The sequence below is a fragment of the Helianthus annuus genome, chromosome 7 (genome assembly GCF_002127325.2).
Source record: "Helianthus annuus cultivar XRQ/B chromosome 7, HanXRQr2.0-SUNRISE, whole genome shotgun sequence".
NCBI classification, from domain to species: Eukaryota; Viridiplantae; Streptophyta; class Magnoliopsida; order Asterales; family Asteraceae; genus Helianthus; species Helianthus annuus.
In genome coordinates this window covers 116,505,048-116,577,136 of record NC_035439.2, presented here as the reverse complement: position 1 = coordinate 116,577,136, position 72,089 = coordinate 116,505,048, and the positions used below count along the sequence as shown (strand labels likewise).

Below are 72,089 nucleotides of genomic sequence, written 5' to 3'. Positions count from 1 at the left end.
TTATAGAATTATAGAATATAAATACATGATCAATGGTATATTTGAAATTTTGTAAAACTTCATATTATATTACGGATATAACAAAAAAGGTAAACGACTTATAATAATAGATCACATTATATTACTCAAATAAAGAAAATAATAAACATCACTTATTCATGTATTACAAAAGTACGTGTGTTTTTCATCAATTAGTTGTGTATATTACCTATTACAAAACTAAACCTGTACGTTTTTGCAACGATCACTTTATATTCTTGTGTACATTGTGTAGACAAAATTAAGAATCTAACCATGATATATTCAGAATCTTATAAAACATTGCATGCTTTAAATGCTACCAGCTAGAACCACTACTCTCAGATAACCCTAATAGCTCTTCCAAGTAATCCCCACCTAAATCCTCCAAAACGACAACGTTTTCCACCTTCACCTTCACCTTCTTCTCTAGCTTCTTCTTCTTCATCAATTTCCTCTTCATGGCATGTCTCCTCTTTAGCGCCAAAATCGGCGAACTCCCTTCCTCATACTTATAACCCATCTTCACTAAAGACTCATACGCTATCTCCGCCGAGAAGTTAAGCGTCGCTTGCGAACCGCGGACAGCAAAGGCAGCCTGGTCGTACGCCAGGGCCGCCTCATCCGCGGTGTCAAACGTTCCCAGCCATACCCTTACCCCGTTACGCGTTGAGTCGCGTATCTCGGCTGCGTACTTCCCCCACGGACGCCTCCTAACGCCTCTGTAGCTGCACTCTTTGTTCTCCAGCTCCAAACACTGTTCATGTTTAATGTGGAACAGTGGTTTGGCGTCGGAGATGACTCCGAAAAGAAGCATCTCTTCGGAGTCGTTTTCGTTAAAGGGAAGGAAGTGGTGGTCAGTGGAGGAGTTCATTATTGAATTTCAGATCAAAAGGAGAGGGTTTTTTTTTTTTTTATTTTTTTTTGTGTGTGACAATTGTATTTTACTATTAGGGTTTTGAATATAGGTGTTATACTGTTATATAATACGGTGTATGGTATATATAGAAGGGGCGGTGGATGAGCTAGTCGTGGAGGAGTTAATGCACGGGGACACGGTAGTCAAATGATTTTGTTTTGGTATGGCGGCTGGTCACACGACTAAAGGTGACATCACCTTAATTGGACCAGATTTGTCTTAAAACATCAAAAATAATGTATAGCTAGGTAGATCTCGTGATCTCATCTTATTCAAACAAGAAGAATTATACTTCTTGAACATCAATGATGACCAATATTGTTCTTTTTGTGAGTCAAGTTTCGTTAAGAGGCTAGCAATAGAATCATCAAAAGTTTATATTAAGTTGCATTTTAGGAAGCTTTTAGTGGTTCAGACATCTTACTGGTTCAGCACTTAATGATTCAGATTGTTTGTTTCACGAACAGATGTCTGAATGGTTCAGACATTTGCCTCTGAATGGTTAAGCATTATACTTAGTCTGAATGGTTAAGACCTATAATCTGAATTGGTCAAACATTTGTCTCTAAATGGTTAAACATTATACTGGCTCTTAATGGTTTAGACATCTTACTGGTTCAGCACTTAATGATTCAGACCTCTTAGTGATTCAACACTTAACCATTCAGAAGTTGTCAAACCGCCCCTTAAACTATGTGTTGCCGTTAATTTGAAATGTGAAAATAAGTGTACCATGGGGGTTTCACTTAAGGTACGTTGTGGGAGTGTGAAATGTGATGGGGTGAGTAAAAAAATGAAAAAGGAAACAAAGAGGGGAAGGTAAATGATTGGTTTGAATTTTAATTAGTAATAATATAATAATAAAACATGAAATTGCATCATCTTCCCCTAGAGCCCGTGAAGCCAACCACGCCCCACCCCTGCGCCTCTGTTCTAAGCCCGCCTGTGCACCCGCTGACTGAGTTGGCGTTTGGTCGTGCCTCACAACAGGCGGTCTTACATTATCTTAAGGAATTTATATGTTCATTTTCGTGTTCGGTTAAAGTTAAATGAACGAACACGAACATGTCTATGTTCGTGTTCGTTCGGTTCATTTACAGGCCCACATACGACAACCCATAACTAATGAAACTCAAAATTCTGTCAAAACCGAACTTTTTTCTTTTCTTTTTCTTCGTCTTCAGATACCATGGTTTTGCCCCCGTAACGCCATTGCACTTCGTTAGGGGTGCTCCCCCTTCTTGAAAACGACTCTCAAAACCGCCAGCTTTAATATCAATTGTTGGAAAATCAAGCCCTTAATGGAACATATAAAGACGGGATTGAACAACTTGTTCGACTCTTTTTATTATCAACCAAAGCACACACCAATTACCAGTGGCGGACCCAGGAATTTTTCTATGGGGGTGCAGAATATTTTTAATGATTTTAGGCTCCTGGGTATATATTAAAAAAATCGGTTCATATCGGGTCGGGTCATGTATAACAAAAGAACATCAAACTAAAATTTATATAACCATCAGAAACACGTCAAACTTCATTATAAACATGTTTAAAATTGTACCATACATGTTTTCATTTTTTGAAATCTATGCAAAACATCATCTAGAGTTACTTTTCTAATGGTTTCTCATGAGAAATCTCGCCAAAATTTCCCTTGTAACACCCCGTGTTTTCGAAAGTCAAAGTCAAGATTGACTCCTTTGACCGTAGTTAGTCTATTTTATGTTTATGTTTACGTTAGTTGTATTATGTGGAGTAATTAATTACAATCGAATTAATCGAAGTTTATTTATCGATGCGAACCACTTTACGACTGTGAATAATAGGAAGTAACAATGCGATAAAGTCAATTAATCAGTAATCGAACTAATCTAATCATCATCGAACTCGAGACTCGAATTACGTGAATTTTGGTGTTAATATACGTGTGTGTGTGTCTTATGTGTTACTTGTGCGTGTCTACTTTATGTTATGTGTGGTAATCAATCGAAACTCGACTCGAAAATCGAAACTCAATCGAACTCAATCGAAATCGAATCATGATAATTGGTGGAGAAGAGATAGCGCGAGATATAGATGATTGTATGTTAGATATAGTGGTTGGGATTAAAAGTAATTTGAATAGGAAACTTTATCGTACTCCCATCGTCCTCAACCGAAATCGAAATGTCAAAAATTGTCGCGCCGAACACTCGAATCAGGCAGCTGAACGATCAGGCTTCCAGTCGATCGAACAGCCAGCCGATCGGACTGCTGTCCGATCGGACAGGCTGTCCGATCGGGCAGGCTGTCCGATCGAGCTGCCTGGCCGATCGGCCAGCCCTTTCCTCTTATGGCATCCTATAAATACCCTTTGTCACTCTCAATCTTTCTACTTTTGGAAACCTCTGACCGACCAGCTCGTGCTCCCCTCCTTTTCTCAGATTTCTCTCGATTCGGTAAGATTTCATCCTAAATCTTGTACTTTCTTGATCTACACGCACTCCTACACCTTTCTATCTTTCAAATCTTGATTTCTAACCGTGAAATCATCAAGATTCAAGTGTTCTAGGATGATGTCATCATGATGTTCTTGAAGAACTTCATATTTTGGCTTCAATCCACCAAGAATCACTTGGATCTAGCCGATTTCCACATAAACAAACAAAGATCTTTCATAGATCTGAACATTTACACGGTGAAAAGGATTGAAAGATGGTTTTTCCAACTTTCTTTCAACTCTTTTACACTTAGTGCCTTCAAACCGATAGAAACGAAGCTTGTGCCAATTTGCTAATCACTCCGGTGGTTGCATGACTCAAGATCCGGACTCTATCCACGAGGTTCACCGATTTCGGGTTAAACGTTAAACTCCGTTCCGAACCGTTCACCGGCCGGATTTGGGTGATTCCTGTCCGAGCAGGAGAAACCAGAAAGAACGAGGGTTCTATGGTTCGACTCGTTGTCAAAATACCTCGATATAACGACAAACAATCAGAACAGCCAAGTGTTAGACGAGCAGGATGATCAGGTCAGGATGCTGACCGATCAGACTGCTATCGGAACGGACAGCCAGCCGATCGACCAGGCCAGCCAATCGGCTAGCACATGGTCCCACACTTGAACAATTCATTGAAGTCTAGTATTGAACGAACTGTTGTTCGATCGGACTACCGTCCGATTGGATTACTCTTCGGATCATGAGATACAATGCTTCGACACTTAATCGATTTTCAACATGTTCTACGTGCTGGGAGTGCCACCCGATCGAACAGTGATCAGATGACACCCTGCTAAGGACTTGTCTACTGAAGTACCTAACCGACCGGTTAGCCGGCCGATCGAACAGTCGTTCGATCGACCGACCTGAAAGGTAAAGATACTTCAATGTTTTCTAATGCTACAACGAAAACTTCAAAAGTCAAACCATCATACACAAACACATCTTTCTCAAAGGAAGGAACAATCCACTCGAACAGCCATCCGATCGGCCTACCGACCGACCGGACAGCTGTCCGAACGCACTGTCAAGCCGAACGGTCAGTCGTACGACCGGACAACCGTCCGATTGACCAGCTGTCCGACCCTCCAACACTTATTTTCCGTTTTACGCGTTGCTTATCGTTATGCTATCGACTATTCAGGCTAACCCTACTCTCAAGTGCTCCCTTCAATCCATCAAACACTGTGAGTATACTCGATCCCTTTTTGCTTTCAGCACTTTTGGGTGTTATGTACGTTACTTATACGAAATCACATCGAACACACTACTCAATTACTTTCAACGCTAACCGTTACCGCATGGCGCATGTATTACGTGACTAAATGAATGCTTGTTGTTATGTTTACACGTGGAATGTTGTCTACCTGCCTTAACGACGATAGTACTATAGTTTGGACTTAGCACCCGTTCACACGGGGGTTGTTAAGGACAATTACTTGCATGGATTATGGTGGTAATCATGTATTGTGAACTGCCTCGGGCATTCAACCCGCAGTCATTGGTATCGATAGATCCATGTCGATAATTAACATGCTTCGTTTTCCTCTGTGTACGTGCTGGTTATGCGTAAACTATTTTGAACTCTATATGCTATTATGAAACTTGTATGCTCACCTTTACATTTTATGTATTGACTTTATTTTAACGTATGTGACAGGTGTTTAAGATGCTTATCTGCTAGGAAGGCGAAGCTAGAATAAGAGTCTAGAGCATAGTTGTCTGTAGATCTTGCAGCTTGAGTCTCTAGGCATAGATAAACAATATTTATATTTAAATCTGAGTTGTCGGAACAAAATATTTGACTAGATGTTATCAGTAATAATTTGTTTGCTATTTGAGGTACGGTATGGGACGTATTATATAAAATGAATAGTAATGATAATTGTTGTGGAAACTTCTGGACAATCTGTTTCGCTCAGTGCCATGCTCCGATGATTCCGCCATCGGTTGGGGTGTGACAGATTGGTATCAGAGCCATAACTATAGGGAATTAGGCAAGACTCGACCTAGTCCAGGTCGATGTCTTAGAGACCTAGACTATAGTTAGGAACCAACAGACCAAGCGAGAAATAGCAGAACTCTCCTACCCTACACTATCAGCGCACTCGAATTTTCAATCATGAGAAGGCGATTTAGTCAGATTAGGTGTGGGAACCGCAAACTCTCAACTAAATTGCTGGATCAATGCTATTTTTATCAACTTATCAATGATCTCTTCATTATGCTTTTTCAATAACGAACGCTTGTTCAACGGGAGATTATACCAAATCAGGAGTGAAATCTATATTTTGATGAATAATCTCCTCTATTTTACCAAAATCAAGGGAAAGTTGTCAAGCCAGGGGTGAAACCCTAACCTTGCCGGCTTGCCCGTGATTTTACCAAAACTCTCACCAAAGCATCGACGGACTCCAACGACCTGAACACACGAGTATGACCTAGGGAATGCGTGCTAAATGCCCAAGAATCGAGGCAGAAACACGATCCCGAAAGTCGAAATGTGACGACAAGTCTATTGAGAGTAGTTGAATCGCTTTGGGTAGTCGATGTCTAATAGCCGCAGACAATCTATTTCCCGATTTTTATGTGTTTCGATTCTGAGCCCGCAACTGCTGACTCTGATAATTCGTCAATTTTATGTGTGTTATGTGTATTTATCTGTTTACATGTTTAAATTTTTGGAGGATTACTCGATTTTGCTATCACTCCGAACGACACACACGATTCGCATTGCTCTTCTATCTCAATACGCTAACAAGTCGCCGCAAATCTAGACTACATTATGCTATGATATACGCTTATACTATACTCGATATGCTATACACGACCGATATATATGAACGACACGCGAGCTTTGAATGATAGGTTTCTGTATTCTGACTGCATCTGTGATTAAATGTGTATGTGCTTCTGTGTTCATGTGTCACTGTGCTCTACGGGCTTACGTGCTTATGTGTTTCTGTGACTACGAGAATCTGTGATTATGTGCCTATGTGTTTATGTGATACGTGCTTCAACATGTTCCTGAGCTTTAGTAAGTAGTAGACGTGTGAGGTGAGATTCAATTTTGATGTGTCTGAGACCTACGACGATGTCTGTTGCAGACCATGTCGTCATCCGGACACCGAACCCCACTTACTCGCCAAGAAAAGAGAGACAGGCGTCTTGCTGCTATCATCGCTAAACAAGTAGCGAAAGCTGTGAGCGATGTCTATGAAAATGTCAGCAAATCATCTGAGGAGTCAAGAACTGAAGCTCCCAAAGATGCTACCAAGACCGTTTTTAGCATTAAACAGTTCAAGGCATGCGGACCAAAGGAATTCACCGGAGAAGATGGGCCAACAGCTAGGTTTCAATGGTTTGATTCCATCGAAGTCACTCTGCGCCAAAGCGGCTGTCCAGAAAATCTCCGTACCCTAAATGCAACCGGCGTCTTCCAGTCCGGAGCTCTAGACTGGTGGACAGCCGAGCGAAACAAACGCGGAAATGATGCAGCTTATCAGCTGACATGGAAAGAGCTGAAAGCCATTATGATGGACGAATCCGCCCTCCCCATGAACGCCAAAAGCTGGAGGACGAGTTTTGGAACATTAAGCAGAAGGATGGAGATAACGCAGCCCTAACTGCTCACTTTAAACAGCTCAGCATCATTTGTCCCGATCAAGTCAAGACGTAAGACATGGCCATCAAGAAGTACATTCGAGCTCTACCCGATTGTGTTGCCGATTTTGTTCACGCCGCGAAGACCTCATCAATTGAAGAGACTTACTTGCTTGCTGCCGAGATCAACGACAAGCGAGTAAAAGCTGGTTTCTGGGATAAGCCCTCCAAGTCTCTGCATCAAGCCACCACTGCACCAACCGCCGAGACCGCCACTGCTCAGCCATCCAGGTCGTCACACCGCAAGAAGAAGCACAACAACAACAACAACAATAACAGCTCCAGCAACAAGAACTGTGTTGTCACCACCACTGCTGCTCCCCTGCAAGCCGTACCGGCTCAGCAGCAGTCTCACCATCGACCAGCACCAGTTACTCAAGCACCGCCAGCAAAGCGTGCTTACACAGGTCCCCACCCGCTCTGCCTGACATGCTCATATTATCATCCGGTGGGACTTGCCAGTCGTTTCTACGCTCATTGCAACTTATACGGTCATTTCACTGCCAACTGTCGCTATGGTCCCCGTAACACCGCAGCTCCTGCCACTGCTGATCAAGCTCTACTCCCCGCCCCGCAAGGCCAACAAGCGGCTCAAGCACCCGCGATCAATGCTCGAGTATGCTTTACGTGTGGTGATCCTAACCATTTTGCAAACATGTGCCCGAACAGGGTTGTGAAGCAAGAGCCCCAGCAGCAGCAGCAGCAGCAGCAACAAGCAGCACGCGCCAGAACCTTCAACATCAATGCTCGTCAAGCCCAGGCTGACAACAACGTGGTTAATGGTACGTTCCTTGTGAATGGTATTTATGCATCATGTTTGTTTGATACTGGAGCCGATAACTGCTTTGTGTCGTTTGAATTCGAGAAGCTCCTTAGTCGTAAACGCTCTTATCTCCCCTCGTCATTCGAAGTTGAAGTCGCTACTGGAAGAACTATCGCCGTTAATTCTGTTCTTCGTGATTGTACTCTCGAGCTCAACAATCACATCTTCCCAATCGACCTTATTCTGATGCAGCTCGGAAGTTTCGACATCATAGTAGGCATGGACTTTCTTCACGAAAACCATGCTGAAGTTGTGTGCTTCGTCAAGATGATTCGATTCTCGCTCGCGAATGGTGATTTATTATGTGTGTACGGTGAAACTCCTTCGAAAGGTCTCAAGCTCATGTCGTGTGTCCAAGCTAGCAAGTATCTCCGCAAGGAATACAGGGCTTTCTTGGCCAACATTGTAGTAGCGGAGAAGGAAAAGAAAAGGAAGACCGAAGTTAAAGACGTTCCAGTGGTCCGCGAATTTCCTCAGGTGTTCCCTCATGATCTTCCCAGATTACCGCCAAGTCGTGATATCGACTTCCGTATCGACCTCATTCCTGGAGCTAACCCCGTAGCCAAAGCCCCTTATCGACTCGCGCCATCCGAAATGCGGGAACTCTTGAACAAACTCCAGGAATTACTTGAAAAAGGCTTTATTCGCCCGAGCACCTCTCCTTGGGGCGCACCAGTCCTCTTCGTTAAAAAGAAGGATGGGTCGTTCAGGATGTGTATCGACTACCGGGAATTGAATAAGTTAACCATCAAGAACCGCTATCCCCTACCTCGCATCGACGATTTATTTGACCAGCTGCAAGGTGCTACGTGTTTCTCGAAGATCGATCTACGCTCAGGTTATCACCAGCTACGCATCCAAGAAGAAGATATACCCAAAACCGTTTTTCGCACTCGTTACGGCCACTATAAGTTCGTTGTTATGCCTTTTGGTTTAACTAACGCACCCGCGGTTTTCATGGATCTGATGAATCGCATGTGTAAGCCATATCTTGACCGTTTCATCATTGTGTTCATCGACGATGTCTTGATCTATTCCAAATCGAAAGCCGAACACACGCAACATCTACGTTTGGTTCTCGAGTTACTCCAGGGAAATCAACTCTATGCCAAGTTCTCCAAGTGCGAATTTTGGTTAGAAGAGGTTCAGTTTCTGGGTCACATCGTGAATAGTCAAGGTATCCATGTCGATCCTGCGAAGATTGAAGCAGTTAAGAGCTGGGTTATGCCAAAGAACCCGTCTGAAGTCCGTTCCTTTCTCGGATTAGCGGGCTATTATCGACGATTTATCGAAGGATTCTTAAAGATCGCTGTGGCGCTTACCGCCCTTACTCATAAAGACAGATCTTTTGTTTAGGGAACTGAACAAGAGTCTGCTTTCCAAACCCTCAAGCACAAGCTTTGCAATGCTCCTGTTCTCACGTTGCCCGACGGGAACAACGACTTCATTGTCTACTGTGATGCTTCCAACCTTGGTCTTGGCTGTGTTCTCATGCAACGAGACAAGGTTATAGCTTACGCTTCTCGACAGCTCAAAATCCACGAGAAGAACTATACAACCCATGATCTCGAGCTAGGCGCGGTTGTTTTTGCATTAAAGATTTGGCGACACTACCTGTATGGTACCAAGTGTACGATCTTCACCTATCACAGGAGTTTACAACACATCTTTGATCAGAAAGAACTCAATATGCGTCAACGCCGATGGGTAGAACTCCTCAACGATTACGACTGTGAGATCCGTTATCACCCAGGAAAAGCAAATGTCATTGCCGACGCGCTCAGCAGATGGAGTTATTTGCTTAGCATTCGTAATACCCAAGCCCAACACGATCTCAAAACCTTAATCCGCGAAGCCCAACATGCTTGCTTTAATGAACGCACCTTGAAGAAGGAGAAAATCTATCATGATGGAGCTCAGCTTGTAAGCAAATCAAATGGGATCTTCTATTTTCTGGACCGAATTTGGATTCCTAAGCGGACCGAATTGCGAAAGATTTTAATGGACGAAGCCCACAAATCCCGGTGCCGATAAAATGTACCAGGATCTTTGCTACAAGTACTGGTGGCCGGGCATGAAAAGGGATATCGCTCTCTATGTCGGAAGATGCCTGACTTGTGCAAGGGTCAAGGCTGAACATCAAAGGCCCTTTGGCTTACTCGAACAATCGCCAATCCCTATATGGAAATGGGAGAGTATAGCTATGGATTTCATAACAAAGCTTCCGCCCACATCATCAGGTCACGACAGCATTTGGGTTGTCGTTGATCGTTTGACCAAATCAGCCCACTTTTTGCCAATACGGGAATACTACAACGTAGAACAATTAGCCCGAATCTACACCGACGAGATCATTTGTAATCATGGTACGCCTCGTGACATTATTTCTGACCGTGATGCTCGATTTACCTCGCGATTGTGGGAAACGTTTCAAGCAGCGCTCGGTACGTCGCTTAACTTAAGTACCGCATTCCATCCTCAAACCGACGGACAGACTGAAAGAACGATCCGTACTCTTGAAGACATGCTCCGTGCGTGTGTCATAGACTTCGGTGGCAATTGGAATAAATACATGCCGCTAGTCGAATTCTCGTACAACAACAATTATCATACCAGCATCCAGATGGCACCATTCGAGGCCCTATACGGAAGGAGATGTCGATCGCCTATTGTGTGGCACAAGATCGGTCACTCGCAGTTAACCGGTCCTGAGCTATTGCAAGAAACGACTGACAAAGTCCTCCAAATTCGAGACAACTTGTTGAAAGCTCGAAGTAGACAGAAAAGTTACGCCGATAGAAGACGCAAGCCCCTTGAATTTGACGTTGGCGACTACGTACTCCTAAAGGTATCCCCTTGGAAGGGTGTGGTCAGATTCGGCAAGAAAGGGAAACTGGCGCCTCGATATGTTGCACCTTTTAAGATTCTGGAAAGGATCGGAAAAGCCGCCTACAGACTCGAACTACCAGAGGAACTTAGTAACGTCCACCCGACTTTCCATGTGTCAAACCTTCGAAAGTGCCTGGCTGAGCATGACTTAATTGTACCTCTCGACGACCTTCAAATAAACGAAGCACTACACTTCGTGGAGAAGCCTGTCAAAATCATGGATCGCCAAACCAAGCAACTCAGACGCTCGGGCATTCCTATTGTGAAAGTCCGATGGGAAGGCAAACGAGGCGCAGAGTTCACTTGGGAACTCGAAAGCGACATGAAGGCGAAGTACCCGCAGTTGTTTGAGTGAAAGGCTAGAGAGAGAAAGTTGCAAAAGGTGATTCACGGTGTTGTACAGCTTTCACCCTAATTTCGGGACGAAATTCCCTAAACAAGGGGAGGCTGTAACACCCCGTGTTTTCGAAAGTCAAAGTCAAAGTCAAAGTCAAGATTGACTCCTTTGACCGTAGTTAGTCTATTTTATGTTTATGTTTACGTTAGTTGTATTATGTGGAGTAATTAATTACAATCGAATTAATCGAAGTTTATTTATCGATGTGAACCGCTTTACGACTGTGAATAATAGGAAGTAACAGTGCGATAAAGTCAATTAATCAGTAATCGAATAATCTAATCATCATCGAACTCGAGACTCGAATTACGCGAATTTTGGTGTTAATATACGTGTGTGTGTGCCTTATGTGTTACTTGTGCGTGTCTACTTTATGTTATGTGTGGTAATCAATCGAAACTCGACTCGAAAATCGAAACTCAATCGAACTCAATCGAAATCGAATCATGATAATTGGTGGAGAAGAGATAGCGCGAGATATAGATGATTGTATGTTAGATATAGTGGTTGGGATTAAAAGTAATTTGAATAGGAAACTCTATCGTACTCGCATCGTCCTCAATCGAAATCGAAATGTCAAAAATCGTCGCGCCGAACACTCGAATCAGGCAGCTGAACGATCAGGCTTCCAGTCGATCGAACAGCCAGCCGATCGGACTGCTGTCCGATCGGACAGGCTGTCCGATCGAGCTGCCTGGCCGATCGGCCAGCCCTTTCCTCTTATGGCATCTTATAAATACCCCTTGTCACTCTCAAACTTTCTACTTTTGGAAACCTCTGACCGACCAGCTCGTGCTCCCCTCCTTTTCTCAGATTTCTCTCGATTCCGGCAAGATTTCATCCTAAATCTTATACTTTCTAGATCTACATGCACTCCTACACCTTTCTATCTTTCAGATCTTGATTTCTAACCGTGAAATCATCAAGATTCAAGTGTTCTAGGATGATGTCATCATGGTGTTCTTGAATAACTTCATGTTTTGGCTTCAATCCACCAAGAATCACTTGGATCTAGCCGATTTCCACATAAACAAGCAAGGATCTTTCATAGATCTGAACATTTACACGGTGAAAATGATTGAAAGATGGTTTTTCCAACTTTCTATCAACTCTTTTACACTTAGTGCCTTCAAACCGATAGAAACGGAGCTTGTGTCGATTTGCTAATCACTCCGGTGGTTGCATGACTCAAGATCCGGACTCTATCCACGAGGTTTACCGATTTCGGGTTAAACGTTAAACTCCGTTCTGAACCGTTCACCGGCCGGATTTGGGTGATTCCTGTCCGAGCAGGAGAAACCAGTAAGAACGAGGGTTCTATGGTTCGACTCGTTGTCAAAATACCTCGATATAACGACAAACAATCAGAACAGCCAAGTGTTAGACGAGCAGGCTGATCAGGTCAGGATGCTGACCGATCGGACTGCAGTCCGAACGGACAGCCAGCCGACCGGACAGTCAGTCGATCGACCAGGCCAGCCGATCGGCTTGCACATGGTCCCACACTTGAACAATTCATTGAAGTCTAGTATTGAACGAACTGCCGTTCGATCGGACTACCATCCGATTGGATTACTCTTTGGATCATGAGATACTATGCTTCGACACTTAATCGATTTTCAACATGTTCTACGCGCTGGGAGTGCCACCGATCGAACAGCCGTCCGATCAGATGACACCCTGCTACGGACTTGTCTACTGAAGTACCTAACCGATCGGTTAGCCGGCCGATCGAACAGTCGTTCGATCGACCGACCTGAAAGGTAAAGATACTTCAATGTTTTCTAATGCTACAACGAAAACTTCAAAAGTCAAACCATCATACACAAACACATCTTTCTCAAAGGAAGGAACAATCCACTTGAACAGCCATTCGATCGGCCTAACGACCGACCGGACAGCTGTCCGAACGGACTGTTAAGCCAAATGGTCAGCCGTCCGACCGGACAACCGTCCGATCGACCAGCTGTCCGACCCTCCACCACTTATTTTCCGTTTTACGCGTTGCTTATCATTATGCTATCGACTATTCAGGCTAACCCTACTCTCAAGTGCTCCCTTCAATCCATCAAACACTGTGAGTATACTTGATCCCTTTTTGCTTTCAGCACTTTTGGGTGTTACATACATTACTTATACGAAATCACATCGAACACACGACTCAATTACTTTCAACGCTAACCGTTACCGCATGTATTACGTGACTAAATGAATGCTTGTTGTTATGTTTACACGTGGAATGCTGTCTACCTGCCTTAACGACGATAGTACTATAGTTTGGACTCAGCACCCGTTCACACGGGGGTTGTTAAGGACAATTACTTGCATGGATTATAGTGGTAATCATGTATTGCGAACTGCCTCGGGCAGTCAACCCGCAGTCATTGGTATCGATAGATCCATGTCGATAATTAACATGCTTCGTTTTCCTCTGTGTACGTGCTGGTTATGCGTAAACTATTTCGAACTCTATATGCTATTATCAAACTTGTATGCTCACCTTTACATTTTATGTATTGACTTTATTTTAACGTATGTGACAGGTGTTTAAGATGCTTATCTGCTAGGAAGGCGAAGCTAGAATAAGAGTCTAGAGCATATTTGTCTGTAGATCTTGCAGCTTGAGTCTCTAGGCATAGATAAACAATATTTATATTTAAATCTGAGTTGTCGGAACAGAATATTTGACTAGATGTTATCTGTAATAATTTGATTGCTATTTGAGGTACGGTATGGGACGTATTATATAAATTGAATAGTAATGATAATTGTTGTGGACTGTTTCGCTCAGTGCCATGCCCCGATGATTCCGCCATCGGTTGGGGTGTGACATCCCTACTTATTGTTTCTATCACATATAAATCGATCCATAATTTTCAATTTAATCCATAATTTTCAATTTAATTTTCAAGCCCTAGTAAAGTCGAGAACAAGAAAAAAACACCAAAACAAGAAAATCATGCTACTAAAGTCTAGAACAAAAAAAATCATCAAAACACATAAAATTTCAAACCCTTTTAACATCTGTATAACTCTTCTCTCCTAAAAACCACATAAAAAAACCGAAGGTACCTCGTTAAATTTTGTATTCTAGGTGGTAGGGTGGCCGGAATCAAGCTTTTCTGTTAAGAATGCAACCGCTGCCGTCATGCCTGTTGACTGCTTTCGTGCGTCGGTCGTTGCGCGATCAGAAGAGGGAGAGTGGGAGAAAGAATTGGAAGGGGTGGTTGGGTTGGGTTATTTTATTTAACTTCAAATTTAATTGGGTGGGTTAATTGGACTTGGGTCACAATGGAATGTTTAGTGAGTTAATAGCTAAATTGTTAAGTGAAAGTTATTGGGTTAAATTGTTAAGTAAAGTCACCTTTCAAAAAAAATGTTAAGTAAAGTGGTTAAAGAATAATTATATACACTATGTTATATTTTAATAAAAATGAGTGTTTACAATTTTTTTCAAAATTCATAAGATTTTTTTAAGGGGACGGTTGAAAAAATTCAAGAGGTGCGGTTGAAAGTTTTTAAGGGGTGCGGTCGAGATTTTTTGCACGAAATTTAACCCTAATACCTTTTTTTCAAGTGGTGCGGCCGCCCACCCACCCAAGTGGGTAGGTCCGCCCTTTCCAATTACAATAATCTTAACCATCTATTTATACTAGACTAAACCTAAACCTATTATGGTTTAAACACCAAAATAATAATTATGAACTTAAACTAGATAGATATACTCCTTTAAATAAAATACTAATACTTATCTAGACCCAATAACTAGATAACAATAAATAAACAACTTTATCTTCAATCATTTTGAATTATCTAGAACCCACTTTAACTCCGATTAATTAACCTTTTAGATTCTTTGTTCTCGGTTTCCTGATTCTTCATTGTTGGTACAAATTATCCCTATATTTCATGATGTGTATGTATAGCTTATAGTTTGATGTCATCTTCGCACTCATGGTCGATTAATGGGGGAGGGGGATAGAGAAATGCGTATGTAGTTACACGGTTTCCACGTAATGCATGGCACTAATGCTACAATTGTTAGAATTAGTGGTCCCGGAAATAAAATTGGCACTTTATTCCACGTCAGGTGTTGGCAATATGTCAGTAAACATAAATCTGTATGACATCGTCACTTGTTAGTAATCGATAGGTAAAAATCCTAGTTTATTTGGCGTCGCGACAATTTTTCAGTAATCATACAATCCCTTGGTAAAATTTGTCAGTAACCCATCAGTAAATTATATACCAACGCGGTATTTTCTAACGAATAAACAATGGCTCTCACTTTTCAATGAGTAACATCTTTAATTTAACTTAAGTAACACATTTGATTTAACTTTCTATATCTTGAGTAAATTGGCATGTGTCTTGATCTTCATGTCCTTACCTCTTAATTGTAGAAGACCTTCTAAGTGATCAGTTCGGTTTTAATAAACCTATATGTAGTTTAATTGCCTAACCTAAATGTAGCTTGCTGTTGTTCATTGAAACCAAAATCTGCCCGTAATAGATACATGAGAAACCGATCTAGATTAGAAAAAAAGTCCATATTGAAATATATATAGGTTAGAAATCGGCTGTGAGGTTCAGAGTGAGAACTGGTTAGGAAAAGGTTTTTTGACCCCAAAATAACGGGTTAACCGGTTATTACCGTTTCTTTTTGTTTTTGGACCAATTTGCCCCCTTATCTTAATATAAATAAGTATTGGATGTACCGGTTTGATCACAACACTTCTTTAGCTCTCACAAAACATGCATACATACACGCATACATACGCACGTACACACGCGGGCAGGCGCGCACACACACATTAAAAAATAAAATGTATTCATGATTTTATATGTTTTTGAAAAAAAAATATATATATGTTTTGTTAGTTTTAAAATCTCCAAATTAAATAAAGTAATGAACTCTGTTAAATTATTTTATAAATTTAGTATATAACTGAATTTTTCAGTTTATTTTATCGGTTATAATAATCAGCTCTTGACCGAACCGAATATTTGCCTAACCAGTTTTGACCACGTCAACCAATAACCGTTATGAAAAAACCAGGTATGAAAAAAAAAAAAAAAAAAGGCTAACAGGTATGTTCACCTCCAACACAAACAACATAATTACGAGCCCAGCCCAACCTTATGGGTGGATTAAACATAAAACCTACTTTTTTTCTTAATCCTCTCTTATATTTTTATCAAACAACACCACACCAGCCCAGCTCACCATTTGCAAATTTGGGCTATCAATATTGTTGGGTCGTCATTTAGAGGTTTTTTCGGGTTTTCCTGTAAAGAGTGGCCAACATGATCCAATTCATTATCATTGATGTGGGCTTCAGGAAATGATCCCCACAGATGAATGTTTTAACCCAAGTACCCAACATCATCAAATTGAATGTTTTCCCACAGATGATAGGAATAGGAACATAAATCATCGAATTTTAAAAAGAATCAATTTTTGCAATCAATTTACACATGTATCATTTCATCATGACATAAAATTGTACGTTTCCTGAATTTTGCAATCAATATTATATTTATAAACCCATTATATATGTAGGGTTAAGTTATTATATAAATGGATAACATACAAAACACCCTTAACGTGCGAAGCAATCTTAACATAATAAATCTAATTCAATGCTCAGAACTTATAATTAGTTAGAATATGTGATGTTTGGCTTAAAGTGTTTCTTTATGGTAAACTATTTGTTTGAAGATTGATGAATTGAATAACATAAATTTGTTAACACCCACTTAAATTACTTTACATGAGCCTTTAATAGAATATACAGAAGAGAGGCGTCTCTAAGAATTCATATATTTTGTCCGAGCTTGAAAAAATGTGTCCTTCCGTAATGTTTTATTAGTATTTAAAAAAAATCAAATTAGTATTGGGCTAATAAACCTAATGCCAAGTGGGCTAAATTCTAAATCATAAAAAGGATTTATAAATGGACCTATATTGGAATCGGTATGTGTTTAGTTTTTAAAAATAAATAAATAACATATATATATATATATCATATTTTTTTAAAAAAATTCGCGTGCCCCTCGAAATTACGGGCCTTGTGCGGAGGTGCTCCCCGCACACCATCATAGCCGCCACTGATATAGAAACACTTAGTTAGAGCATGTGACTTAGTTAGAGTTGGAAACAATATAATATGAAGTTGATAAGTGACAAAATCCTAGGTGAATATTATAAGAATAAGCCAAGTGTACTCTATTTTTATTTATTACTTATTAGTATTGGTATTAGTATAGACATGGATGGGAGATGTGTATCCTCCATTTGTGACCTAGTGGTAGGAGACTCGAGTTTTCCAATGGAGACTCAAGTTTAATTCTCACTTGTGTCATATTGGGATGGATATATCTATGGGCTTATGCTCAGTGGTTGGGCAATGATGATAACAAACCCACCGAGGGGGGTTCGATCCTGAGCCGCACCCCGATTTTCATCCGGCTGTTACTTCAGCGAGGCAACTCGTGTGGAGGCAGTACGTTTCCGGGGGAATGCCGTAACCAAATCTGACAAACCCAGCACGGGCCCGGTTAAGACAATGTAGTCTGGACAGATTTTGGCTAGGACCGCCGTTTAGGTGAAGTAACATTAGTTCACTGAAAAAGAAAGTTACCGTTCAAAAAAATGACAGTGAGATGTCAATTTATCCTTGTGTGGCTTCCACCACACTAACAACTATAACATGGGTGTGATTTTTCTTAAGCCTTTAAACCTACTTCACACTAACAACTATAACATCGGTGTGGTTTTTCTTAAGCCTTTAAACCTACTTCTTTTACACAATTAATTAAGAAAATACAAACTTTGGTTTTTTATACAAGTCGCTAGAGGAACGCAGTTACTATAAATTTGTTAGATGAAATGTTTTGCATTGATTTATTATTAAAAAGAAAACGAAAAAGAAAAAGAAAAAACTAGAAAGAAGGCATAACGTCATAGTATACAAAGAAAATAAATTAAACAGCCAAGCGTGACAAAGGAAGCGGTGGATACATGTAATTTCGTGAAGCTTTCGAAACAACTTCACTTTAAACACTCCTTTACACCATAGTCGTGTCCCGTATATGAATCGATATAGACATGCAAATATTACATCACACAAGCATAAAAATAGAGAGAACAAATCGAAAATGTATTTGACTATTTTGGTATTCCCATATGCAACGCTTATCTTTCTTTAGGTGGTGGCCAACTGGCCATGGTTTATGATCTGTCTTTTTAAATATAACTTTTGGTTGTTGTATTTTACAACTATATATAATAATCAACTTAATAATAGTGTTGGTGGAAAAATTATTTGTAGGAATTAGGTTTATCTTTTGTAAAAAATAATTACAAAATATATAATAACGACTCTCCTTATTCGTAGAAAATATCATAGTACAATACTGGTTGCAATAACGACTCTCCTTATTCAAGCCGCATCTCTGGTGGGTCCTTCACGCGCACTTGATAGCATCCTAGACTCGAGTATTCATCATCTTGAGTCTTGAAAATATACTCCTTAACTGCAACAAAGAACACACTAAAACGTTGACGATTTTTGTTGAGGCACGTGTTCAACACGCTTCCCTTAAAACAGATTTCGCGCCTCTACTAAAGACAACGCGTCTGTCTCTCATGGTACAACAGCCGAAGCAGTCTGTACTGCTGGAGATGGCTCACGGGCCCAAGGTTACATCCGGTAATTGTAGTGTTTGAACTCATGTGGTGAAAAACAAGTAGAGATTACTCATCTCTCTAGTTGGTTTTCAAGTGTTCATCCTCCTTCTAGTATTTTTCATGTATCAAGCAATACCATATTCTTGTTCTAACAAAAGAAGCATATAGCCTACTATTTGTACAAGACTTAAGGATTGGTGAAATGTTTCACTTAATTAGTCACTTAATTAGAGACATAAAAACTCCAATAAAACTAATTAAATGTCATTAAGAAGCTCTACTCAAGAGTTTCTCTTTTATTTACCACATGAAGATTCTAATTAATATTTATAATTTCATTAAATTATAAATATATTAAATATCCATTCACCAAATTTCCAACAATCCCCCACATGAATGGAGATCGTTCAAAACACTTAAAATTTCCAATGTAACCTCGACAGTTGAGTTTTGCATACGATACGTAGGTGTTACTCTTTGAACCTTTGCTCATGAAATGCACTTAGCCCACTAGCTCTGAGTAGATCTCGATGTCTTTGAACTCGTCTGCTGTTTGTGTAGACGACAATACACTTCACACAAGACTCTCCCTAGCCGGGTCATCTCCTCATAGTCGTGTCCAATAATGGTCGTGGAACACTTTCCTGGTTCTGCGAGAGCTCTAGGAATTGTGCCCCCAATTCCATTCGAAGCGACCCCGCTTCTCTCTAACATAGGTGATTCTCCTTAGATCATTAAAAGTATTGTGGTTATCGTGATTTATCCAAATCATTTACCACATATTATGCTTAGCCTCACTCTTTGTCACTGAATATCATAGGAATAGACTAGGACGTATTTAAACATCCTTTTATACTTTGGGGGTATGTATAACCATATATACTAGCTTATGCATATCATTTTTGCCCCCACAGTGACCACCTTTAGGCATATGAGTTGGTTCTCCTATTGAACTTGGATTTTGGGATCTCCAGTCAACTAAGTTAGGTGTACTTCACATACCCCTTTTCCATGAGCTTCAGTCTCATTCCACAACTTGATCTCTAATAAACACTCAGGTTGTTGGATCCATAACATTAACAAATAACTTTGCGTATTTGAGATCAGTTGTCATGATGTGTTCTTAACTCGTAAGTTAATTTTGCCTATTGTCAACTTCTACGACTATAACCTCAGTGGCAATCTGAATCTGGTTATAATATATGTCTTTGTAAGATACGCTTATCATTTAAGGCAAACACATCTCCATTATGCACTGCGACCTTTGTGTCCTCCACATAGTCGTCTGTTTGCAATGTTAGATTGGATTACAAAATCCTTATTGCCAAACTTTTAAGATATAAATGCAAGGCACCCCCATATTTAAGGGTTATAGGATATCATCCAGATGGGGTAATGAAAACCATTTCTACATACCCTTATAGGGTTGTTTCTAAATGGATCATCCCCCACATTTCTTGCCATTTGATCAACATTTCCGTAATTTCACTTATGATGACATTTATACACATATGATTGAACAAGATCAACCTCATTGTCATAAGTTTGTCACCAACTTAGAATAATTCTAATTTAACATCTAGAATAAGCTTAGACAATGAGTTCTCATTAGCTTTTCGAACAAACTCTTAAAAAGTTACATGTCTTTTCCTTATAATGAAAGAAAATTTTCCCTCAACTTTGTCTATACACAAATTCTTTTTGTGTTCATACACATTTGAATGTTTAGAGTTAATTAGTCTCCGTCAAGACCCATAATTAACCAAGTACAAGTCTAGCATCCTTTAGACTACAATACTTTAGCATGTGAACAAAAGATGCATCGTTCTGAGTCTTCACAGCCCTAAGGATATCATAATATCACTTTGCAACATTCATCCCTTGTTAAGACAAAATAATGAGACTTATTCATAATCCTAAAACATCAATATTTAGGAAGGTCTCACAAATTATTGTATATAGCACATAGTTAAATTTCATCATTCATTTAAGGAACATAACTTGATTACCTTTGATCTCCAACAATCTACCATTGACTCATAAGTACTTAAACATAATTCTTAATCCAGGTCACATGGTGAACACATTCATCACCAACAAGATGAATGTTTCTTGTCTACAATCACTATTATGTGTGAGATAAAGTCAACTAGATCGACACTCAACAACATGGCATTCATAATTTTGCCATAAGTGATTTGCACACATCTATTGTTATTCATTAGGAGATATGTATATTTAGGATGCTCTCCCAAATGAAGGTAAAATCTCCATATAGATCTAACAATAATCAAGTGGTAGACGCATCTACTTATAAATCTCGCAAGATTTATTAAAGGTATACAATAACATATAGTACTTTTACTTTCATATGTTAGAATTCACACTTGTGGATTTTCCAATGACTTCTAATGAAGCATGTCGACATGAATGTCGTTAGTGTATTTCATCTCAATACACTCACTACATTCTTTCATTACTCACCCATGATGTGGTTATACATTTGATATTTCGTCTTTGACTTTTAGTCAATGTAACAACTCTCAAGTTGTTTATGTCCAAGTATTTTCATGTACTATACGTTTAAAACCATATTCTTTTAAACAATGTATAACCGACGTTATAATTATTTTGCACAAAAATAATTTATACGTCACAACCATTAGTGATTTATTTCTTTGTAAAAAATTGCATGTGTTATCCGAAGATATTGAACACAAAACAATAAAATACATTGGAAACTAAATCATAAGTGCCAATCACTTTTGAAATTTAAACGAAAGTATAGACAATATGTAGACATCAAATAGCAAAGTGTTTTTATCTTCAACACTTTATAATCTGACCGAAATCTTCTCAACAATATCGTCCTATGGCATGTCTTGAGGTAATCCCTCAATAAGACTCCATGCACTTGTAAGTACAAGTTCCCCATTGAAACTTTAAACTTGGACAATTATGCTCAAAACAACACCAAGTTGTTACAAATACTACATTTAAGTAGTAAAATTGAACAATTAAATTTGTTCACAACAACACCAATTTGTTTTTCACCAAATAACATTTTCTAACACGCATGTTAGAAAAAAAAATGTTATAACAAGCACATTATAGAATCGAACGTTTACATAAAACGTTTTCCAAAGATATAGTTTATAAAATAAACCATTTCTCATCATTTTTAATGCACACATAGGCAATTAAATGTTTACATAAAACATTTCTGTTCATTATGAACAATCTCTAACCTCGTATTCGTGATACACATTTTCTAACACACATGTTAGAAAATTTAAGTCATTTTATATATACAAAACATGACCAAATTAAAGCATTAATGTTGTAACACCCCGTGTTTTCGAATGTCAAAGTCAAAGTCAAAGTCCAAGTCAACTTTGACTTTCTTTAACTGTAGATGGTCTATTTTCAGTTCTCTTTGTATTATGTGGAGTAAGTGTTGTAATCAGAAAGAATCGAGGTAATCGAATGTTTTAACGCGAGCCGATTTACAACTGTGACTGGTAGGAAGTAACAATGCGATAAAGTCAACTAATCTATAATCAAACCGATCTAACTATCATCGAACTCGAATCTCGAATTACGCGAACTTTGGGTGTTGTTATATGTGTGTGTGTGTGTGCCTTAAGTGTTATCTGTGCGTGTTTACCTTATGCTTTGTGCTTTTTATGGTGATCAATCGAAACTCGAATCGAAACCTCGAAACTCAAAATCGAATACAATCGAAATCGAACTACGACAAATGGTAACGTTAGGATAAGGTGAATTATAGATGATTGTATGTTAGATATAGTAGTTGGGACTGAAAGTAATTCGAATAGGAAACTCTATCGTACTCGTAGCGCCTTCGCTCGAAACCGAAATATCAAAAATCGTCGCCCGAACCCTCGAACCAGGCTGTTGATCGATCAGGCTAACAGCCGATCGAACAGCCCAGCCGATCGAACAGGCTGTTCGATCGAGCAGGCTGTCCGATCGGGGAAGCCTGGCCGATCGGCCAACCCTTTCCTCTTTTGGAGCCTATAAATAGGGCTGTCATTGTCACTCTTTACCACTTTTAGAAAGTTCTGACCGACCAGCTCGTGCTCCTCTTCTTTCCTCAGATTTCTTCCGATTTCGGTAAGTTTCCAACCTAAATCTTGTACTTTCTTAATCAAAACATGCTCCTACACATTTCTATCTTTCGATTTTTGATTTCTAACCACGAAATCACCGAGATCTAGGCATTCTTGGGTGATGTCATCATGGTGTTCCTCAAGAAAACCATGTCCTGACTTCAATCCACCATGAATAGCTTGGATCTAACCGATTTCCACATAAACAAGCTAAGATCTACCGAAGATCTAAACATTTCCATGATGTGAAGGATTGAAAGAAGGAATTCCAACTTTCTTTCAACTCTTTTACGCTCAATGCCTTCAAACCGGTAGAAACGGAGCTTGAGCTAACTCACCAAATATTCTAGTGGATGAGTGGTTCAAGATTCGGATTCCATTTATGAGGTTCACCGATTTCGGGTTAAACATTAAACTACCGTTCCGAACCGTTCACTGGCCGGATTTGGGTGATTCCTGTCCGAACAGGTGAAACAAGTAAGAATGGAAGTTCCATGGTTCAGCTCGTTGTCAAACTACGTCGATATAACGTCAAATAATCAAAACAGCCAAGTGTTAGACGAAAGGCCGACCAGGTCAGAATGCTGGCCGAACGGCTAGGCTGTTCGAACAAACAGCCCAGCCGATCGGACATGCCAGTCGATCGACCGGTCCAGCCGATCGGCTAGCACAGGGTCCCACATTTCACAACTTCATGAAGTATGGTATTGAACGAAGTGATGCCCGATCGAACATGTTATTCGATTGGTAAACATTATTCTTCGGATCATGAGATACTATGCTTCAACACCGAATCGATTTTCAACTCGTTCGATGCATTGGAGTGCCACCCGATCGAACATGCTATCAGAACAAACAGGTTGTTCAATCGAATATGCTGCTCGATCGAGTGACACCCTGCTGAACACTACTGCTGAAGTTCCTAATCGATCGGTTAAGCCGACCGATTGAACAGACCGTTCGATCGATCGACCTTAAAGGTAAGTACACTTCAATGTTCTCAAATGCTACAACAAAAACTTCAAAAGTTCAAACCATCATACACAAACACATCCTACTCAAGGGAAGAAACAATCCACTCGAACAGTCCAACCGATCGAGCCTACCGGCCGATCGAGCAGGCTGTCCGAACAGATTGTCCAGCCGAACGAACAACCCGCTCGATCGAACCCGCCGTTCGATCGACCAGGCTGTTCGACCCACTTACACTTGTTCCATTCTACGTGTATTCATCGTTTTGCTATCGAACTGTTCAGGCTAACCCTACTCTCAAGCGCTCCCTTCAATCCATCAATCAACCGCTGTGAGTATACTCGATCCCTTTTTGCTTTAGCACTTTTGGGTGTTACATACGTTACTTATCAAAATCACAAATCAATCACACTACTCAATTATTTGAACGCTAACCAAAATGCATGTATTACGTGACTAAATGAATGCTTGTTGATTGTGTTTACACGTGGAATGCTGTCTACCTGCCTTAACGACGTAGTACTATAGTTTGGACTCAGCACCCGTTCACACGGGGGTTGTTAAGGACAATTACTTGCATGGATTACGGTGGTAATCATGTATTACGAACCGTCTCGGACGGTCAACCCGCAGTCATGGGTATCGATAGGTCCATGTCGATAATTAACATGCTTCGTTTTCCTCTGTGTACGTGCTGGTTATGCGTAAACTATTTCGAACTCTATATTCTATTATTAAACTTGTATGCTCACCTTTACATTATGTGTATTGACTTTATTTTAACGTATGTGACAGGTGTTTAAGATGTTTGCTAGCTAGGAAAGCGAGGCTAGAATAAAGCTCTAGAGGCCCCCAACTAGAGTATAGTTGTCTGTAGGTCTTGTCAGGCTGGGTCTTTAGGAGCATTTGAACAATATTCATTTTACTTAAATCTGAGTTGTTGGAACAGAATTTCTTGTTTGGATGTTATCTGTAATAATGTATTTGTTTATTCGGGATACGGTATGGGACGTATCATTAACTGGATTATATAAATAGTTGTTATGGAAACTTCTGGACAATCTGTTTCGCTCAGTGCCATGCCCCGATGATTCCGCCATCGGTTGGGGTGTGACAGATTGGTATCAGAGCCATAACTATAGGGAATTAGGCAGGACACGACTTAGTCCGGGTCGCTGTCTTGGAGACCTAGACTATAGTTAGGAACCAACAGACCAAGTTTAGGTGCTATATCCTGCTATCCTACGCCATCACTGCACTCGAATTTTCAAATAGAGTCAAGCGATTTGGTCAAGATTAGGTGTGAAAGCCGCAAACTCTCGACTAAATCGTCTGACCGATGACTTCTTCATTATTTTCGATAACAGACGAGGAAAATTTTACCAAATCAGGAGTGAAATCCATGTTTTGATAAATAATCTCCTCAAATCTTACTAAAACAAGGAAGAAATTGCTAAGCCAGGGGTGAAACCCGAATCTTGGCAACTTATTCCAACTTTTACTCATCTCACCAAAGCCTCAACGGACTCCAACGACCTGAACTCACAAGTATGACCAAGGGAATACGTGTTGAATGCCCAAGAGTCGAGGCAGAAACGCGATCCCGAAAGTCGGAAAGTGACGACAAGTCTATCGTGAATAGTCGAACCGCTTTGGGTAGTCAATGTCTAGTAGCCGCAGACAGTCCATTTCCTCGATTTTATGTGTTTCGATTCTGAGCCCGCAACTGCCGACTCTGATGCTTTGTCGATATTTTTATGTGTTTTATGCGTATTTGCCTGTTTATGTGTTTAATTTTGATGATTCGTTCGAATTTTGCTATCACCTCGATCGACACACACGACTCGCATTGCCCTGCTATCTCAAAACGGTAACAAGTCGCCGCAATTCTAGACGATACTATGCTAGGATATACACTATACTATACTGTACTCGACATACTATACAAATATGTGCTACTATTCGATATACTATACACGATCGCTATATACGAACGACACACGAGCTGTGAGTAATAGGTTTCTGTATTCTGACTGCATCCGTGATTAAGTGCCTACATGCTTATGTGCTTCTGTGATTAGGTGTCTCTGTGCTCTATGTGCCTATGTGCTTCTGTGATTATGTGAATCTGTGGTTGTGTGCCTACGTGTTTATGTGATGCGTGATTCGACGTGTTTCTAAGCTTTAGTAAGTAGTAGACGTGTGAGGTGAGATTCGATTTGTTGTGTCTGAGACATACGGCGATGTCTGTTGCCGACCATGTCGTCATCTGGACACCGAACCCCACTCACTCGCCAAGAGAAGAGAGACAGACGTCTCGCTACTATCATCGCCAAGAGCGTGGCAAAAGCTGTGAGTGATGTCTTTGAAAATGCCAGCAAGTCATCTGAAGAGTCGCGAATCGACGCTCCTAAGGATGCCAGCAAGACTGGTTTCAGCTTCAAACAGTTTAAAGCATGCGGACCCAAGGAATTCACCGGAGAAGATGGCCCTACCGCCATGTTTCAATGGTTCGATTCAGTTGAAGTCACTCTGCGCCAAAGCAGTTGTACTGAGAATCTCCGCACCCTCAATGCTACAGGCGTCTTCCAGTCCCGAGCTCTAGACTGGTGGACGGCCGAACGAAACAAGCGCGGAAATGATGCAGCTTATGAGCTGACTTGAGAGGAGTTAAAGGCAATTATGATGGACGAATTTTGCCCTCCCCATGAACGCCAAAAGCTGGAGGACGAGTTTTGGAACATCAAGCAGAAGGATGGAGATAATGCTGCTTTAACTGCACGCTTTAAACAGCTCTGCATCATCTGTCCCGATCAGGTCAAGACGTTAGACATGGCCATCAAGAAGTACATTCGAGCTCTACCCGATTGTGTTGCCGACTTCGTTCATGCTGCCAAGCCATCATCGATTGAAGAGACCTACCTACTTGCCGCTGAGATCAATGACAAGCGGGTAAAGTCTGGTTTCTGGGATAAGCATACCAAGTCTCTGCACCAAGCCACCACCACGTCAACCGTCGACACCACGACTGCTCAACCCTCCAAGTCATCAAGAAGAAAGAAGAAGCACAACAACAACAGCTCCAGCAACAAGAACTGTGCTGTGACAACGACTGCTGCCCCTCTGCAGGCCGTACCGGCTCAGCAGCAGTCTCACCATCGACAAGCTCCAGTGATCAATGCGCCGCCAGCTAAGAGCGCTTACACAGGTCCTCACCCGCTCTGCCCGACATGCTCAAACCATCATCCGGTGGGAATCGCCTGTCGTTTCTGCGCTCACTGCAATCTTTACGGGCATTTCACTGCAAACTGCCGCTATGGTCCCCGTCAAGCTCCAGCCCAAGCCGCCGCTCATCAAGCTCTACTTCCAGCCCCTCAAGGCCTACCAGCAGCTCAAGCGCCTGCGGTCAATGCTCGAGTCTGCTTTGCATGTGGTGACCCTAACCACTTTGCAAACATGTGCCTGAACCGGGTTGTGAAACAAGAACCCCAGCAACAGTAGCAGTCTCAGCAGCAACAACCAACAGCCCGTGCCTGAACCTTTAACATCAATGCTCGTCAAGCCCAGGCTGACAACAACGTGGTTAATGGTACGTTCCTTGTGAATGGTATTTATGCATCGTGTTTGTTTGATACTGGAGCCGATAACTGCTTTGTGTCGTTTGAATTCGAGAAGCTCCTTAGTCGTAAGCGTTCTTATCTTCCCTCGTCATTCGAAGTCGAAGTTGCTACTGGAAGAACCGTCGCTGTTAACTCTGTTCTCCGTGATTGTACCCTCGAGCTCAATAATCACCTCTTTCCAATCGACCTTATTCCGATACAACTCGGAAGTTTTGACGTCATAGTAGGCACGGACTTTCTTCGCAAAAACTATGCTGAAGTTGTGTGCTTCGAGAAGATGATTCGATTCTCGCTCGCGAATGGAGATTTATTGTGTGTGTACGGTGAGACAGCTTCGAAAGGTCTTAAACTTATGTCATGTATCCAAGCTGGCAAGTATCTCCGTAACGAATACAGCGCTTTCTTGGCCAACATTGTAGTACCGGAGAAGGAAAAGAAAAAGAAGGTTGAAGTCAAAGACGTTCCAGTGGTTCGCGAATTTCCTCAGGTGTTCCCTGATGATCTTCCTGGACTACCGCCAAGTTGTGATATCGACTTTCGTATCGACCTCATTCCTGGAGCTAACCCCGTTGCCAAAGCCCCTTATCGACTCGCGCCATCCGAAATGAGGGAACTCTCAAACCAACTCCAGGAGTTACTTGAAAAAGGCTTTATTCGCCCGAGCACCTCTCCTTGGGGCGCACCAGTCCTTTTCGTCAAAAAGAAGAATGGGACGTTCAGGATGTGCATCGATTATCGGGAATTGAATAAGCTGACCATCAAGAACCGTTACCCTTTGCCTCGAATCGACGATTTATTTGATCAGCTGCAAGGTGCCAAGTGTTTCTCGAAGATCGATCTACGTTCAGGCTATCATCAGTTGCGCATACAAGAGGAAGATGTACCCAAAACAGCCTTTCGCACTCGATACGACCACTATGAGTTCGTTGTTATGCCTTTTGGTCTAACCAACACACCCGCGGTTTTTATGGATCTGATGAATCGCGTGTGTAAGCCTTATCTCGACCGTTTCGTCATCGTGTTTATCGACGATGTCCTGATTTATTCCAAGTCGAAAGCCGAACACGCGCAACATCTATGTTTGGTTCTCGAGTTACTTTAGGGGAACCAACTCTACGCCAAGTTCTCCAAGTGTGAATTCTGGATGGAGGAGGTTCAATTTCTGGGTCACATCGTGAATAGTCAGGGTATTCATGTCGATCCCTTGAAGATTGAAGCAGTTAAAAGCTGGATTACGCCAAAGAACCCGTCTGAAGTCCGATCATTTCTTCGATTAGCGGGTTACTACCGACGATTTATCGAAGGATTCTCTAAGATCGTTGTGCCGCTTACCGCTCTTACCCATAAAGACAGGTCTTTTGTTTGGGGAACTGAACAAGAGTCTGCTTTTCAAACCCTTAAGCGCAAGCTCTACAATGCTCCCGTTCTCACGTTGCCGGACAGAAACGACGATTTCATTGTCTACTGTGATGCTTCTAACCTTGGTCTTGGTTGTGTCCTCATGCAACGAGACAAGGTTATAGCTTACGCATCTCGTCAGCTCAAAATCCACGAGAAGAACTATACAACCCACGATCTCGAGCTAGGCGCAGTTGTTTTTGCATTGAAGATTTGGCGACACTACCTGTATGGCACCAAGTGTACAATCTTCACCGATCACAGGAGTTTACAACACATCTTTAATCAGAAAGAACTTAACATGCGTCAACGCCGATGGGTAGAACTTCTTAACGATTACGACTGTGAGATTCGTTATCACCCAGGCAAGGCAAATGTTGTTGCCAACGCACTCAGCAGACGGAGTTATTTGCTCAGTATTCGCAATACCCAAGCCCAACACAACCTCGAAGCTCTCATCCGCGAAGCCCAACATGCTTGCTTCAACGAACGCACTTTGAAGAAGGAAAGAATCTACCATGATGGAGCTCAGCTAGTAAGCAAAGCAGATGGGATTTTCTATTATCTGGACCGAATTTGGATCCCTAAGCGGACCGATTTGCGAAAGATTATAATGAACGAAGCCCACAAGTCCCGATACTCTATTCATCCCGGTGCTGACAAAATGTACCAGGACCTTCGTTATAAGTACTGGTGGCCGGGTATGAAACGGGATATCGCTCTCTATGTTGGAGGTTGCCTGACTTGTGCAAGAGTCAAGGCTGAACATCAACGACCTTCCGGCTTACTCGAACAACCTCCAATTCCCATCTGGAAGTGGGAGAGTATAGCTATGTGTTTCATAACCAAACTTCCACCCACGCCATTAGGTCACGACAGCATTTGGGTTATAGTAGATCGTCTGACCAAATCAGCCCACTTTCTTCCAATACGGGAAGACTACAAGGTAGAACGACTAGCCCGAATCTACACCGACGAGATCATTCGTAATCATGGTACGCCTCGTGACATCATTTCAGACCGTGACGCTCGGTTTACTTTGCGACTGTGGGAAACGTTTCAAGCGGCCCTTGGTACGTCGCTTAATCTGAGTACTGCATTCCATCCTCAAACTGACGGACAGACTGAAAGAACGATCCGTACTCTTGAAGACATGCTCCGTGCGTGTGTTATAGATTTTGGTGGTAGTTGGAACAAACATCTGCCGCTAGTCGAATTCTCGTACAACAACAGCTATCATGCCAGCATACAAATGGCACCGTTCGAGGCTTTATATGGAAGAAGATGTCGATCGCCTATTGTATGGCACGAGATCGGTCATTCGTAGTTAACCGGTCCCGAGTTACTACAAGAAACGACTGACAAAATCCTCCAGATTCGCGACAACTTGGCAAAGGCCAGGGATAGACAGAAAAGTTGCGCCAATAGAAGACGCAAGCTCCTTGAATTTGACGTTGGCGACTACGTACTCCTAAAGGTATCACCTTGGAAGGGGATAGTCAGATTCGGCAAGAAAGGGAAACTAGCGCCTCGATATGTTGGACCTTTTAAGATTCTAGAAAGGATCGGAAAAGTCGCCTACAAACTCGAACTACCAGAGGAACTTAGTAATGTCCACCCGACTTTCCATGTGTCAAACCTTAGAAAATGCCTAGCTGACCATGATTTGATTGTACCTCTCGACGATCTTCAGGTCAACGAAACGCTACACTTCATGGAAAAGCCTGTCGAAATCATGGATCGCCAAACCAAGCAACTCAGACGCTCACGCATCCCTATCGTGAAAGTCGATGGGAAGGCAAACGAGGCGCGGAGTTCACTTGGGAACTCGAAAGCGACATGAAGGCCAAGTACCCACAGTTGTTCACATGAAGATCTGAAGCGTCAAATTGGTATTTCACGGTGTTGTGCAGCTTCGAGCCTAATTTCGGGACGAAATTCCCTAAACAAGGGGAGGCGGTAACACCCCGTGTTTTCGAATGTCAAAGTCAAAGTCAAAGTCCAAGTCAACTTTGACTTTCTTTGACTGTAGATGGTCTATTTTCAGTTCTATTTGTATTATGTGGAGTAAGTGTTGTAATCAGAAAGAATCGAGGTAATCGAATGTTTTAACGCGAGCCGATTTACAACTGTGACTGGTAGGAAGTAACAATGCGATAAAGTCAACTAATCTATAATCAAACCGATCTAACTATCATCGAACTCGAATCTCGAATTACGCGAACTTTGGGTGTTGTTATACGTGTGTGTGCCTTAAGTGTTATATGTGCGTGTTTACCTTATGCTTTGTGCTTTTTATGGTGATCAATCGAAACTCGAATCGAAACCTCGAAACTCAAAATTGAATACAATCGAAATCGAACTACGACAAATGGTAACGTTAGGATAAGGTGAATTATAGATGATTGTATGTTAGATATAGTAGTTGGGACTGAAAGTAATTTGAATAGGAAACTCTATCGTACTCATAGCGCCTTCGCTCGAAACCGAAATATCGAAAATCGTCGCCCGAACCCTCGAACCAGGCTGTTGATCGATCAGGCTAACAGCCGATCGAACAGCCCAGCCGATCGAACAGGCTATACGATCGAGCAGGCTGTCCGATCGGGGAAGCCTGGCCGATCGGCCAGCCCTCTCCTCTTTTGGAGCCTATAAATAGGGCTGTCATTGTCACTCTTTATCACTTTTGGAAAGTTCTGACCGACCGGCTCGTGCTCCTCTTCTTTCCTCAGATTTCTTCCGATTTCGGTAAGTTTCCAACCTAAATCTTGTACTTTCTTAATCAAAACATGCTCCTACACCTTTCTATCTTTCGATTTTTGATTTCTAACCATGAAATCACTAAGATCTAGGCATTCTTGGGTGATGTCATCATGGTGTTCCTCAAGAACACCATGTCCTGACTTCAATCCACCATGAATAGCTTGGATCTAACCGATTTCCACATAAACAAGCTAAGATCTACCGAAGATCTAAACATTTCCATGATGTGAAGGATTGAAAGAAGGAATTCCAACTTTCTTTCAACTCTTTTACGCTCAATGCCTTCAAACCGGTAGAAACGGAGCTTGAGCCAACTCACCAAATATTCTAGTAGATGAGTGGTTCAAGATTCGGATTCCATTTACGAGGTTCACCGATTTCGGGTTAAACATTAAACTACCATTCCGAACCATTCACTGGCCGGATTTGGGTGATTCATGTCCGAACAGGTGAAACAAGTAAGAATGGAAGTTCCATGGTACAGCTCGTTGTCAAACTACCTCGATATAACGTCAAATAATCAAAACAGCCAAGTGTTAGACGAAAGGCTGACCAGGTCAGAATGCTGGCCGAACGGCTAGGCTGTTCGAACAAACAGCCCAGCCGATCGAACATGCCAGTCGATCGACCGGGCCAGCCGATCGGCTAGCACAGGGTCCCACATTTCACAACTTTATGAAGTATGGTATTGAACGAAGTGATGCCCGATCGAACATGTTATTCGATTGGTAAACATTACTCTTCGGATCATGAGATACTATGCTTCAACACCGAATCGATTTTCAACTCGTTCGACGCATTGGAGTGTCACCCGATCGAACATCCTATCAGAACGAACAGGCTGTTCGATCGAATATGTTGCTCGATCGAGTGACACCCTGCTGAACACTACTGCTGAAGTTCCTAACCGATCGGTTAAGCCGACCGATCGAACAGACCGTTTGATCGATCGACCTTAAAGGTAAGTACACTTCAGTGTTCTCAAATGCTACAACAAAAACTTCAAAAGTTCAAACCATCATACACAAACACATCATACTCAAGGGAAGAAACAATCCACTCAAACAGTCCAACCGATCGAGCCTACCGGCCGATCGAGCAGGCTATCCGAACGGATTGTCCAGCCGAACGAACAACCCGCTCGATCGAACCCGCCGTTCGATCGACCAGGCTGTTCGACCCACTTACACTTGTTTCCATTCTACGTGTATTCATCGTTATGCTATCGAACTGTTCAGGCTAACCCTACTCTCAAGCGCTCCCTTCAATCCATCGATCAACCGCTGTGAGTATACTCGATCCCTTTTTGCTTTAGCACTTTTGGGTGTTACATACGTTACTTATCAAAATCATAAATCGATCACACTACTCAATTATTTGAACGCTAACCAAAATGCATGTATTACGTGACTAAATGAATGCTTGTTGATTGTGTTTACACGTGGAATGCTATCTACCTGCCTTAACGACGTAGTACTATAGTTTGGACTCAGCACCCGTTCACACGGGGGTTGTTAAGGACAATTACTTGCATGGATTACTGTAACACCCGTTCTTATAATCCATGGTTTAACGTATATTTTACGAAAACAATCATGTGATTAAGATTACATATACATCGGAAATACGGGTTTATTAAAACTTTTACAAATCATAAGTTATTCTACATAACGTGATCGGGTTCGTCGTTAAAAATTTACAACGAGGCGATGTGCGGAAGCATGTGTCTTTATCGTGTTCGGTTCTTCGTTGAGCTTGATCGTCTTCCGGCGTCCAAAAAGTACCTACATTTCATAAACATGAAATGCTTTAGTCGAACGGCGTTTAAAACATATCTAAATGAGTCTGGAAAACAAAATTAATTAAAATGCATTTTTGTACAGGGTCCACCGTAAATTACGGTGGATACCGTAATTTACGGTAGCCCCTGTTTTACTATGTTTCCACCGTAAATCAGTAGAGAACTGGCGTAACACTTTCAGGCTCCACCGTAACTTACGGTGCCCACCGTAAGTTACGGTGGCCTCTGTGACAGATTCTTCCATTTTGCTGTTTTGACACGAAAACTTTCGTATCTTTCAAACCGCTTGTCCGTTTGACCTACCGTTTCTTCCTACGTGTTTGTAATTTGATTCCCCATCCTATGGAGTTAAAATCCAACATTTGGATTAACAAAAATTTCATACTTTAACTCTTCGGCTTATTACTCTTTTTACCAACTTTTGACCCGTTCGTGGTTTCATCATCAAACATGGTTATGGCCCTTGTTTCTTCTATAAAACATATTATTATAATTATTTCCTATTATACAAGGTTCAATTCACGGGTCATTACACGTTCTTAACCCGTTTCGCTAAAACTTCCATTTTGACCCATTAAGGGTATTTACTCATTTTTGTCTAGAACTTGTACCTTTTCTTTTGTCGCTACAAAATTCCATATTGAATTAACTACAATTATTCCACCACAACTATTTTGTGGTGGATATATCATAACGAACCCCTTTTCCCTTATCTTACCCATCGGTTGATCATTTTACGCAATTGACCACTTTTGAGCATTTGACCCGCAGATGTGCATTCCTATGTCCTTTATTCATGTCTAATGATCCCGTAATCTTAATGTAAGTTTCTAAACAACCCCTATGGGTCGTTTGCCCAATATACCCTTCAAGGTAATTTGGTCAACTTTAGTCCCTTACTATACGACGAAGGACTTTCGCTAAATATTTGACCAAATTGTATGTTTAACTAAAAGCTTAATTGTACATACCTGGCTCGGATCAAAGTATTGACCCATTTACATAACTTTTGCTTTAAATCTTTTTAGTTAAAGCGATGCAAGCTCATGTTATTTCCTGTGATTACAAAACTCAACAAATAATTGTCAAATGGTGTTAACAACACGATTTGACCCATTTAGTCTAACCGACTATTTGTCCGTATGAGATGATATTTAATTACCATTTCATCCCCTTAAACCCTTTTCAGGTTTTCCTTTGAACTTGTTTCACTCAAACCGTTTTTATTTATTTGTCATTACATGACTAATTTACCATTTTATTCCTTTTACTATAGTCATGATTTCATACCATTTTCCATCATTCCGACTCTCATTGAATCATGTCGAAATATCATATACCAACCATTTAGTAGCATTCATATTAATACCTGAAATTGGTAACTTCGCAAATAATGTAAAAGGGGCGTAAGTTATACTTACCTCGCATCCGAACTACGCTTTTCCTTTCCTTCTTGATTCGTTTGACCCGCTCCCTCATCAAGCTTCCACCTAGCTTGTTACGCGTCAAACTATCATCATCGTTTTCAAGGTGGTTAGTTTAATCATAATTTAATACGATTATTCCACCTTACACATTTCACATTAAAAATTTAGCATTTATCGTAGTATAGGTCAGTTTGACTTTTTAAAAGTCAAATGCCCATTAGTATACTAATTTGCATATTCGAGTTCATCAACTAGTTCTAGCATTCTTTAATTACCCGGTAGGCGTTATCTTTAGACCACCGTTTTAACCAAAGTTCTAACCACAATTATCACATGTAGAACTCTTTTTAATCATATTTTGCATAATAGCCAAAACATCACAATTAGGTGTTTTAACTACAAAAAATCTAGTTTCGTGCCTTCTTTGAGGCATTTCAACAAACATTTTAAGGGCAGAATTTTACATGTGTATTTATCAAATCTCTAGCTTATCTCTTAGCCAAAATTTCACATAAATCAACCATCTTACAAAGTGGTTAACTTCTATAATTTCTGAAATCACTTCAAAATTGTCAATTTACACTAGATCAACAATCTATTTCCTAGTGTTCATCAAGTTTCACATAATTCACTAATCACCTACAATGGTGATCATAGTTTTCACTAAAAATTCACATGATTTCAGCTTGTGTTTGTCTAGGGTTTGTCCCTAAACTCTATAGTAGTTCCTAAATCATCATAACATACACATGCAACTAGAATCTCAGATTATTCCCAATTCATGAGAATTTCAAGTTGAAAGATTTCTCAAAATTTTACATACCTTGTAATCCCCTTGTGATGAGGATCAGGAATCTATGTTTAGAATTCGATTTGAACTCGTATTGAACCTTCAATTTGCAAGATTTCTGAAGTTCTAGGGTTTTGAAGGAGTGGGGGACGCCCCCTGCTTGCTCTGATCGACCACACCCCCAAAATGGGGTGTTTGGTTTAGTTTTTATTTGTTTAATAAAAATCAAGTTTCGATTTTAACATTATTGGCCCCTCTAATTTGGTTAGTTAATTAAGTAGGGCACAACCTACATTATTTCTAACACTATTCCCCACTTATTAACTAGGTTAAACATTCCTAATTGAATTAGTGGGTTTTGGGAATCTATGACTAAGTTTAGTTTAAGTCCCGTTAACTCGGGCCTTCTATAAACTTTATTTCCCAAACGCATTCTTTTCTCTTTTTATTAAATATTGGATATAATTATATAATAATCCTAATATTTTCTGGCTTAATTTTTACCACTAACGGTTCCTTAGCCGTCTGTTAGTATTAGCGTGGTTTGATAACCTCATTTACATTTATCCTTGTCCCTTCTCTCGGGCTCATTATTCTAATGTAATACGCTTCCGTCACCCGGCTGTGCGTTTACCTTATTATCAACTATTTTGTTCATTTGTTTCATTTGGGTCTTTGTAGTTTGTCCCATTCACACCGTCCCTACTACATCGAATGTAAATATGTTTATCATAAAAAGTTCATGACATCATGTGTTCACTACTTACTTGGCCAGAGTAAGCGATCAACACATGACACACATGACCTTTTCATAATTTCCACACTACACCCCATGTACGTGACGCCTCTAATCTTTCTATATTCTTGACTTTCATTGGCAACCATTTATTTAGTTACCATTTAACAATTATTGATTTACATGTTTCATTCATGAACATATACAATGTTTTTTTTTTTTTATTAAACTAATATATAATCACATTTGTTAATGTGATTGCTACTTTTCTCAATAGCATTAAATTGAGAGTTTTCCACTTGGATAATTACCCCAATCCAAGTTTCCATATGAACTAATCTTGTTACTCATTTGTTATTCATCATCGTGAATAACACATTTTCTATCAAATTTCTCTTGGAAATCAGGTTTTCTAAGTTTATCATATGTGTATGCAACCGTCATTACTTACGTGTTTGTTGCATATTACTACTTGTGCAATAAATTTAAAAGTGTGCACCTGGTAATGCTTGCCCCGACGGGCGTTTCTTGCCTTTAACTTTGTTCGCGGTCGTTACGCGATTTAGTCCTTGGTGAGCATGCTACTCTCGTCATACTTCAGACCGTTCCATCATTATATCCACAATTCGTTTAACTCTCGTCGTCTTCAAACGCGAGTGTCCTTCAATTAAAACATTCACAAAGTTAGCAACGTCAACTTCAATAATCGCCCGTATTATAATACAAGGCTTTTTCTACTATACGCGTCAACGCGCGTATTTTCGTCAACTATATCAATCATTTTAATTGGGGTAACGTGTCACGGCCCCCGACCCGGTTTGACCCGTTTCAGGAGCCGCGGGACAGAAATCCTGCGGTATTTTAATTTAGGCGACAGCGGAAGTCTTTTAAAACAGGATCTTTAGTATTTAAAACTGCTCATTACATAATTTAGGGATAAAACCCAGTAATTTACAATAATGTGATTTCCATGGAAATCTTTATTTTTAAAACATGTTCCTTTATTTATTTACACTGAGCCACTTTTCTAAGCTGGTAGTGCTTCCTGGCACTTTTCTTTGCTCACAACAGATTACCTGAAACATGTTTGAAAAAGGTTTTGTCAGCGGGGAAATACTGAGTGAGTTCATTCAGTTTTTAGGAAATGACCCATAGTTATAAATTACAGCATAAGAGCGATTACAATGGTTCACATCTTATCTTTATCTGGCTTTCTGCCACAATGGTGACAAGTCACAATGGTGACGATGGTCATACCACTATTAGGTCAATGAACTCTAATAGTGACGTTTCTCCCTAGTAGGTCAATGAACCTAACTGAGAGAAATAGTAATGTGCACAATACCCCACTAACCAATAAATCAAGATATCCATGACTTAGTCCCTGTAATTATAACACTTTGAAAATAATTTGGAGTATTGTAAAACAGTTGATAAAAAGAAGAATGACTCACATTGCAGATTTAACGAGCAGTGTATAAGCCTACTGATTAGCCTTGATTATTTCTAATTTAACAATAATGCACACAAAACAGGATTAGTGATCAATACAGCAGTTACGATAATTTCCCGAGATCAAGTACTCGCAATGAATGACCAAGTGCAATACTTCAACTCATTTATCAAAATGACAAACGACAAAGTATAGTACTTCAACTCATTATCGAATTATCGACAACGACAAAGTACAATGCTTCAACTCATTTATCGGATTACCGACAAACGACAAAGCATAGCCCAATGTGGGCGGCACTTAGACATTCTTTGAATGTATTGATTCCGGAAACTGAATCGTAATAGCGATCGAGTAATTACCCTGTTATTGCGGCAGAATTTCGAGATTATGTGGGTTTTTGTAGTATTTTGACGATATCTGGGTGTACAAATTGAATTTTACCGTCGAACCAACGCAGGAAATCAAGTGCCAAACTCCTCTATTTATACTGGAAATTTGACACCGTCGCGTAGCGCGAGGGGGTACCCCTATAGGCGTCACGCTACGCGAGTGACCACCCTACTTTCATAGAGTAGCCCTTCGTGCATGTAGGCTTGCTGTGTTGTCAGTTTCCTAAAATTCGATTTTTACAGATAATTATGAAGATAATCGTTGGCTAGGGTTTATCCCCCTCTGAGTTTTAGGGGCCATGATCCTGATTCTGATTGTTCTGGAAATTTTAGGGTTTGCGTAGAATCACTTGGGTGTCTCAATTAGGGTTTTCTTAATAGCTAATTACTATCCTAATTAGGGATTTTAGTGACAGTTGTTACATCCTCCCCATCTTAAGAAAATCTCGTCCTCGAGATTCACTGAAATAGATGAGGGTATTTTCACTTCATTTCTATTCCAGTTCCCAAGAATACTCTTGTTCTCTTCTGGATTCCCATTGGACTTTCACTAACACTAGTCGTTTGTGTTTGAGAAACTTAATTTTCCGATCTTCTATTTGTAGGGGTTTCTCTATCATTTATCTCTATATCTTGAAGAGGTATTACCAAGGATTCGCCTGATAGACGTTTCTTGAGATTGGATACATGAAACACATCATGTACTTTAGCTAATTCTTCTGGTAGTTGTAAATGATAAGCTACTGATCCTATGCGTTGGATTACTGGAAATGGTCCTACGTATAAGAGACTTAGCTTCTTCTCTTACCGAATTTATAAATTCCTTTCCAATGAAATACTTTCAATAGCATTTTGTCTCCAACTCGGACTTCGACGGCTTTTTGTTTATTATTTGTATAGTTCTTCTAACCGTCTTCAGCCTTTCCTTCGTGATACTGAATATCACAGTCGTAATCATCGAGGATTTCCCCCCTTTTTTTTCTCATGTTTAATTCTTGTTGCTCAAATATGTATCTTAAATTCTTATGACCCATATGGATAGTAAGCTTGCTTAGATAATGTTTCCTAATCTTAAGGATAACTTGTGGTTTCTAATTTTTAGGCTTACAAGTGGTAAGGCTTTCTTCGTGCTTTTGCAATTGCCTTGATGCATACACAATTACCTTTTTGTGTCGCATTACCATTTATCCAAATTTTAACTTTGAAGCATTACCGTATACTTTAAAATCTTCTGTTCCTTCTGGTAAGGCTAGCTAGAGGCTTCTTTTTGTTTAGGTTCTTATTTAGAATTAACTGTGTTAACTTAGTTAAGGATGTATCTATCTAAAAGAATCCTTAATAAACTGCCTATAGTATCCGGCTAAATTTACAAAATACTTACTTTCCATTTAAAGATTGCGAACTCTTCCATTGCTATCTTAGCAGGATCTAAGTGAATATCTTCATAATTTATCATGTGACCTTACGTGGTTTATTTTCTATAATCATAAATACTTCTCCGGCAGGTACCTGGATTTTCTATAAAGTTCTTATCACCAAGAATTTGAGTAGGGTTGGCTACTAACCAATCTATTTCTAACACAACATCAAACTCGGCTAATTTCATAGGAATTAGGTTAGCGAAGAATTATATGACCTGAGAGTTATATTTTCCTTTTTGCATGTTTTGACTGTAAAGATTTGTCTTAAGTTAAGAGTTTGACAGAATGAAGTATTTATAGAACTTTGGTGTGCATCAGATTCAGTTAATACTTTTTGTGTAAACGTTGTAACCTAGGACGTATTGGCTATTACATCTGGAATGAGCTCTGTTTCCTGAGCAGTCAATTGAAAGGCTCTTGCATTCCTTTTTGCTTCTTCTGCAGGTTTGGCTTTAGTGTCAGATGGTTTGTTTAGTTTTGGACAATTTGGCCTAAGATGTCCAGTTTCTCCACAGTTGTAACAAACTGAAAATTTCTTCCTCCTGCAGTCTTCTTCCTGATGCCCCGGAATTTTGCAAAAATTGCAGTATCCTTTGCATCTTCCAAAATGCTTCCTTTTGCAAAAATTGCAAAATGAACTAGTAGAAGATTGCCCATTCCCTCCTTTCTTAAAATCGTTATGGTTATCCGAACGGATTACCTGGGTAATCTTTTGGGCTACTTCCTTCCTTCTATTTTCTTCTCTTGTCCGTACTAGTTCGTCAGTCAGAGTATTGGCTAAATCCACCGCATCATCAATCGTGCGAGGTTTCGCAGCCTTGACGATGTTACGGATTTCAGAAATCAATCCCCAAATATATCGAGAAATAAGTACTGGCTCTGGCGAAGCCAGGGTTGGTACTACTCGAGCATATTCGAAGAATGTCGTAGTATACTTTCGACAATCTACATCAACCATTCGGTGGGTTAAAAACTTGTTTGTCATTTGTTCCTTTTCATATTCGGGACAGAATTTGCTTTCTACCAAGCTTTTAAATTCTTCCCAGTTCATAGCATACGCCATCATTCTTCCTTTTGATTGTAACACCGTATTCCACCATTCTAGCGCTCCTTCTTTGAAAAGGTTTGACGCGTACATGACCTGATCATCCTGAGCACATTTACTTATGGCAATTACTGCCTCAGTTTTCTCTAACCAACGTAGTGCCGCAGTTGCTCCTTCATTGCCTGCAAACTCAGATGGTTTACAAGCAAGAAATTCCTTGTAAGTGCAACCAGGCGTTGCAACTTTCATTTTCTTAGGGAGCGGCGCTGGTTGTGGTTCATTGTCATGATTAACATGATCATTGCCTCTGTTTACGCTATTACTGAAGTTATCTTCAGAAATACGTTTGCTAGGAACGAGTTGTTGTGGTTCTATTGGATTTTTAACAGCAGCAACGATGGCTGGAATAGCGTTGGCTATCCCTTGAGCTATCATTGTTGGAATAGTGTTGGCTATCCCTTGAGCAACAATATTTTCTATATCCTGCCTAGTCATATATTGATCCCGCGGTTGTTGCTCAGAATCATTAACTGGTTCATTATTAGCGTTTTCCATTTGATAACTAATTTATAGATAAATAATTAGTATACAAAAAAATAATCTCAATATCATACTTAATTGTACATAATCACGTATACGAACAAAATTTATAAATTTTCTAAAATTTCATGCTTCTATATACAACCGTTTTATTATTTATCTTACACATACTGATTTTACTATTATTATTACACAATAACAGTATCATAAATCCCCTATCCTTTTTGTCAACGATATTCTAGTAACTGTGTTCCCTCTTATCGTAGTTCCAGGAGATCTGTCCCCCAATCTCTTGGATCCTATTCCCAGTATCCATTAGTTCTTCACCAAAGCGAAGTTCAGTCTTATTCTTGTTACTCATTGGTGGATTTGGTAAAGGTTCTAGATGGAACTTGAGGAAAAAGCTTATAGGGATAGTTTTGTAACTGTATTTCATTAATTAACCATTCGTCTATTTGCGAGTGGATTGAAGGGTTTGGAATAGATGGTTCTAAGTTCATTGGTAGTTGTGTTTCGAGATAGCGATTAAAAATATTTTCATTAACAGACTTAATAGTATTATGGCTTGCCATTATAGAATCTAACTCTTCCTGAGATGGTCATTAATTAACCATTCGTCCATCATTATATCCACAATTCGTTTAACTCTCGTCGTCTTCAAACGCGAGTGTCCTTCAATTAAAACATTCACAAAGTTAGCAACGTCAACTTCAATAATCGCCCGTATTATAATACAAGGCTTTTTCTACTATACGCGTCAACGCGCGTATTTTCGTCAACTATATCAATCATTTTAATTGGGGTAACGTGTCACGGCCCCCGACCCGGTTTGACCCGTTTCAGGAGCCGCGGGACAGAAATCCTGCGGTATTTTAATTTAGGCGACAGCGGAAGTCTTTTAAAACAGGATCTTTAGTATTTAAAACTGCTCATTACATAATTTAGGGATAAAACCCAGTAATTTACAATAATGTGATTTCCATGGAAATCTTTATTTTTAAAACATGTTCCTTTATTTATTTACACTGAGCCACTTTTCTAAGCTGGTAGTGCTTCCTGGCACTTTTCTTTGCTCACAACAGATTACCTGAAACATGTTTGAAAAAGGTTTTGTCAGCGGGGAAATACTGAGTGAGTTCATTCAGTTTTTAGGAAATGACCCATAGTTATAAATTACAGCATAAGAGCGATTACAATGGTTCACATCTTATCTTTATCTGGCTTTCTGCCACAATGGTGACAAGTCACAATGGTGACGATGGTCATACCACTATTAGGTCAATGAACTCTAATAGTGACGTTTCTCCCTAGTAGGTCAATGAACCTAACTGAGAGAAATAGTAATGTGCACAATACCCCACTAACCAATAAATCAAGATATCCATGACTTAGTCCCTGTAATTATAACACTTTGAAAATAATTTGGAGTATTGTAAAACAGTTGATAAAAAGAAGAATGACTCACATTGCAGATTTAACGAGCAGTGTATAAGCCTACTGATTAGCCTTGATTATTTCTAATTTAACAATAATGCACACAAAACAGGATTAGTGATCAATACAGCAGTTACGATAATTTCCCGAGATCAAGTACTCGCAATGAATGACCAAGTGCAATACTTCAACTCATTTATCAAAATGACAAACGACAAAGTATAGTACTTCAACTCATTATCGAATTATCGACAACGACAAAGTACAATGCTTCAACTCATTTATCGGATTACCGACAAACGACAAAGCATAGCCCAATGTGGGCGGCACTTAGACATTCTTTGAATGTATTGATTCCGGAAACTGAATCGTAATAGCGATCGAGTAATTACCCTGTTATTGCGGCAGAATTTCGAGATTATGTGGGTTTTTGTAGTATTTTGACGATATCTGGGTGTACAAATTGAATTTTACCGTCGAACCAACGCAGGAAATCAAGTGCCAAACTCCTCTATTTATACTGGAAATTTGACACCGTCGCGTAGCGCGAGGGGGTACCCCTATAGGCGTCGCGCTACGCGAGTGACCACCCTACTTTCATAGAGTAGCCCTTCGTGCATGTAGGCTTGCTGTGTTGTCAGTTTCCTAAAATTCGATTTTTACAGATAATTATGAAGATAATCGTTGGCTAGGGTTTATCCCCCTCTGAGTTTTAGGGGCCCTGATCCTGATTCTGATTGTTCTGGAAATTTTAGGGTTTGCGTAGAATCACTTGGGTGTCTCAATTAGGGTTTTCTTAATAGCTAATTACTATCCTAATTAGGGATTTTAGTGACAGTTGTTACATAACGTGTATCACACGATAGCCCTATGTGTTGTTTACAATACTTTAGCATGCTAAACTATTAACATACTTGTACTTACCGGGTTTGCGATCAAGCTTCGAACCGAACACTATTCTTTGTCAAGAGCATAAGGTTTAAGTCCAAGCATGGTTTTTCCCCACCATACTTGAATCCCTTAAACCAAGGCTCTGATACCAACTTGTAACACCCGTTCTTATAATCCATGGTTTAACGTATATTTTACGAAAACAATCATGTGATTAAGATTACATATACATCGGAAATACGGGTTTATTAAAACTTTTACAAATCATAAGTTATTCTACATAACGTGATCGGGTTCGTCGTTAAAAATTTACAACGAGGCGATGTGCGGAAGCATGTGTCTTTATCGTGTTCGGTTCTTCGTTGAGCTTGATCGTCTTCCGGCGTCCAAAAAGTACCTACATTTCATAAACATGAAATGCTTTAGTCGAACGGCATTTAAAACATATCTAAATGAGTCCGGAAAACAAAATTAATTAAAATGCATTTTTGTACAGGGTCCACCGTAAATTACGGTGGATACCGTAATTTACGGTAGCCCCTGTTTTACTATGTTTCCACCGTAAATCAGTAGAGAACTGACGTAACACTTTCAGGCTCCACCGTAACTTACGGTGCCCACCGTAAGTTACGGTGGCCTCTGTGACAGATTCTTCCATTTTGCCGTTTTTGACACGAAAACTTTCGTATCTTTCAAACCGCTTGTCCGTTTGACCTACCGTTTCTTCCTACGTGTTTGTAATTTGATTCCCCATCCTATGGAGTTAAAATCCAACATCCGGATTAACAAAAATTTCATACTTTAACTCTTCGGCTTATTACTCTTTTTACCAACTTTTGACCCGTTCGTGGTTTCATCATCAAACATGGTTATGGCCCTTGTTTCTTCTATAAAACATATTATTATAATTATTTCCTATTATACAAGGTTCAATTCACGGGTCATTACACATTCTTAACCCGTTTCGCTAAAACTTCCATTTTGACCCATTAAGGGTATTTACTCATTTTTGTCTAGAACTTGTACCTTTTCTTTTGTCGCTACAAAATTCCATATTGAATTAACTACAATTATTCCACCACAACTATTTTGTGGTGGATATATCATAACGAACCCCTTTTCCCTTATCTTACCCATCGGTTGATCATTTTACGCAATTGACCACTTTTGAGCATTTGACCCGCAGATGTGCATTCCTATGTCCTTTATTCATGTCTAATGATCCCGTAATCTTAATGTAAGTTTCTAAACAACCCCTATGGGTCGTTTGCCCAATATACCCTTCAAGGTAATTTGGTCAACTTTGGTCCCTTACTATACGACGAAGGACTTTCGCTAAATATTTGACCAAATTGTATGTTTAACTAAAAGCTTAATTGTACATACCTGGCTCGGATCAAAGTATTGACCCATTTACATAACTTTTGCTTTAAATCTTTTTAGTTAAAGCGATGCAAGCTCATGTTATTTCCTGTGATTACAAAACTCAACAAATAATTGTCAAATGTTATTGTCAAATGGTGTTAACAACACGATTTGACCCATTTAGTCTAACCGACTATTTGTCCGTATGAGATGGTATTTAATTACCATTTCATCCCCTTAAACCCTTTTCAGGTTTTCCTTTGAACTTGTTTCACTCAAACCGTTTTTATTTATTTGTCATTACATGACTAATTTACCATTTTATTCCTTTTACTATAGTCATGATTTCATACCATTTTCCATCATTCCGACTCTCATTGAATCATGTCGAAATATCATATACCAACCATTTAGTAGCATTCATATTAATACCTGAAATTGGTAACTTCGCAAATAATGTAAAAGGGGCGTAAGTTATACTTACCTCGCATCCGAACTACGCTTTTCCTTTCCTTCTTGATTCGTTTGACCCGCTCCCTCATCAAGCTTCCACCTAGCTTGTTACGCGTCAAACTATCATCATCGTTTTCAAGGTGGTTAGTTTAATCATAATTTAATACGATTATTCCACCTTACACATTTCACATTAAAAATTTAGCATTTATCGTAGTATAGGTCAGTTTGACTTTTTAAAAGTCAAATGCCCATTAGTATACTAATTTGCATATTCGAGTTCATCAACTAGTTCTAGCATTCTTTAATTACCCGGTAGGCGTTATCTTTAGACCACCGTTTTAACCAAAGTTCTAACCACAATTATCACATGTAGAACTCTTTTTAATCATATTTTGCATAATAGCCAAAACATCACAATTAGGTGTTTTAACTACAAAAATTCTAGTTTCGTGCCTTCTTTGAGGCATTTCAACAAACATTTTAAGGGCAGAATTTTACATGTGTATTTTCAAATCTCTAGCTTATCTCTTAGCCAAAATTTCACATAAATCAACCATCTTACAAAGTGGTTAACTTCTATAATTTCTGAAATCACTTCAAAATTGTCAATTTACACTAGATCAACAATCTATTTCCTAGTGTTCATCAAGTTTCACATAATTCACTAATCACCTACAATGGTGATCATAGTTTTCACTAAAAATTCACATGATTTCAGCTTGTGTTTGTCAAGGGTTTGTCCCTAAACTCTATAGTAGTTCCTAAATCATCATAACATACACATGCAACTAGAATCTCAGATTATTCCCAATTCATGAGAATTTCAAGTTGAAAGATTTCTCAAAGTTTTACATACCTTGTAATCCCCTTGTGATGAGGATCAGGAATCTATGTTTAGAATTCGATTTGAACTCGTATTGAACCTTCAATTTGCAAGATTTCTGAAGTTCTAGGGTTTTGAAGGAGTGGGGGTCGCCCCCTGCTTGCTCTGATCGACCAGACCCCCGAAATGGGGTGTTTGGTTTAGTTTTTATTTGTTTAATAAAAATCAAGTTTCGATTTTAACATTATCGGCCCCTCTAATTTGGTTAGTTAATTAAGTAGGGCACAGCCTACATTATTTCTAACACTATTCCCCACTTATTAACTAGGTTAAACATTCCTAATTGAATTAGTGGGTTTTGGGAATCTATGACTAAGTTTAGTTTAAGTCCCGTTAACTCGGGCCTTCTATAAACTTTATTTCCCAAACGCATTCTTTTCTCTTTTTATTAAATATTGGATATAATTATATAATAATCCTAATATTTTCTGGCTTAATTTTTACCACTAACGGTTCCTTAGCCGTCTGTTAGTATTAGCGTGGTTTGATCACCAAACCCGTTTTTGGGGTGTTACAATTACGATGGTAATCATGTATTGCGAACCGTCTCGGACGGTCAACCCGCAGTCATGGGTATCGATAGGTCCATGTCGATAATTAACATGCTTCGTTTTCCTCTGTGTACGTGCTGGTTATGCGTAAACTATTTCGAACTCTATATGCTACTATTAAACTTGTATGCTCACCTTTACATTATGTGTATTGACTTTATTTTAACGTATGTGACAGGTGTTTAAGATGTTTGCTAGCTAGGAAAGCGAGGCTAGAATAAAGCTCTAGAGGCCCCCAACTAGAGCATAGTTGTCTGTAGGTCTTGTCAGGCTGGGTCTTTAGGAGCATTTGAACAATATTCATTTTACTTAAATCTGAGTTGTCGGAACAGAATTTCTTGTTTGGATGTTATTTGTAATGATGTATTTGTTTATTCGGGATACGGTATGGGACGTATCATTAACTGGATTATATAAATAGTTGTTATGGAAACTTTTGGACAATCTGTTTCGCTCAGTGCCATGCCCCGATAATTCCGCCATCGGTTGGGGTGTGACAAATGTCATCATTAAAACTCATCAAATGTCATCAATAAAACTCTACTCAAGAGTTTCGCCATATGAAGAGTTAAGTCTCAATAATTATAGACTTAAACTCTAATAAAACTCATCAAATGTCATCATTAAAACTCTACTCAGGAGTTTCACCATATGAAGAGTTAAGAGTCTCAATTTTTATATACTTAAACTCTAATAAAAGTCATCAAATGTCATCATTAAAACTATACTCAAGAGTTTCACCATATGAAGAGTTTAATTAGTAATTAAAATTTCACTCAAATGGATTTAGAAATCACAAATTAAAGTTGGTGATAAATCCCACACAACTACACCATCACTTTATGGTGATTAATTCTTGTATTCTTACTCTTGTATTTTTTTTTTCAATCTCATCAAGTTAGGCACATAGCCTACTTTTAATACAAGAGACATGGGGTGGAGATAAGTCTCACTTAATTAAATATTTTATTAGAGACATAAACTCTAATAAAAACTAATAAATTGACATGAAACTCTCCTTAAAAGTTTATCTTCCATATGAAGAGTCTAGTAAATGATTTTAATTTTATTAAATTCATATAAATATCACACCATCACTTTATGGTGATTTAGTTCCTTGAAGGCAATCAAAAATCAACTTCAATGTATGACATTTTATTTCTAAATCATACAAAGCATTAAAAACAATGCTACAACAAATTGCTTATATAAAATGTCTACATAAAACATTTCAAAGCATTTGTATTTTAACCATTTTTAATAATCATGTTAAAATGAAAGAAATTCTAACGCGCACGTTAGAAATATTAACATTTCCACAAAATGTTAATTCGACTTGCTAAAAACACATATATGGTTCAAATAAATAAGTCATTTCTAATACACACGTTAGAAACTAAACAATTAAAAAATTGCTTCCAAACTAACGCTTTTCATGAACGTTTCTAACACACATGTTAGAAGACAAATGACTACAAAATCATTAAGACTTATTTGTTCATATCAATCCATGGGTGGATGATGAGTCTACTTTAAATAGAGACTTAATTAGAAACATAAAACTCTAATCAAGTAACATAAAACTCTTATTTAAAGACATAAAAAACTCTACTTAAGAGAATTTAATGTTTACAAAAAACGTATGGTTTACACCAATAATTCCGGTCTAACACACATTTTACACCAATAATTCCGGTCTAACACACATGTTAGAGAATTTAACGTTTACAAAAAAACGTATGGTTTACACTAACAAACCCAATCTAACACAAAAGTTAGAAAAATTAACGGTTCCCAAAATCGTTTCAAAACCAAACGTTGGAACCAAAACTATTCGTTTTGTACCACGGTATAGGATTTAAGATTGTATCTCAATCTCAAAAAATCCAAACACAACAAGTTGTACTACATACATATTTCCCAAAAAAAAATATTTATAAGATTATAACTTCTAAAAATATTTTTTTATTCTATTAAAAATCCTTTCGTAAACCCAAAATCCTTATAAATAAGGTTTTTAAGATTGTACCAACAATGTCACGAAATCTGTTTTAAGTTTGTAGGAATTAGGTTCATCTTTTGTAAAAAATAATTACAAAATATATAATAACGAGACTCTCGTTATTCGTAGGAAATATCATAGTACAATACCGGTTGCAATAACTAAATAAAAAGAATATAAATATAATTATATATACCAATCTTGATTCAAGCAGCATCTCTGGTGGGTCCTTCACGCGCACTAGATAGCATCCTAGACTCGAGTATTCATCATCTTGAGTCTTGAAAATATACTCCTTGACTGCAACAAAGAGCACAGTAAAACGTTGACGATTTTGGTTAAGGCACGTGTTCAACACGCTTCCCTTAAAACAGATTTCGCGCCTCTACTAAAGACAACGCGTTTGTCTCCCAGGGTACAACAACCGAAGCAGTCTGTACTGCCGGAGATGGCTAACGGGCTCAAGGTTACATCCGGTAATTTTAGTGTTTGAACTCATGGGGTGGAAAACAAGTAGAGATTACTCATCTCTCTAGTTGGTCTTCAAGTATTCATCCTCCTTCTAGTATTCTTCATGTATCAAGCAATACCATATTCTTGTTCTAACAAAAGAAGCATATAGCCTACTATTTGTACAAGACTTAAGGATTGGTGAAAGGTTTCACTTAATTAGTCACTTAATTAGAGACATAAAACTCTAATAAAACTAATTAAATGTCATTAAGAAGCTCTACTCAAGAGTTTCTCTTTTATTTACCACATGAAGATTCTAATTAATATTTATAATTTCATTAAATTAATAAACTATAAACATATTAAATATCCATTCACCAAATTTTTAACACTATTTACCAAAATAGTGTTGTTAGAAAAATATTTACCAAAATAGTGTTTTTGAAGATTTTTTCTTTTTGTTTCTCACTCTTATTCTAATTGGATAAATCCAATTCATTAAATAACTATTGATCTGATCATATTTTTAAAGAATATAAAAAACAACTTTTTTTATAAAACCTACTTTGTATAAACAATAGAAGTTTGTATTGAATCAAGATGCTATTCTAATTATTTACAAATCAATATATAGTGGTACAAGAATGAATACAATAATTACAAGAGCTTGATTCTAGGGAGAGAATTATGCAATGGTTACAAATCTTGTTGACTAAGAATAATTTGCAATTAATGGTGACTTAATTTGTGGTGTTGATACGCCCCCGCAAGATGGAGACTCCAATCTTGGACCGAAAAGACAGGAAAGGTGCCCGTGCAAGCGGTTTGGTGAGGACATCCGCAAGTTGATCCTTTGAGCTGACGTGAAGGACTTTAAGTTGCCTGGAGTTGACTTGTTCCCGTACAAAGTGATAGTCTAAGGCAATATGTTTCATGCGTGAGTGGTAAACTGGATTGGCACATACATAGGTAGCCCCGGTGTTGTCACAGTATAATAAGGGAGTGCTCACAGGTGGTAAACCCAGTTCATGGAGTAAATTTTTAACCCATAACAGTTCAGCAGCGACATTAGCAAGGGCTTTGTACTCAGCTTCTGTTGAGGATCTAGAGACGGTTTTTTGTTTTGCAGATTTCCAAGAGATGATATTGGACCCAAGGTATAAAAGATATGTTGTGGTTGACCAATCTCCATCATTAATGCCGCCCCAGTCCGAGTCCGAGAAGGCTTGCAAGTTAAGGTTGGTGTTGCATTTCAAGAACAACCCATGATGTACTGTTCCTTTCAAGTATCGGAGTACCCGTTTGAGAGCTTGCCAGTGTGATTGTTTGGGTGAGTGCATGAATTGAGATAATTTATTGATGGCAAATGAGATGTCTGGACGGGTGAAGGCAAAGTACTGTAGAGTACCAACTAGTTTTCGGTAAGGGGTGGGGTCAACGGGAGGAGAGGAGTCATTAGGAGAGAGCGGATCAGACGTGCTCAAAGGAGTGAGAACCTCTTTTGCACCATCCATTTTAAAGGTGGTGAGAACATCTTGAATGTGGCGATGTTGAGAAAGAAATAAACCATGAGGCATAGGAATGACTTCGATTCCTAGGAAGTGACGGAGAGGGCCTAAGTCTTTGATGGAGAATTGTTTGCTTAGGGCTTGAACAAATGAATCCATGAAGGAATTGTGACTTCCTGTAAGGACAATGTTATCAACATACACAAGGAGGTAGCAAGTGATATCATTGGAGTTGTAGACAAAGAGGGAGGAATCAGAGAGATATTTTTTAAAACCAAAACTAACGAGAAAGTTGGTTAGTTCTATGTACCAAGCACGCGGTGCTTGTTTAAGACCGTAAAGGGATTTTTTTAGTTTGCAAATGTGAAGCGGGAATTCCATGTTTGTGAACCCGGGAGGTTGTATCATAAAAACATCTTCATGGAGGGTCCCATGAAGAAACGCATTGTTAACATCAAGTTGGCGTAAAGGCCACCCTTTTGAAAGAGCAATGGAGAGGACGGTGCGAATGGTAACGGGTTTAGTAACCGGGCTAAAAGTTTCATGGTAGTCTTTTCCAAATTTTTGGTGAAACCCTTTCGCCACTAGACGTGCTTTGTATTTGTCGATAGTGCCATCGGGTTTGCGTTTAATGCGGAACACCCATTTGCAACCAATGAGAGTTTGGGTGGTGTGAGGTACAAGTTCCCATGTGTTGTTTTGGATGAGGGCATTATATTCAAGATCCATGGCGTGACGCCAATCCGGATCATTCAAGGCTTGAGTATAGGTGGACGGTTCAAGGGACACGGGTAATGGATGAATGGTGGTGGAGTTGACAAAGTTAGAGTTGTAGTATTTGGGGTTGGGGTTGGGTTATCGACGAGGCGGTGGAGTTTGGGTGTTTGGAGGGTCGGGTTGATGATATTGTGAGTTGGGTGAGTTGATTGGTGTAGAGGTGGTGGAACCGGTGGGTGGAGTGGGCTGGTTAGTGGGCTCGGGCATTGGGCCGAGAGGGGAGACGGTGGAAGTGGAAGGTGGTGTATGGGCCGGGGAGGTTGGAGATGGGTCGTGGAGTTGTAAGGGAGATGATACTGGACCGTGGGAGGTTTGGTGAGATGGGGTGGTTGGTTGGACTTCGGTTGGTGTGTATTGTTGGGCTTCGGGTGATGGAGTGGGTTGGGTAGAGTGGGAAGTGTGAACAGTGGGTGGAGAGTTTTGGGCAGGAGATGTAGGCGGTGGGGAGGGAATGGGAATTGAGGGTGTCTGGTTTAAAAAGATGTCGAAGGACATATGTAGAGGGTTGGAGTTGGTGGTTTGGGATGGAAAGATGTGGGGATGAATTGAACATGTCGAGAGTGATAAATTTTTTGATTAAGAGGGTCATAGCATTTGAATGCCGCCTTAGAGGAGGAGTATCCAAGAAAGATGCATGCCGTGGAACGTGATTGTAGTTTTGAAGTAGCATATGGTTTTAGCCACGAGTAACAAAGGCAACCAAAAGGTCTAAGTTTGGAATAGGTAGGGTCGGTTTTGAACAACACATCATAGGGTGATTTGTTGTGGAGAATGGGTGTAGGTAAACAATTTATGAGGTGAGTAGCGGTTTGAAAAGCATGAGACCAAAAATGTTGTGGTAAGTGGGAGTAGTGGAGTAATGCAAGGCCGGTTTCAACAACGTGTCGGTGACGTCGTTCGACAATAACATTTTGTTCCGGTGTGTGAGGTGGTGTCGTGTAATGGGAGATACCTTGAGAGGCAAGATATGGTGAGAGACCCACATATTCACCCCCATTATCAGTGAATAACGCAACAATGTTGGTTTTTAAAAAATTTCAACAAAAGATTTAAATTGTGGAAAAAGAATTTTGACATCAGATTTTCGTTTGATTGGGTATAACCAAATGTATTTGGAAAAATAGTCAACAAAAATGACATAGTATTTAAAGCCATCCGTTGACGTTTTTACGGGACCCCATACGTCGGAGTAGAGAAGTTGTAGTGGTTGATTAGCAACAAAAGAATTTTTGCCAAAAGGTAGTTTGTGGCTTTTATTTAGTGAACATGAAGCACAATGAAAAGACTCATGGGTCACCTTATTACTATGAAGTCCCAATCAAGAATTAAAGACTTAAACACTTGAAGCGATGGATGTCCAAGTATGTGGTGCCACATGAGAAGATAGTTTGTTTGGGTATTGTTGACTTGAGGAGACAAGGAGATTGGTCCATAGTAGATATCATTGATGTTCACTCCCCGCATGAGACGCGCCCCCATGCGTAGATCCTTGACAAAAAAAGGATAGGGAAAAAATTCAACAGAAACATGATTAGTACGACAAACTTTGGCAACGGAAATAAGATTATTTCGAAGATTAGGAGCAATTAAAATGTTATTTAAAAGAAGTGGGCGAGATTTTGTTGGAATAGTTGTTTGAGCAATATGAGTTATAGGGAGAGTTTTACCATCACCTAGCACGATCTCATTGGGTCCTCCGTATTCGGAAAGAGCGGGAAATTGTTGGTTGTTGTTCGCGGTGTTGTTGGACGCACCGGTGTCCCACATCCAAGATGGGGTTGTTGCCGTTGGGTGAGGGGTGGTGTAGTTAACCACCGGGGTGTTGTTATTTTGATGTGAGACATTGTGTTTTCGTAGGAAGCGACTAAGTTTGCGACAATCTTTGGTGTCATGTCCGGGAATGTTACAATAGTAGCAATAGGTGTTGTTGTTGCGAGTCGGGCGAGTGTTGGTATTGGTAGTTCTAGATGGCCATTGGTTTCGGGTTGTGGGTGGATTTGGGTTGCGTGTTGGGCGATTGTCATAAGTAGTGGGTTGACGGTTGTGGATGATTGTTTTGGCCATGGTGAATCGAAAGAAAAGAAAAGGGAAGCGGACAGAAGGTGTCTGCCGAGTTTTGGATCGGAGATGGCTCAAGGGAGCTTTTAGGCTCTGATACCATATAAACAATAGAAGTTTGTATTGAATCAAGATGTTATTCTCATTATTTACAAATCAATATATAATGGTACAAGAATGAATACAATAATTACAAGAGCTTGATTATAGGGAGAGAATTATGCAATGGTTACAAATCTTCTAGGATGGTTACAAATCTTCTAAGGAGAGAATTATGCAATGGTTACAAATCTTGTTGACTAAGAATAATTTGCAATTAATGGTGACTTAATTTGTGGTGTTGATACTTTGAAACAAAAACATATTTAAAAAAAATTGTATTTGATTAAAAAAAGGATTTTTAGTCACCTATTCCGTTGATACCTTATTTATTTTTTTCAAAAATCTAGTTTTCAAGCTCTGAGTTTGACCATTTTTATTCAATCCATTAACTAGGTTTGGATCCGTCCTTACTTTCTTCATTAATTAATACATGTTATAAAGAGTTAGTAGGTTCGAACCTACTATCTCTTTCGTGTGTTCGAACATGAAGTACATAATTTCTGTGTGGGTTTTTCTTAGAGAATACTTTACTTAAACAAAATTTAGATTTTTAAAAAGTTTATTTAATATATTATGTTTTATTATATATAACAACTAGATTAGAACCCCGTGTATTACACGGGTTGAATAAATGTAATTTTATATATTAAAGAATAAAAAGTTATATCTTTATGAGCCGGGTATATTGTACGGGTTAAATAAATGTAATTTTATATATTAAATAATAAAAATAGTTATATCTTTAAAAACTATGTGTATTACACAGATTAAATAAATGTAATTTTGTATACTGAATACTAAAAACATCGTATCTTTAAAAAGCCCATGTATAATCGGGTTGAATAAATCTACCAAATAATAAAAATATTACACCCTTAAAAACCATGTATGTTACACGTGTTGAATAGATCTAAAAAAAGAGTTATATTTTTAAAAACCATGTGTATTACACATATTAAATAAATGTATTTTTGTATATTAAATACTAAAAATGTCGTATCTTTAAAAAACCTGTATATAGTCGGGTTGAAAAATCTACCAAATAATAAAAAATTTGTCTCCAAAAAAACCTCATGTATTACACGTGTTGAATAGATCTAATTTTACATAGCAAATGATAAAAATTTATATCTTTAAAAACTTCGTGTATTACACGTGTTATATAAATGTAACTTTGTATGATAAATAATAAAAAAATGTTATATTTTTAAAAACCCCGCGTTTTACACGTGTTGAATAAATATAATTTTGTATACCAATTAATAAAAAAGTTATATTTTTAATAAATTAGGATAACATTTAATATTAATTTATTATTTATATATTTAATATAAGATAAGTAGAAGAAAGAGGTATTTGTTTTAAAAATATATTAAATTAACAATTTAGATTTGAGGATAATATTTTATTAAAATATGATAAGATTTAATATTAATTTATTATTTATTTAATATAAGATTAATATAAATTTGAGGATACATTTTATGAATGACCACGTGTTGAAAACTTGGTTTCTTTTATTTTATTATAGTAGATAGATATATAAAATAATTAGTCAACGGAAATAAAATATTAGTCAAGAGAAATATATCAATGACAAAATTGAGTGAATTTTCACTTTTTTTCCGTTGAATAACTTAAACTTGAATATGAGGGGGTAACTTTAATGAATAACAAACATGAATATGAGGAAAGTTATAAGAATTACAATGGAGCTTCTTTTCTTTTTTTAATCAAATACAGATTTTTCGACCTATAAAATATGTTTTTGTTTCAAAGTAGGTATAAGAAAAAAAAAGTGATTTCTTTTTAGATTCTAAAAAAACATGATTAGATCAATAGCTATTTAATGAATTGGATTTATCCAATTAGAATAGGAGTGAAAAACAAAAAAAAAACTTCAAAAACACTAATTTGATAAATAGTTTTCTGGGTGGAGATACAATAGTAAGTTTATTTGGCTAGGAAGGCTAGGAAGTGATCTTGACCATCCATTTAGTTAATCAAGGGCTAAGATTAAATCAGGGAAATTGAAAGGAAAAAAAAAGGCGCGTGAGTTTGTTTAGGGGCATTCTAGTCAATCTAAGCCAATAGTTTCTCTCTCCTCTAATCCCCCCCTCATTTTTTAAACGTTAATAACTCTTTCATACGACATTATTTTTTTATAAAAATTGCACAAAAAACGAGTGTTTTTTATCTTTAAAACGAGTATACTATTGTTATATTTAAAAAAAATTTAAAACCCAGTTGCGTAAAACGTAATAGAAAAACCCCCAGTTACGTAAAACGCAATGAAAACAAAAACCTAAAAAATGACATTTTTCTAAAACGCAATGCACCAAAAACACAAAAAAATGACTTATTTGTAAAACGCAATGGCCAGAAAACACAAATAAATGTCTTATTTGTAAAACGCAATAGCCTAAAAACATAAAAGAAAGTGTGCTTTCTAAAACGCAATGGACTGAAAACACATAAAAATGTGTTTTACCTAAAACGCAATGCACCAAAAACACAAAGAAATGTCTTATTTCTAAAACGCAATGGCCAGAAAACACTTAAAATGACTGTTTTCTAAAACGCAATAGACTGAAAAAGCATAAAAATGTGTTTTACCTAAAACACAATAACTAAAAACACTTCAAAATGTGTTTTACCTAAAACGCAATAACTAAAAACACTTCAAAAATGTGTTTATCTAAAATGCAATAGCCAAAAAACACATAAAAATGTCTTATTTCTAAAACGCAATGGCCTAAAAACACAAAAGAAAGTGTATTTTCTAAAATGCAATGGACTGAAAACAAATAAAAATGTGTTTACCTAAAACGCAATGAACTAAAAACACTTCAAAAATGTGTTTTTTTCTAAAACGCAATGGCCAGAAAACACATAAAACTCTCTTATTTCTAAAACGCAATGGACACAAGCTGACCTGTCTGTGAATTTGTCTGAACCAGAGAGTAGCAAATCAAAAAACTGTCTATGAATTACTATCTTCGAAATGAAGCAATTTCTGGAAAATTAAATTTCTGATGCATTTTTATTAAAGCAATTAAATAAAAAAAAAATTTTCCGAGCTGACCTGGCAGCTCAACCCCAGCCAGGGGCTCTGCTCCTTGGACCCCGCCAGAGGCTGCCGCCCCCGACCCACGCCAAGATCGTAAAACGCAATGAATAAATCAAAAACCCAAATAATAAAAATGAAATTAAAGAATTTCTTACATGTATCGAAGTCGGTTTCTTCAACGATTGACGAAATTTGAATGATTGAAACATTTATCAGAGATCGAATCGAACAAATCGAGTGATTATCTTCAAAATCACCAGAAAAAACGAGATTTTGTATGAAATTAAACTGGGTTTTCTTCAAAAAAACTGAAGAACACGTTGATCGGGTGTTTGAATCATTGATTGGTAACGAAAATCGCACTATAATGTAGTGATTATTGAGATAGAAAGTGAAGAAATGGTTGAAGATGGTGGGTTTGATGTTACTGGGAAGAAGGAAGAAGAAAAGGATATGATTGACTAAAATACACTTCCTTTATATTTTGCCACATGTCATAATCCTATTGCTTCCTACATTTTCTAGCCAAAATAAACTTCCTATTTGATCTTTTTCCATAGTTTTCTAACAACACCATTTTGATAAATAGTTTTTTCCACAACACTATTATGGGAAAATACTCCTTAATAACAAGATATCGATATCAATTATTTCCAAGGTAAATGGCCCATAGACGCGTGGTTATCAAAGTTCACGCATGCAAGCAACATATCGATTAAACCCCATCACATGATGAGAGGAAGTCCTTAAATATCTTTTTCTAATTTTTTTTTTTTTGGGTATATCTTTTTCTAATTCGTGCTACTTGAGTGAGTCTTGATATCATCTTTGAATTTAACCTGTTTAGCAATACGTTATGAATATATTAAGAGTGTTTATAATAAGTTCAAAGTTATGTCATAGACCATACCGTTCATTTAATCATAATAAACCTATAATGTGTTAAGTTGTTACATATTGGAATTAGATTTGTAATTTAAATATTCTAAAAGAAATACAAGATCTAATTCGTATCAAATTAATGCAATTACATCGAGATAGAAGGTAAACGCAACAAGCTGTGCCGCTACCCCTTTTTAAATAGAAAATCTGAGTCTTTTAAAAACTACATCAATAGATCTCGGGGTCATAATATTACTGTGCCTTACTCTTTGAACTCAGCTAAATAGGTCCACAGCCTCTAACGCAAAAAAAAAAAAAAAAAAAACCAAAAAATTATCAAAAGCAAATTATTTCCTGTTAGAGTTAATTACTGTTTTCGTCCCTATGGTTTGTTAAAAATCACTATTTCGGTCCATTAGTTTAAAAATTACGATTTCAGTCCCTGTGGTTTCACTTTTGTAACCATTTCAGTCCCTATGGTTTTACTTTCGTAATCATTTCAATCCATTTATTCTGTTAGTATAGGGACTGAAATGGTTACGAGGTGGACTGAAATGGTAACGAAAGTGAAACCATAAGGACTGAAATCGCAATTTTTAAACTAATGGACTGAAATAGTGATTTTTGACAAACCACAGGGACGAAAACAGTAATTAACTCTTCCTATTAAAAAGTTTTCATTTTATCTAATTATTTTCCTTTCTACTTAAAATAGTCATTTTTTTCTCCAAAAGTCAATACATGTAAACTTAAAACGTTATGATATTACATAATTCTTAAAACTTTAGGCTACATAATTTTTAAAATTTTAGGCTAAATCAAAACCTCTACCAGAAATTATATGTTTCAATCGTGATTTGTTTTGGTTTGATTGGGTTCGATTTTGTTTTTCATTGTTTGATATTAATATACAAAGAGAAAAACCCTAATGAACATTATCTGTTTAACTCAAGTACAACTCGACATAAAAACCGACAATCAACACCCTAAAAAATATTATATATTGGTCATCCTAACAAACATTATCGGTGTAGACAATTGACTTTCACTCGTATGTGACCGACATTTAGTGTAAATTTAAGTCTAGTTCTTAACGTGAACACTACACACCAAATACAATCATCCCAAAAGGTCAACAACGTGTCGTTGGGATAAATGTCGATGATGACTTCCCACCCATCCTAAACGGCAAATGAGAAAGACACATACACATACGCATCATACTAATAATAAAATAATTTATTCATCAACTTCATATGATACATATACATATACATATAAATAAATAAATGTACAAAATTATGTACATATAAATAAGAGATGCACTTCCCATTTGCTACCTCACTGATATTCTCTGAGAGAGCAAACATGCATCTAAACCTTGTACTTTGCTTCTCATCCTTGCTTCTATGTATCGGATGTACAACCACCAAAGCAGCACGTACAAGTTTTAGCAGCACACATGACCGGAGGACCCTTTTGGACAACGGGCTTGGCCGTACACCGCAGATGGGGTAAGTATGTTTGCATTTGTGGTTGTTTGTTAACTTGTTAACCATGCATTTACTAGCTTTATCACTTGCATTTCGGTGGTCGTCAGTGATCCAAATTTGCTGATAAAAAAAACTTGTACTCTTGGCTTTATTAAATGTACAATGAACTCAGAGCTAGACCATGAATATGGTTGCCGACGGGAAAATAAAAACTTGTACTCTTTGCATTATTAACTTGTTTCAGACTTCATTGTTTTCTAATTGAAATACATCTGGCGAATGCTTTTTTTAGTATATATTCATCATCATTGTCAGTACAATATCATCAAGTAGCAAATTGACAACAATAATCAGGTTTTCTTTAAATGAGTAAATTATGTTCCAACATGAAAACAATATCTTTTCTAGACACTTTGATACTGCTAGTGTGTATGATAAAGATAATCGTGTTTATGACGTATATTATCACACTAGCCATTGATATTTCTTTTTCAAAAGTTAATCAGTCTATGTTGATTAATAATAGTAATGTTGTCATTTTTATTTAAAAAATAACAACAAAAAAAAAGTACGATCGTTTTTGCGTTAGTTAGATATTGACGCAAAAGTACTATCAGGCATCTTGGTGCAAAAACAATGGCGGAGCTTAGTGTAAAGTGGGGGATGCACCCGCCCCCCGAATGTTTCGGTTAAAAATGTAAAATTTTCTATTTTTCGTCCGAAAATTTTAAAATTATATAAGATTGTCTCCCCAACTATTTTGCCTAAATATTTATACAATATATAAATTGAGTCCTATGACTTTCCGCCCCCGAAACTTTTGATCAAGCTCCGCCACTGTGCAAAAATATTATCATTTTTGCGTTACTTGACGCAAATGTTACCACATGTCTTTGTATTGTATGGTTGTGATTGGTTTTCTTTATAACCAAAGTATAATATTCAAATTTGTGATGTATAATGGTCAAAAATTTTTTTTGATAAAGTAGTAAACACATTTGACTAAACGTTTGTTCTCCTACTTTTCTTTAATTAGTTTGTCTTTTTTTTTTTAATTTCAATAAATTAAACAAATTACTTATTTGCACATGTATGCTCAGGTGGAATAGTTGGAACCACTTTGCTTGTAATATCGAAGAAAAATTAATCAGGGAAACTGGTAAATATATTTTAACCTTTTTACCCGTCTTTTGTTAGATATTTTAATGATTATAAATTTTTAAAATATTTTCTTCATTTTATAATAGCGGATGCTATGGTATCAACTGGACTTGCTGCTGCTGGGTACCAATATGTTAATATAGGTAAAGCTTTGTATTTAATAATGTTTATTATAGTGTCTGTTTTGAATAAGACAAATCCCTGTATTCATGTGGTGGGCCGTATAATATCTTATAAGATCTTACAAAATAATATAGGATAATACATAGTAAAACAAAACATTTTTGTGTATATAAAGGTAATTGTTTATTTGTTTATTCTGTCAATATGGATAAATCTCAATAATGGCTTTATTTACTTTTTTGTGTTTTAGATGATTGTTGGGCAGAACTAAATAGAGATTCACAGGTAATTCTTAATTTCTATCACTACATGTTTATATTTTCCTCCATTAGAAGAATTCCATATTTTTTTATTTTTATGCAAGAATTACTTAATAATTGATATTTAACTCATTAGAGAAAAAATAACACAAACTTACCTAAAATATATGTATGTTTTAAGAAAAATGTGCATACACACAAGCACATGTAGTGATCTATTATAGAAGGACAACAAACTAGTTGAAAATTCAGTTCTTTATGTACACAAACATGTCACATGTGAACTATGTATTTCATCAATCATCACAAACATTTTTTTTCAAGTAAAAAATCACCATCATGAAAGAAATCATTTTGATTTTGTAGGGGAATTTTGTCCCGAAAGCAGATACATTTCCTTCTGGAATCAAAGCATTAGCCGATTACGTTCATAACAAAGGACTGAAGCTTGGAATTTACTCTGATGCAGGGTATTTAAAACACAATAAAATTATATATCGTAATTATAATAAACTCGTCTCATTTTCTCGTATTTTTGTTTCTGGCAGAACTCAAACATGTAGTCTGAAAATGCCCGGATCATTAGGCCACGAAGAGCAGGACGCCAAAACCTTCGCGTCATGGGTACATTTTCAGCTTCGTTTTGTTTTCGTGTTCTTTCCTTCAGGTATATAATCAAACTAAATCGGTTACCTTATCGTACAGGGAATCGATTACTTGAAATATGATAATTGCAACGATCAGGGTAGAAGCCCTAAGGAAAGGTACCATAAATTTTTAGGATATTAATATTATCATACAACCAAGGTTATATGAAAGTGTACGTATTCATATTCAGTTGTATATTGCAAGGGTGATGTTAACATCACTCTAAAAGTGTACATCAGGCCTGCTGTCACATCATATTGGTCATGCATGTGAAAAGATATGGGCCATATGATAGGGAAAAAAATGGTCGTGCATGTCATATGACTTTGTCAATGGTCACATTATTAATATGTCACTCAAACACATCATACAGACCCGTATGATTTGGTGAACACCTTCTCATGCGACTCCCCACGTGACCACTTTTCACTAGTCATACAACCCGTAAAACACAAAAGTGACGTCTAGATAGTATGTTAGTGGTGTTTCTTTAGCTAACCCAAATTGTAATACAGCTTATAAAGGATTTTGCTTTTGTGACAAAGGTATCCAATAATGACAAAAGCATTGCAGAAGGCAGGAAGGCCCATTTTCTTTTCTTTATGTGAATGGTCAGTCTTGATCTTCTTTTTATTAAACACAAAAGTTAAAAATAATGGGCCAAAATGACCGTATTAATTCATGTTCAGGGGCCGAGATGATCCTGCAACTTGGGCAAATGAAGTTGGCAATAGCTGGAGAACCACAGGAGATATTTCTGATAATTGGGATAGGTATACTTTAAAATTAAATCACTACCTAGGGGTGCAAACGAGCCGAGCTACTCGCGAGCTACTCGAGCTCGGCTCGAAAAAAAGGTCGAACGAGCCGAGCTTAAACGAGTTCGAGCCCGAGCCTAAAAACAAGCTCGTTTAGTAAACAAGCCCGAGCCCGAGCTTCGCTTATCGAGCTCGAGCCGGCTCGCGAGCCTAATCGAGCTTTCTATTTATATATTTTTTATTAATATATTGAACATATATTTATATAATAATAATTACCATTTATATAAATATAAAAAAATAACTAAATTATATGTATAATAATAATTATAATTAATATAAATTAATTAGAAAATACTAAACGAGTCGAGCCCGAGCCGAGCTCGAGCTTGAAAAATTACCTTCGAGCTAAGCTCGAGCTTCAGAAATAAAGCTCGAATCGAGCCGAGCTCGAGCTCGAGCTTTCATATGTTAAACGAGCTCGAGCTCGAGCCTGGTCGAGCTCGGGCTCGGCTCGGCTCGTTTGCACCCCTATCACTACCCACATTTATAAATCATCTAAGAAATTTTATTTAAAAATTATATATGTTTCATTATCAAAATAATTTATATTTCGCCTCCTGCTAGCATGACTTCACGGGCTGATGAAAATGATAAATGGGCGGCCTATGCGAAACCTGGTGGATGGAACGGTAATTCTGTTTTTTTTTTTTTTTTTTTTTTTTTTTTTTTTTTTTTTTTTTTATATGACACGATAAGAAAACAAAAACACGACATAAATCTAACACGAGATTCGTAGGTTTGAATTCAGTCCAAACATATGTGGGCCGGTCACACTCGCAAACATGTTTAGCTAAACAAGTTGTGTTCAGGTTGACTTGGCGGGTTCACGAGTTGACCCATTTACCCTTTTTATTTTTATTAAAAAAATGTTTTTTTTTTGTCTTAACCTTAACTGATGATTTATGCTAAGATTTAAATAGAAATAAAAGATGAAAACATAAGTGTTTTATATATGTGTATTTGTGTTGCAATTTGTAGTATCAGAGTATTAATATACAAAAAATAAAATAATAATTTATGGTTAAATGACTTGTGTCAACCCAAAAAACTCATGTAGTGCTTGGGTTTGTTTGTCCGGCATGATTTTTGTGTCCGTTTTGCGAACCTAGAAACACAACCCATATTGCAGTTTAACGGTTCTTAAGCTCATGTTATCTCGTAATTTGCTCTTAGATCCCGATATGTTAGAAGTTGGGAATGGAGGCATGACCACAGAAGAATACCGTTCGCATTTTAGCATTTGGGCGTTAGCAAAGGTATATCACTTGTTTCAAAATAGTTACTTTTATCATAATCTCATAGAAAACCAAGAGACTGACAAGACATTTTAGGCGCCTTTATTGGTCGGTTGCGATGTGCGATCAATGAGCAAAGAAACACACGACATACTCAGTAATAGAGAAGTTATAGCAGTGAATCAAGGTCGGTTAAGAAAATTTATAATTATTTTCTTGTTATAATTTTTTGGATATTTACTCACCAGCCTCGTGTTGATACAGATAGCCTTGGAGTCCAAGGAAAGAAGGTTAAGAAAAATGGTGATTTGGAGGTCTGGGCTGGCCCACTTGCACATAACAAAGTTGCTGTGATTCTGTGGAACAGAGGAAGCTCAAGAGCCCAAATTACAGCATATTGGTCCGACATAGGACTAAACTCGACCACAGTCGTTAATGCTCGTGACTTGTGGGCGGTAAGACTATCAAAAAATATTTTATTATTTTGAATTAATTTTTTTTTCTAGCATGCACTTGCAGTTAGAGGTGTACAAATAGGTTTTTTTTTACCAACCGAACCGGTTTTTCAAGTGGTAAACAAACCAGGTTTTTTTTTCAAACCAGTTCGGGTTTAAAACCGGTTTCCGAGGATCAAACCCCAAACCTATTAAACCGGTTCGGTCCGGGTTGTAAACCGGTCTGGGACAAAAAAACCGGTTTAAATCGTTTTTTTTACCGGTTCGGATTATAATACGAACTGGTATCCAAACCCTCGGGCCGAGTCGGGTTGAAACCGGGTTTTTTTTCCAAACGGGATCGTTTTTTTTTTTTCGAACCGGTTTTTTGTACATGTCTACTTGCAGTAACTTAAATGTCTCACTTGGAATTTTTTTTTTTTTTTTTTTTTTTTTGCAGTACAAGACTCAAAGATCAGTGAAGGGACAGATCTCGGCAACTGTAGAATCTCACGCTTGTAAAATGTACGTTCTTACCCCACGATAAGGAGTTTAGAGTACATGACCAGTTAACTGCAGATTGTGTTATGTGTTATGATACGTTTGTCGTAAGAATAAGATTTGCGAAGGCAAAGCCAAAATAAAGCTAATAAACAGAGATGTGTTCTCTTTTTGAGTTTTTTTAATGATGTTTTTGATGCGTTTCTATCATCTAGAATTTAGTACAAAACGAACTTACATGGGTTTTTGGAACTTCCCATGAACCCAAACCCGGTGCATAGTCTTCTGTTTACGACGGTTTACTGATTTCACACAACAATATTCAAGCTCAACCTGCAAAACATATTTTAACACATGTGACTACTGCTTAACGGACTCAATTAAGTTAAAATAATGAAAACATAAATTTCCTCAAAGGAGATAAATTAATTGAAACCAGCATACAAGTTAGTTGTTTGTCATACGATGGAAATAAATAATAATTTTTTTTTTGGAAAAAAATGATGATTACCTCAATGAAGCCAGCGCCTATAAAGAGATCGCGTGCAATATCTAAAGAAAAAAAGTATGATCGGGTGCCATCAGAACGCTTGTATTCCCGAAATCCCACTTTTTGATCAGCTTCAAATCGAAGCATAGTCATGTCATAAAGACCTGGATCAATCGGCAAGCATATTTGAGCACACGCCACAAAAACAAGTCGTTAAAAGTTACATCTTGTGTAACACACACATTCTTATGAAAAGATGAACCAATATTATACATGATTAAGTGGATTTTTATGTTTATTAAGTAGTACCGTAATCCCTGAAGAAAAGTAATCCACCAGGTTTAAGAACAGAGAAGCACTCAGCAACAGCTGCAGACATCCTATGAAGTGGTACAGCTGAGAGTGTAAAAATCTGCCAGATTTTAAATAGTCAAATTAAATTTACGAAAGCAAAATATCAGCAGTCAACGGTTTGGTTTAAAAACGCGCGAGACACTCCGAGGCGTTATTGCGTTAAGGCTCCAAAAGCCGAGGAGCACGCGGCACGTGAACGAGGCGTTGCTCTATGCACAACCAAATAAGCTTTATTTACAGCCAGAAGTTGCATCTCTCATTTTTTTTACATATCAACCTTTTTATTAAGTTAAAGTTTCATAATTTCAGAAAGGGGTAATTAGGGGTGTGCAGAATTCGTTTCGAATTCCAAAAATTCGAAATTCGTTTAAATTCGATTCGATTATCAAGCATTCGTTTCGATTATAAGAATTCGAATTCGAGTCAAGTAAATCGAATACGAATCGAATACGAATTTATAATTTCAAATTCGATTCGATTCGAAATTCGAATAAAAATTATACATTTTTATTTATTATTTTTATATATAATACATATATAACTTTTATTAGGCTATACTATAAATTATTTTCAATTTTTTCCAAGTATTAAAATTACACATTACCAAGCCCACTACATGGCCCATAACTAAAACCTAAGTAGCAAATCTACGAAGAGATTTCTAAGCGTAAAAATATTAACTTGTAATGTGGAGTCGTTATTCCCGACTTTTCGTTTTGAATTTTAGACTTGTGGTATTTTATTTGGAACTTTTTAATGTGATATCGTGCTTTATGGCTGCTTTAAAATTTATGTTTCATTTTGAAAGTTTTTTACATATTTTTAAAGAATCCGAATTAAATCGAATTTATTCGAATTCGATTCGAATTCGAATTTTTAATTGAATACGAATCGAATACGAATTGGGATTTTTATTCGAATACGAATTCGAATCGAATTCGGTAGGTTTTAATCGAATTCGAATCGAATACGAATTCAAGGAAAAATAAAAATTATTCGAACAATTCGATTCGAATAATTCGAAAATTCGATATTCGATTCGATGAACACCCCTAGGGGTAATATTGGAGATGATGGGACACACCAATGTAACAAAGTCCATCCCGCCAATGCAGCATTCACTTTTCTTTAATGAAGTAATACCAGTAGAATCTCTCTCACAATTGTCAATGTCTGACAAAGATGCATTCTGCTTATGTAGAGATGTTTCGTAGCAAGAATCACACATTAGCCACTTAGGAAACCGACATGTAGAAAAATCCCAACAGAATGGACGAAAACGGCTTCTGGCTGACACCACAGTGGAAGCATGTATGACTTCTGTTGCTCTATCAAGCGCCTCTGTGCTACAATCGCAAGCAAATACAAGGATGTTTTCTTTGCAACTACGCAGCAGAGGATAAACAAACTTAGTTTTTAATGTTTTGTTGTTAGTTTCATAACTAATACACATTACATGGAATACTGTGCACCAAATTCAGCCTAATTTCAATGCTTGTTCACAATAAAACACGTGTTTGGAATTACCGTAAGATTGGTAGAGCAGTACTTCCGTTACCACATCCCACCTCTAAAAGCTTGGAATTTTTTTCACAAGAAGCTAGCTCAGGAAACTCCTTGAACAAATACCGTCTCTCCTGCACAAACAAGTAATCTTTGAACAACTTGGCATGTATACATAGATCTGTCGTTGGGTCTCCTTAGCCTAAGCCAGGCAAAACGTCCAAAAACGATTCAGAGGCGTGCCTCAGGGGAATTATACTGTATGTGCGCCTCAGGGGGGCTGAGGTGCTAAAAAGGCTGCGCCTCAGGTGCACCCCATGGGTTTTTGATATTTGTTTTTGATGTTTTTGACTTTTTGTGTCAATTTCAAGCAATTTATGTCTTTTTATGTGTGTTTTTGGTGATTTTGATGATGAAATTAGTAATTATTATTATTTTTAAATGATATATAACTTTTATATTTATTTTTAATTCCGTCTCAGGCTTACGCCTCGGTTTGCCTCGAGGCGTACGCCTCGTGAGGCGAAGGGAAAACGCGCCGAGGCTCGATTCATTCCGTTATTTTAAACCTTTGCCTGAGCGTTGTCTTGGGCCACATAGTTATCAATAGTGAGTGTAGCGATCGCTATAGCGCGCTACGTAGCATATAGGTCTAGGCTCGCTATTAAGGTTGTAGCGATAGATAGCGATAACAGCGACGGTTTATATAAATAGCAATTAAACATAGCTATAAAATAGTTGGATTTTAGGTTTTTGTTAAATATACATGTCATCATCATACTCAGTAAATCCCACCAATAGCAAAGCAAAGGTAGGGTCTGAGAAGGGTAAGACGTAGACAGCCTTACCTCTACCCCGTAGGAATAGAGAGGCTGCTTTCAGTGAGACCCCCGGCTCAATAGTAGTTTTGCATCAAGCCTTGGACATAAGGCACATAACACTCAGCAATCGGGACAAAGACCGATTAGTGCATATACCCTTTTGTCTTTCAGCTATCAACGCCACCACATGATGCATGATAACATATATACCAAGGTAGTTTGATATAATATACGTATAAAATATTTTTAAATGTTTTTTCTAGTGTATCACTATTTAAAAATAGCCGCCCGCTATTTATCGCTATTTGCTATGTAGCATACAGGTACCTCATCGCTATTTGTCGCTATTCGCCATTAACAACTATGTCTTGGGGTATATACTTTTTTAGCAGAGCGTTTGGGGTTTTAGACATGTTTTAGGCTTGTTTAGCTTGATTATAGGCTTCTTTTGGGGTTGTAGAAAATTTTTGGTCAGAATTTGGCCTTAACTAGCGTATGGTCGCCTGAAATAGCGCCTATCAGATCGCAACGCTAACCCCTGCGTTGGGCTGCGCTTCTGCACTTTTGACAACATAGGATTGCTATACTATATACGTGAAAATAAGGGTTTCTGTAGTAAGGACCGCTCTATCTTCTGGGATAGAGAAAAAATTTTCCTTCATCCCACCCTCGCAAGACTCTACCAATATGTTAGCTATGAGTGAAATTTTACTCTGTTGACAAAAGCCTTCAGGCGTGCGCCTAGGCCCTCAGGCGAGGCAAGTTGCAAGGAAAGGAAAGCACCTTGTGGTCAATTTCCTAACACCTTTTTTTTGTACCAAATGATGAACTAAAGAGGTAACAGAAAGAATTCAACTATCTTAAATTCCTTACAATACTATACTATCACCAATTTGTTCATCATTGTCTGTATGGGTAAGAAGCATTAATAGATCTAGAAACAATCATAGGACGGACGTACCTTGAAGAACTTTCCGGTAGAGTGACGGGCATGAAAGTGGTTCCAAGATTGGGTGTCTAATGAAGATGGAGATGAAGATTGAGGGGTGAAAGGGAGAAAATGATAGTTTAATGTAGGATCGTTCTCAATGCGTTCCCTCAGTTCATCCCACTCGAAATCATTAGAGTGGTACTCCGTTTCTTCGCTACTCATCGATGTTCTATGGCCAGCCTGAAACGACTGCTTGCAGTTATTGCACCAAACAAAGGCCTGATACAGTGATACTATCCCGCACAAAACCTAATCTAACGTCTTCAAACTTGGTTTCAGAACCTTCGAATTAGGGGCCGAGCAATGGCTTGTTTTCACTTAAAGAGGCTTGGTTGTTTGGATATCTAATTCGAAAGCTCGAGCTCGGTTCGTTTATAATTTATTGAGTAAGTTATAAAAATCATCCCGAATCGCGTTGTGAGTTCAAGAGCTTAGGTGTGGTGCATTTGTCCTATTTATTTGATGTTCAAAATAAGTCGTATAATTAGCTTGAGATCCAAATGGTTATATAGTTTATAGTCTAATGGTTTAAGAGTTTGGTCTCGCTTGAAACTTGAAACCAATCATTTATCTTTATTATTTGTATATTTATATTTGTTGTTTTTTTTTTCACAACAACTCTAAGATTTTTTTAGGATAAATACATGAGATCTATATTATAGAGGATTTAAACTCACAATCTTTGATTGTGGACCACACCTAAAATAATGTAGTTACTTATGTTTTATAATAATGAACCACTATATATTTTTTTTTTACACAAATGGGCAATTTTGGAAAGAAAAAAAAGCAAAATAAAGTTGCCAAACCGGTAAATCAACCAACTTGGTTTGTAGTTTTGCAATACCAAAATCAACAATTTGGGGTAGAATTATTGTCTAAACTAGCGAAACTGACCGTAAACTCCCCTAAGCGCATCTACATATGTCACACCCTAACCGATGGCGGAATCATCGGGGCGCGCCACTAGGCGAATCAGATTGCTCAAGAGAATCCATAACAACTATATTGCGATAATATTCGTTACATTTGTTATCCCATACTAACAACAATACAATCACATAAGTTATTACAGATTTCTTGTTCTCTCGAACAATTCAAATCCGTCAACTTAGAATTTAGGTGAGTTTCTAGACTTCCTAGCTCGATTTTGATGTAGACTTCGACTAAACCTGCAACATACGTTAAAATATTGTCAATACAAAAGTATTGGCGAGTATACAGGTTTGATATGTAATAGTATAATAGAATAAAAGTGCTGCGAATTTCCATATGCATAAGCGTAATACACGACATATATACTCACAAAACTGATACTACCAGCTAAGTCCTCGATGCTCGACTCTTCGATGGCATAACTAGACCCCGTCGGGCGCAATAGTACTATACTAGTCTGGGTGGGACGTCACGAGTATAAGTCCTAACATACATGCAACTAGCATCACGTATATCTATGCAAACAGTTATTCGCAAGTGATAGATTAACAATTTGAATCATTCGTTTGATAAGTTCGATTTATGAGGAACGTATGTTACACCCAAAATTCGATAAAAGGGGTCAAGTATACTCACAGTGCGTATTCGGTTGGATTGACGGGATGGTGCCTGGGAATGTCCTGATTTCAGACTAATTGCATAAGTATTGGATTACGCGTTTAACGGTATCGAATTACGTGAAATTAGACGAAAAGTTGGATTGAGCTGGCCCATTCGGATGGACCGCTCGATCGGCCGGGCTGCTCGATCGAGTGGTCCGTTCGATCGAGTGGGCCATTCGGTCGGCTGGTCCAGCCGATCGGCTGGGCCGCTCGATCGACTGGCCTGTCCAGCTGTTTTCGATGATTTTCGAGTGTTCTTCGGTGTTTTTGGTCGAGACGTTGTTGTGACGCGTTGAACAACTGAAACTCCATCAATTCCGACTTGTTCTATCGGTCGGGAATCACCCCGTTCCATCAGAACTGGCCGTTCTTGGCGGTTTTTCCGTGTTTAACCCGAAATTGGTCGTCTCTTCGGTAGGAATCAGATTCCCGACCAACACGACACTAAGAATGAGTAGAAGGTCGGTCTAAGCTCTGTTTCTACCATTTTTGTGTATAGATTTGATATGAAAACCTTGATTATCTTTGTGGGATTTCTCAGATCTGAGTTGTTCTTGGTGGAATGAGGCCAACATTTGAAGTTCATAAGAACTTCATGATGACATCACCCTAGAACATCTCAAATCCGTAACTTCTTGATTAGAAAACATGGATTTGGACGAGATTCATGAAGAATCGCATGGAAACCATTCGGATCTGAGTTGTTCTTCATGGGATGACATCACTTTTGAAGAACTCCATGGTGACATCACCCTAGAACACTCCGAATCCATTGATTTCACGGTTAAAAGTCGGATTTTGAAAGATAGAAAGATGAAGGATTGCACTTAGATCGAAGTAGTACAAGATTTGAGTTGAAAACTTACAAGAATCGCGAGAAATCGGAAGATTAAGGGGCTGGAACGTCTTGGTCGAGTAACAGCAGCAATAACAAGTGTTTGAGGGTGATAGAGGGGTATTTATAGGCAAGGGAGGAGGAAAAAGGAGGAAAGGTGGGCCGGATCGGCTGGCCCGTTCAGTCGGCCGGCCCAGCCGATCGGCTTGCCTGTCCGATCGGACGGCCCAGCCGATCGGCCGGTCCGTTCGATCAGATGGGCCCAGCCGATTGGCTGTCTGTCCGATCGGCCGGCCCAGCCGATCGGCTGGCCCGTTCGATCGGGCGGCCCAGCCGATCGGCTGGCCCGTCCGATCGACTGGCCCAGCCGTTTGGCTGGCCCGTCCGTACAGAAGCCCTGGGTCCTTGTTTTTGGCACGATTTCGACTGTTTGGGCCGTATTTTCATAAATTTATATAATTATTTAATTATTTATTATAATTAATCACAAAAGGGTCGTATATACGCATCTATATATCCAATATTCGGTGCGATGATCGAGTTACGCGTGCCTTCGAGTGCGTTCTTCGATGTGATGTGCCACAATGATTATCGGGGCACTACTTGCTCGTGTTGCCGTCATCGTCATGATGGCTGGAGACATGGTACTCACCCGATAGTCTTTGTTAGCGTTGCTTGTTTACGTTTTGACACCTCACGGTTATCGAGGAGGGTAGATTAAGCCCTCACTCAACATCATCGTGAGTGTTATAATTTATTGAAAATTGGTTTGTAATAGCGATAGAATATGCGTAATTATTCGATTATACTCTGATTTGGCAATAGATCTGATATAGTTACATTATGATCCGAATCTCTGGTGCTAGGCGTAACGAGTGTATTGAGTAGTAACAACGCACGAAAGTGCGGGTTGTTACAGTCTCCCTTCCTTTAGGAAATTTCGTCCCGAAATTAATCCATTAGTAGGGTCGTAAGAGTTGACGCGAATGAGAGTAACGATTAAAAGCGTCTAGA

The 72,089-nt window shown here is 38.4% G+C and overlaps 3 protein-coding genes and 1 long non-coding RNA gene across 4 annotated transcripts; 1 reads left to right on the top strand and 3 right to left on the bottom strand.

Moving 5' to 3' along the window:
• Window positions 1–130: 130 nt before the first annotated feature.
• Window positions 131–982, bottom strand: LOC110891642 (ethylene-responsive transcription factor 1B). Its single transcript, XM_022139304.2, has one exon. It carries the CDS (start codon window positions 890–892, stop codon window positions 338–340), a length of 555 nt encoding a protein of 184 aa, XP_021994996.1. The 5' UTR covers window positions 893–982; the 3' UTR covers window positions 131–337.
• A 58,050-nt stretch (window positions 983–59,032) lies between these two features.
• Window positions 59,033–64,686, top strand: LOC110889244 (alpha-galactosidase). Its single transcript, XM_022136751.2, has 14 exons — window positions 59,033–59,321; window positions 60,401–60,459; window positions 60,548–60,604; window positions 60,835–60,869; window positions 61,211–61,314; window positions 61,393–61,468; window positions 61,550–61,608; window positions 62,038–62,103; window positions 62,182–62,265; window positions 62,878–62,942; window positions 63,487–63,569; window positions 63,645–63,735; window positions 63,813–64,003; window positions 64,443–64,686. The coding sequence occupies exons 1-14, from the start codon at window positions 59,128–59,130 to the stop codon at window positions 64,527–64,529; spliced, it is 1,251 nt and encodes a 416-aa protein (XP_021992443.1). The 5' UTR covers window positions 59,033–59,127; the 3' UTR covers window positions 64,530–64,686.
• Window positions 62,181–62,911, bottom strand: LOC118480401. The gene is made up of 2 exons (XR_004862460.1): window positions 62,792–62,911; window positions 62,181–62,290 (listed from the first exon to the last, which is right to left on the bottom strand). It is a non-coding gene; the product is annotated as an uncharacterized LOC118480401 (long non-coding RNA).
• LOC110889245 (tRNA N(3)-methylcytidine methyltransferase METTL6) lies at window positions 64,603–68,969 on the bottom strand. The gene is made up of 6 exons (XM_022136752.2): window positions 68,613–68,969; window positions 66,855–66,964; window positions 66,412–66,712; window positions 65,283–65,385; window positions 64,995–65,137; window positions 64,603–64,816 (listed from the first exon to the last, which is right to left on the bottom strand). The coding sequence occupies exons 1-6, from the start codon at window positions 68,802–68,804 to the stop codon at window positions 64,718–64,720; spliced, it is 948 nt and encodes a 315-aa protein (XP_021992444.1). The 5' UTR covers window positions 68,805–68,969; the 3' UTR covers window positions 64,603–64,717.
• Window positions 68,970–72,089: the final 3,120 nt, after the last annotated feature.

Excerpts from the sequence above, each read along its gene's own strand:
- LOC110891642 (XM_022139304.2), bottom strand. The coding sequence starts at position 892 with ATGAACTCCTCCACTGACCACCACTTCCTTCCCTTTAACGAAAACGAC.
- LOC110889244 (XM_022136751.2), top strand. The coding sequence starts at position 59,128 with ATGCACTTCCCATTTGCTACCTCACTGATATTCTCTGAGAGAGCAAAC. Across the intron at positions 61,315-61,392 it reads GGAATTTACTCTGATGCAGG|AACTCAAACATGTAGTCTGA; the intron begins GTATTTAAAACA and ends TGTTTCTGGCAG. Across the intron at positions 62,943-63,486 it reads GAAACCTGGTGGATGGAACG|ATCCCGATATGTTAGAAGTT; the intron begins GTAATTCTGTTT and ends ATTTGCTCTTAG.
- LOC110889245 (XM_022136752.2), bottom strand. The coding sequence starts at position 68,804 with ATGAGTAGCGAAGAAACGGAGTACCACTCTAATGATTTCGAGTGGGAT. Across the intron at positions 66,713-66,854 it reads ACTGCTCTACCAATCTTACG|TTGCAAAGAAAACATCCTTG; the intron begins GTAATTCCAAAC and ends TCTGCTGCGTAG. Across the intron at positions 65,386-66,411 it reads GGATGGACTTTGTTACATTG|ATTTTTACACTCTCAGCTGT; the intron begins GTGTGTCCCATC and ends AAAATCTGGCAG.